This window comes from Dermacentor silvarum, chromosome 5, assembly GCF_013339745.2.
Source record: "Dermacentor silvarum isolate Dsil-2018 chromosome 5, BIME_Dsil_1.4, whole genome shotgun sequence".
Lineage (NCBI taxonomy): Eukaryota > Metazoa > Arthropoda > Arachnida > Ixodida > Ixodidae > Dermacentor > Dermacentor silvarum.
In genome coordinates, this window is record NC_051158.1 from 160,568,729 (window position 1) to 160,640,817 (window position 72,089).

At 47.0% G+C, this 72,089-nt stretch overlaps 1 protein-coding gene across 4 annotated transcripts; it reads left to right on the plus strand.

The window, feature by feature from the left end:
• Positions 1 to 7,450: 7,450 nt before the first annotated feature.
• LOC119453829 (uncharacterized) lies at positions 7,451 to 58,724 on the plus strand. Of its 4 annotated transcripts, none has more exons than XM_037715873.2 (7): positions 7,451 to 8,111; positions 11,620 to 11,680; positions 15,156 to 15,404; positions 20,447 to 20,716; positions 26,703 to 26,943; positions 37,499 to 37,625; positions 58,285 to 58,724. In XM_037715873.2, exons 1-7 carry the CDS (start codon positions 7,776 to 7,778, stop codon positions 58,705 to 58,707), a joined length of 1,707 nt encoding a protein of 568 aa, XP_037571801.1. In that variant the 5' UTR covers positions 7,451 to 7,775; the 3' UTR covers positions 58,708 to 58,724. The 4 variants fall into 4 exon arrangements, with proteins under 4 accessions (XP_037571801.1, XP_037571802.1, XP_049524520.1 ...); XM_037715874.2 differs by having other exon boundaries at positions 7,905 to 8,111; positions 11,620 to 11,684; XM_049668563.1 differs by lacking the exon at positions 7,451 to 8,111 and adding an exon at positions 8,239 to 8,440.
• Positions 58,725 to 72,089: the final 13,365 nt, after the last annotated feature.

Genomic DNA, 72,089 nt, shown 5'->3' on the forward strand with positions numbered 1-72,089 from the left:
CAGAAAATTAAAAGAGACAAAATATATAAATATGTGAAAGAATTTCCGTCAAAGTCGCGCAGGCGCACCCAGTCGGTGGCCTGCTTAATTGTTGGGCTCAGCCGTTGAGAGCGCCGAAGGATCTGGTGTCCACCGCAAAGCTTCTGTATCAGAAGAGTGCGCCCAGCGCTGTAGTTTCAAAGCCGCGAGCGCTGGTGGATTGCAAAATGATGGTGCACAACGTCCGCAAACCACTAGCGAAAGTCGCCATCTGTACTGCAATACGCCCTCGGGGGGTCTTCAAGATAAATAAATGAAATTAAATCTCGATCTCTATTCCAGTCGCGTAGATGAATGTGCTATCTGTACCAGTGGAATCATTAGCTTATGCCTATTGAGAAGGTGAAATGACTAACTTAAAATAATTTACTTGCCACCTTTATTTAAGGAAAATGGTAGTGTTCTGAGTGCTGTGATGATGACAGAAGACAAAACAGGTCGCACAACTTGTGATGGGGTACGTGTAATCCTTGATCAAGAAAGTACTTAATTATCAGTTCCAGCTTGTTTATGATCGACGCAGTTTAATTAAAGCCTGCTTCAAAGGAGCAGTACTATAGAAGCATGGTTCTCGCTGAAGAATGTGTGTTAGATCTTATGAAAACACGTACAATGTACGGGGAACATTGTACGTGTTTTCTGCATGTACAAAATAGTTCTCATATGCTAATCAAGCAACCATCCTTCTCAGCTCACCCTCGCAAGCTTTCGCTCGCACCTATAGACATAATACGGCGTGCGGCTCCAATATTATATCGCACTTGGATTTTATATACGGAACATCACGGCGACGGTGGAAATTCGCCTGGCGTGTCCACACAATTCCTTTTGCAGAAAAGCGAAAGTGCAGGAAAGTATAGCGAAAACGAACAATCAATAGGAGTATAATTCCATATAGGAAAATTCTGGCAAGTGAAGCAAAAGTTTATATTTTGCCCTGAAAGAGCAGCTCTGGTTGCACGACGTAAGTCGCATCACGGCATGCGATACAATGGTGAGTTTGTAAGACGTATGATGATGAACATGCGAAGCACATATACGAGCATCATCGAAGAGAAGTCATATAGGGTCATATATAGAAGTCATAGGGTGTTTTTATAGACAATCGAGATTTTACACAAAGAGGCTATATAAGAGCAGCGAACATGGCGTTGTCTTGCAGATGGGTTCCGAGGCGAGGCGGAAATACATTAATTGCCGCTAATAACGTGAGGTTCAGAAGACAAATTAACAAAAATTAATAATTACCTTTTTTATACAGTTATTGAACTGGAGAATATGAAGGCACTCACATTTTAACGCACCTTATTTTTTTTACCTTGAAAGCCGCACTTAATTCGAGATATTTATCATTGAACTTCAAAGGTCAATTCAGGCAATCCGCTGAAGCGCAGAAAAGGCGACCGCGCGCTGTCGTATCAGACCGAAACACCGTGACGACAAGCGCGAGAAAGTAGCTTTGCCTGGCAAGCATGTGCGGCTTGTGTCGGGTTAGGATTTGCCACGGTATGCCATCATTCGAACTTCGCCGCACACATCTAGAATATCTCGAATTAGGTGCGATTCTCCAGGTCGTAAAAAGATGCGTGTGGATGAAAATGTAACTGCCTCGATCCTACTTTGCCATTTTATTCGTGCCCCAAGGCACGAATAAAAAATGTAATCATTAAATTTTTGCTAATTAGGCTTCCGAGGCTCATGTCCGCCTCGCTTATGAACTCGTCTGCAAAAACATCAGGTCAGCTTCATTGATTACGTTTAAAAATTAAAATATGTATTGTCTAAAAAAAACATCCTGTATATATAGTCAGTTTCACTGGTCCATATAAATTAAGCATTCTTATTCTCTATTAGTAATAAGTCGCCGAATATGTATACTTTAAAAATCCTACATGACAATGAGCTGGACTGCCTTAGAAAACGAATGTAGGGCTTTCTTTGCCTGAATTGAACCACCGGAGGTTCGACACTCGAAACAGAGCTAGCTAGTACGTAAGTTCAAGCGCAGGCAGCAAGCAGTAAATAAGCCTTATTATAGCCAAAAGAAACCCTAAATTAGAAATTACCTTCCCACATGGGAAATTTACTGCTCCTACGGCTTTATAAATACAAAAAGCGCAGCAGCCCTATGTGAAAACACGGCGGTCTATGAAGAGCGGGTGGCGCCGCGGCACACACCCGCACTGCAGCGCTCCTAGCGGCAGCCGCTGACATTCATTGCAAACGGTGCCACTCGAAAGGCCGCGGTCGGCACACTAGCCAATATATTCTAGGCCACGGTGTAAGAAGAAAGGTGCTCCGACGGCGCGCCCGCGCTGGGGCGAGAGAGCGGCGACTTCGTGTGACCGGAAGTGAGCGCCGCCGCTAGGGGCAGCACACGTTCAGGAGGCCTTGCAGCAGCGGCACAAGAGTGGATAATTTACGACCTCCGTCAGCAGTTAAACACCTATACTTAAACATGTGCAACTTTTCGTTATTCAGACACCAAATCCTGAGCAGGTAGAAGGGTTCATGCCACTTACTGTCAAAATACCGTCATTTCCAACACGAGAGAGACGCGTCGTCTGCTCGAGCAGACGGCGCGCTGCGCTTGCCGCTGTTCGCCGCATCGGTACGGTGGCTAGATGGGTAGGTGTGCCGACCGGCGCGTCTGGAGCGTAGTTCACCACTTCTCCGCGTCATGACGCAAAATTGGCGCTGCGGTCAGTAGAACGGTAGGGCGGCGCTGGCATCGAGGCACCCTATAGAACGGTTCCGCAGTGCGCGTCGTCTGCTACAGGGGGCTGGCGGCGAGCAAAAAAAATAAAGCCCGTATTTTAATAGTTGTATGTCGTCTGTTCGTGTCAGTTTCAAAGGTGAAGAGCTCCGCGTCTCTCGTACTGTTTGCAAGTTCCTAAGCGATGTGGAATGTTCCAGGTCGGAAAAAGGACCAGCGAGATTAGCGGCGGCATTGCTCCACCAAAGAAGACCACCAAGGAGACTTGCTGCTTCGCTCCGAACTGCAAGTCGGGCTATAAATTTGTGAGAAAGACAGCGAAAATGTTCCGCTGTCTGACAGCGGAAATGTTCGCCCCGGGCTGCTGAGTAGCTTGCTCAGTATCGGCGACGTTAATGAGCAAGCCGTACACCGAAAAGCGTCCGTCTATGAACTCCTCGACATTGGGAATTTGCAAGCCGCACATGAAGTGCTCAGCGCCTGCGACATCGAGCACCGCTGCGCTGCTACAGGGAAAAGAAAAGTGACTCTAGGCTTATATTCTATATAGCAGGCTATGTAGCAAGGAAGTTCCTGCAAAGAACCAAGTGCTCCGATTGCTCAGGGACATTACTGAATTCAACAGAATGAGTAGGTCAGGGCTGTTGCTCCCTTTTGAAGCACTAAAAAAAAATCTGGTAGCATCGCTCGAAGACGCCTTCAAGCTGTGCTTCAGTTTAAATGAGTTACGAAGGAACAGTATCGCCAACTTTACATCCTTTCTGCAGCTGAATCTTCCGAATTTGATCGGCTGTGAGCGGCACAAGAAAGAGCTCACAAACGATGTTGTGAAGTTTTATTCAATTACACGCCTTTACTTTCTTGTCAAGGGCAAGAACATGGCGCGTGAAAGCAGCAGGGAGAAGAGGAATCACCTGAAGCGGAGGCGTGTGCTGTGAATAATGTTATGATGTGGTGGACCAACGTTGCGACCTTGCTGGCGCTAGGCTATTTATGTTGGTGCGTCAAGTTATGAGAGCGTTTCTTGTATTTTAAATATATTCATGAATCTAGCCCAAGACATATTGCTTTATTTTATTGCAACCAAACAGTGAACCATATGCACTTACCAACACAATTCGTCTAGTAACAATTTAAATGCCGCAACTGAGGCAGCAATAAACACAATAGCTGGATTTCTCGAAATTGAAACTTTAGAACTCACTAAATATCACGTAAACACGTTTCCATATACCGTATAAAACCACTGCAGTTTTGTTTTATGCATGGAAAAAAATGCATCTACGTATTTAATGCAATGGGCTGGAGCGCCGCATTTGTACCAATAAATATATGTGACCAATCGCCAAGCTAGAAAATTTACTTCAGCATATCGTGTCTTCTGAGTAGACGACAGTAACAAATTCCCCATTCTGGCTTTGCTTACTCTGCTCGAAACGCCATTATATAACGCGTACTTCAAAGCAAGAGCAGAGGCAGCGATACTATCAAACACGCTGCTCGTCTACACAGCGCAGCCGACGTTGCGCGCAGCTCAGCCGTTCTACTGTCCGCAGCGCCACTTCTGCGTCATGATGCGGAGAAGTGGTGAACTACGCTCGGTCGGCACACCTACCCATCTAGCCACCGTAGCATCGGAGTCAATCGGAATGTCGGCAGAAATATAAAGGGACGTTCCTCCAACCAAATAGAGTCGTTTTAAGCAGGCTAACGACATATATGCATCGAAATTAGAGTGTACTAGATTGGGGAGTGGGTCCAACGAGGGCTCTGCGCTGAGGCATTTTTTATGGAAAATCCAGGTGGCGCCACCGTCACTTTCTTCCGAATGAGCGGCCCCGCTCACCGGGCGGACGCTTGTCGCGTCGGAGACCCTACCGCAGCTGCATGAAGCTTTGACAGGCGGATACTCGGTGGCGGTAACACTGAGATTATTCCCCACCGATCTATTGCAAATAAAATGGAAAAAGAGCGACGGAAAGAACGCAAACGACGCAACAACGACGGTGTGTCGAGCAGACGACAGCGACTCAACCCGCGAGCTCGCCTCAGCCAATGAGCGCTGCCGAAACAGCCGGAGCCAACGTTTATTGGCCGGGGATTCAGAAGAAGGCGATGGCAGCGCCGCCACATTTTCCGTGTTTTTTGCTTCACCCTCGCCGCTTGCTAAGGCGTCCGCTGGACCCACTCCCCCATTCTAGTACACTCTAATCGAAATAAAGCACCTCTGCCGCGCGTGCCCATAAAAGCGCCAGCAAAGTGAGCGAAAAAGTGGCCCCCAGAACAGGTGCTGCCCCTTGCGGCAGCGGTGTGCGTAGAGTCACACTAAGTGGCCGCCCCTCGCACCGCCGTCGGATCACCTATCTTCTTCCACCGTGTTCTAGGCACTATAGCGGAGCCTACGCGACGTCGCTACGGTGGCTAGATGGGTAGGTGTGCCGACCGAGCGTAGTTCACCACTTCTCCGCATCATGACGCAAAATTGGCGCTGCGGACAGTAGAACGGTTCAGCGGCGCGCAACGGCGGCTGCGCTGTGTAGACGAGCTGCGTGTCTGATAGTATCGCTTGCCTCTGATTGTATCTTTGAAGTGCGCGTTATAATACCGTTCTGAGCAGTGTAGGCCAAGCCAGAATGAGGAACTTGTTGTTGTCGTCTAGTCAGAAAAAACGAAATGCTGAAGTAAATTAAATTTTCTAGCTTGGCAATCGGTCACATTTATTGATATAAACGCGGTGCTCCAGCCCATTGCATTAAAGACGTAAATGCATTTTTCCATGCATAAAACAATACTACAATGGTTTTATACGGTATGTGGAACCATGTTTACATGATATTTAGCGAGTTCTAATGTTTCAATTTCGAGAAATCCAGCTATTGTGTTTATTGCTGCATCAGTTACTGTATTTAAATTGTTACGAGACGAATTGTGTTGGTAAGTGCATATGGTTCACTGTTTCATTGTAATAAAATAGAGTAATACGTCTTGGCCTAAATTCGTGAATATATTTAAAATACAAGAAACGCTCTCGTAACTTGAGTCAGCAAACGCACCAACATAAATAGCCTAGCGCCAGCAAGGCCGCAACGTTGGTCCACCACATCATAACATTATTCACAGCACACGCCTCCACTTCAGGTGATTCTTCTTCTCCCTGTTGCTTTCGCGCGCCATGTTATTGCCCTTGACAAGAAAGTAAACGCGTATAATTAAATAGAACTTCATAACATCGTTTGTGAGCTCTTTCTTGTGCCGCTTACAGCCGATCAAATTCGGAGGATTCAGCTGCAGAAAGGATGCGAAGTCGGCGATACTGTTCCTTCGTAACTCATTTAAACTGAAGCACAGCTTGAAGGCGTCTTCGAGCGATGCTACCAGTTTTTTTAGTGCTTCAGAAGGGAGCAACAGCCCTGACCTACTCATTCTGTTGAATTTAGTAATGTCCCTGAACAATCGGAGCACTTGCATGGTTCTTTGCAGGAACTTCCTTGCTACATAGCCTGATATATAGAATATCAGCCTAGAATCACTTTTCTTTTCCCTGTAGCAGCGCAGCGGTGCTCGATGTCGCAGGCGCTGAGCACCTCAAGTGCGGCTTGAAAATTTCCAACGTCGAGGAGCTCATGGACGTACGCTTTTCGGTGTACCGCTTGATCATTAACGTCGCCGATACAATCTAGCCACCGTACCGATACTGAGCAAGCTACTGAGCAGCTCGGGGTGAACATTTCCGCTGTCAGACAGTGGAACAATTCCGCTGTCTTTGTCACAAATTTAGAGCCCGACTTGCAGTTCGGAGCGAAGCAGTAGGTCTCCTTGGTGGTCTTGATTGGTGGAGCAACGCCGCCGCTAATCTCGCCGGTGATTTTTCCGACCTGGAACATTCCACATCGCTCAGGAACTTACAAACAGTACGAGAGATGCGGAGCTCTTCACCTTTGAAACTGACACGAACAGACGACGTACAACTATTCCAATACGGGCTTTATTTATTTTTTTTATTTTTTTTTTTTTTTTTTTTTTTTTTGCTCGCCGCCAGTCCGCCAGCCCCCTGTAGCAGACGACGCGCGCTGCGGAACCGTTCTACTGACCGCAGCGCCAATTTTGCGTCATGACGCGGAGAAGCGGTGAACTACGCTCCAGAGGCGCCGGTCGGCACACCTACCCATCTAGGCGTGCGTCTAGACGCACGCCCCATCTAGCCACCGTAACGTCGCTACGGTGGCTAGATCCCGTAACGTCGCTATAGGGGCTAAAATATATCGACGGTGCCTACGACTGTTTACAAACATGGTGTAGGTCTATACACAAATAAAATTGCAAACAAAAATGGCTATATTTGGCTACGAAATATTTTGCACTTTTTTTCTGTTTGGCTACACTTGGGCTACAACTTCTCTAGCTTTTGGCTAGGCCGCCTCGTCGGACCTGGCAACACTGCATCGTACAAGCACGAAGTTACGACAGCATGCATAGCAATACAAGTGTAAGAGTAACGAGATTATTTCAAATGACCGCCTATGTCCAGCTATCGACTATCACTTGTTCTAGAAATCAACAGCGGCGGCGATGATTTGCGATGAACGTGCAAGCGCAACCGGCCCTGTGCGCCGGATCCGGCATCCGTCAAACCGAAAGCGTCGAGCAGACGACGCGTCCCATGAGCCTTTGCGAGTTAAAAAAAAAAACGGTAAAATATACGTACTGCTGTGTTGCCGTCCACTGCATCGTGGCTGTTCTTTGACAGCGCGTTTTCGTTTCACTCACATGTTGTCTACGCGCGTTGTATTCGCGTTATCAAATTATCATTACAGTGCTGTCGAGCGGTAACCATAAAACGGTTGTGCTCTACCACTTGGTTGGTTCTTCATTTTATGACTGAAAGCTCGCGTAGCGCGGAAGCGTCGCCACGGTCGCGTGTTTTGACAGCGCCTCGTACAAAGGCGTCTGCTGTTAGTTTGCTGCTGCTGCAGTTGCAAAATTTTCGGGAACGGCTCTTGGTCGAAAAAAAGGCCCAGCCATGGAGCGGTGCTGCTGCGTGCCTCTCTGCCGCTCGCGTCCTGCTCCGGGTTTCATCGCGTTCCACCCGCTGCCTGCGGAACCGTGCGTGCGCCAGGCGTGGATCGAGTTCGTGCGTTCCTGTCCCAGAGGCGGCGTGCGCGAATGGGCGCCTCCGCCATCCGGCGAGGCGTTCGTGTGCCACCGACACTTCGCGCTCGGCTCCTTCGATTTCCGACAGGAGGACGGTCGCCCGAGCGTGCTCAGGGCGTACCTGAAGGCCGATGCCGTGCCCACCGTCTACCTCGACGAGGAAGGCCGGTTCGTCGCCGCCGCCGCGGACAAGGCAGGTACCCAGGTACGTTTTTTTTTTTTTTTTTTCATTCTCGTGTTCTTATCTGTCATTCAGAGATAACTAGTTGTGCTGGCGCTTTCGATTTTTGCAAACACTAACTGCGCGAACAACGAAGCTCACATTGGTAAAACTGCAGCGCTCGCAAAGGACGCAGAGGAAGTTTACAAACAAGCGCGCGCTGTTTGTAAACTTACATTCTGCGCGCTGCAGTTGTTTTTGCCGTAAATGATCACCAACTCATCCAGTAAGTTTCAGTTCTTTACCAACGAAACTGGGAGAAAGGAATTGGTCGGCAGGTCGGAGGGCACGTGGCGTGCATGAATGCAACTCCAGTGAGTCCAATGCATATGCTGTGCAGTCTGCCTTGATAACATTATCTGCTGCGTAAGATGAAGCATAATCTTCATCCATGTTCTACGTCATGACCTATCAGCGTGAAATCGGACGGAACACAGCAGGAGAGACGCAGACGAGACGCGCGTTTTATGCTTATTGATAATGACCACGTGTGTCGCTTGAGTGAAGCTCTAGCCTGGCTTTTTTGTTCAGCGAGTCCTTGTGTCGGTACCGATTCTTTAGTCGTGTCCTAAAGCAACCTGTGTCTTGTTTGGGCAGTGATGCAATTTATTGCTTCCTGTTCTTTAATTGTTCCCGTTGTGTCTAGCTGTGTGCCAACTAGTCTGGCCTGACACATTAATCACTGCTTTAGTTGCCTGTCGTATCATTTCTAGTCATTATTCTCAATTCCATGATTGCAAGAGCTATTTGACTTGTGATATTTTTGGTGCACTTAAAACTCGTATCTGAGAATACGAGACCTTTCTTAAATGTAATGATTGATCATTAAAGATCGGGAGCAACTGAAAACTGATCAGTTGAAATTGTAGAACTGGAGTGGAACAACTGACACATTTATCTGACACAGGTCATGTTTCTTCTTTCTCTGAAAATAAACTAAGCAAGTATGCAGAGTGTTGTGTAATGTTGCGACAGTGTTTTGACGAACAGGGGAGAAGGTATGAGTGAGTCGGTGCATTGACTGTGATGAGAAAGCAAAAGAGTTTATCTACTGAGCTAGGTTAGAGGAGTTTGTGCACAAAGTTAGGCACGGCAGGATAAGGTGTCTGTGATGCCTTGTGTTCATTCCTTAGGTGCGAGGACTGTGCTTGCATGGTGCCACAGGTTCTATTAGAATCCTGGTAACTTCAATGAACAACAGTCTAGCATTGCAACAATGACATAAGTTCGCACAGGGGTGCCTTTCTCTTATAGACCTTGTGAACTTTGCGGCACTGCTACCGCTGTAAGACAAACCGTGCCACTGACAACTTAATTCAGCGTATTCTGGTTGGGATCCAGGCACATAGAATGACAATATTGTGAAATGGAAACAATGTCTGCGGCCTTAGGGATTCAATTTGTACTCTGCAAAACTTATTTTGCTGCTCAAACCTGCAACGAAGCTAGGGTCTTCAGATCCCCGGTTCATTGAGGCAGGGCTGGTGGAACTTCACATTACTCAAACAGAGAAGCAAGATACCATTCAGACAGACACGCCATGTGAAGGTACAGTCTGTTTCACACTTAGGGGAAATCTCGGAGCGCATTGCATCGCGATGCGGCGAGCGCTGGAGTCGGGTGCCGGAAGCAGCTCGCGCAGGCGCAGACGGTCGAGGCGCGTTATCTTGAACTGCGTCGACTGCTATGGCGGCGCGCGCTCGCCGCATCGTCGGTAAGCGTGCGACTGTCAAGGGCAGCTCATCGTTGCTGCGGGCACTAAGCCAATAATGTTAACTAAACGTTGTGCGACGCCAACCTCTGAGCCTTCATTGGCAAATATGGGTTTCTACACACTTCTTTTGACAGCACACTTCGTTTGTTCTTTCGAAAGGCCGAGGTACTGAGTGTGTGCACGCATATTTCTTCACCGCGTGTGCTACCGTAATACGCAGTGACAAGAAGGAGACACCAAAATGTGTGCACAACGATTAGTTAACATTATCGGCTGAGTGCCCGCACTAACGATGAACTGCCCTTGACAGCAGCACGCTTCCCGACGATGCGGCAAGCGCGCACCGCCGTAGCAGTCGACGCGGTTCAAGATAACGTGCATCGACCGTCTGCGCCTGCGCGAGCTGCTTCTGGCACCCGACTCCAGCGCTCGCCGCATCGCGATGCAATGCGCTCTGAGATTTCCCCTAAGTGTGAAACAGACTGTACATGAACGTTAGGCTGTTAAAACAGTGATTAAACAGCTCACACACTTTGCCTTCCACTGCACAGGATGCAAATAAAAACCAACATTTGAAAAGACAAAAGTTGTTGGTTGTGTCTAAGAGAGAAAGGAGTGGTAAACATAAATTTACATCCTCAAAGAACATAAAGATTTCGGAAAACAGGATTTTGGCTTTCAGCAAATATTTGCTGCCTGTTGCCTTTGAATGGACCAAAAGTGCTTGTGTTAGAGACAATGTTGTTGTGGGGGCTAGTATATGAAACATCATGGCTAGATTCGCTGCTTTGTGGCTTAACAAAAAACAGTTTAGCGCTGCTGCCAATGCTTTTCAACCATGTCACTAACAATACCAAACAGTTCTTACATTTTGCTGCAATCTCACTAAAATTGTCACTAATATTCTCAACTGAATTTTAAATAACGTAGGTTGGTTTGGAAGACTATAATATCAGCTAACAATTTATTTACCAGCAGGATTTTAGAACTTCTTGCTGGGTGAGTTGGTGCATGGCTATGCTGGGAAAAGTTGCGGGAACAAAATAATGAACACAGGAAAAACGACGTAGGCGGAAAGAGCGCAAACTATCAACTGGTTTTATTTGCTTCAAAGAAACAAATAAAGGCAGTTGATAGTTTGCGCAATCAAGAAAGCTGTTTGTAAAGCAATTTTTTAACCTTGAAGTCGCTAAAATGTTGCAAAATTGTTCTGTCATGTCTTTAAAGAATGCCTGTGGTCACTAAACAGACAAAAAAAGGGGGCCGTTAATCTAGCAAAAGAATTGCTAAAATGGCAACACTGCAGATTAGCAACAAGGTAACACAGATAAAGCAATGCAAGAACTCACAATTGTTTTGTTCTCCTTTAGAATGTGTCACTCACATGCAGAATTCAAAAGTGGTTTGAGAGACAGCAAAACCTGACAAAAAGGATAAAGTGGCACAGATGAAAACTTTTAACAGCTCACTTCCTTCTTCAACATGTGTGCTAAAGAGATCTATCTTTATAAACATGGTCAGGTTGAAAAATTCAATTTCTTTTTAGTTAGTGTTATGGATGGCGTGTTTATGCATGTATCAGTATGGGGCATTCCGAATACCTCATTAATCTGTCTTTTAACCTGATCGAAAGGGTGTGATAACTTTAGCCTCGCTAAAGCGGGTTTCACATGCAGCACAGTGAGCAGCTAGATTTTCAGGTTGTGCTGCTGAGAGTCGAATTTTTTTTCTCTCGGTGCCACTTGCGTTAGTAGTAACTGCATTTTGGTTGTTCTGCAGGGAAGCAGTGTTCGAGCGCAGGCTGTCCAAGGTTCACAAGAAAACAGCTGTCCAAGCACAAGTTAGTATGTGCTCTTGAGTGCTTTGAACTATTGGGGTCGTACTCTCTGTGTTCTGTGTGGAGTTCAGTGCAAGTATTCGCTGCGACTTTTCCACCACAAACAGCAAACATACTTCATTGCGGCAATATGTAACGAAGACCTTGATTACTGCGAGCCAGTACCTTCTGTAGGGCCACATTGCAGGTTTGCTAGTGGTCGTTGGAACCTGCAATTATCAAAATGCTGCAGTGAATTTTACAAAGTGTGGAGAAGTCCTAAAATTCTGCTTTCAGCAACACTTATTGGATCATGTTTGTACGTTTGACCACAATCATGTCAAATGGCCAAGCCAGTCAATCCAGATAGCAGTGTTGTGGTAAGAATTGCCCCTTTTTGAGGTGATTGGTGGTGAAGAATGCAAGTTTTTCACTTTTACCACAGATTTATGGAGCTGCATTCTATGAATGCCCATTGAGATCATTATGTGTGTTTGACAGGGGTATGCTTCAGTGTCATTCATTCGGATGCCGAGCGGGCTGAGGCAATATTTTCAGCTGTTCATATTTTTGTGTAAGTGAAGAAACTGCAGAAAGAAAAATGCTGGCATTCCTTGGGCTTCCCTAAATAACTTGATTTAAATAGGTCTTCTGCAGCCAGTTTCAGTATCGCTTCTGGCGTGTCATGACATCATGACGCAGAAAGCAGCCACGTGGGACCAGGACATTGCGAGGTTCTGACACTCACTCTGGCTTGCTCGGTCACCTCCTATGCCGGTGCGCATTGGGAGGCCCAATTTGGCAGCGCAGCAGAGAACCGGGCGAAAAATGACAGGGCAAATGGAGTGCAACAAAACATATCTCCGACAGCATACTTGGACTGTACAAAAACCATGGCCATACCATAGTTTCTTGGTGTTCTTGTTGTTTTAAGAGCTTAGCACTTGCTGGTGCCACTGTTTTATGTGGCAGCCATGTGACCGTGTAGGCTATACAGGTACACTCGGCCACAAAATATTGCGGTGCACGCGAGCGCATGGCTAAACGGTCCTCCTCGCCTACTGGTGGCTACGCTCGGCTACACGGGGCACCTGGCGGCTACACCAGTGCACAATTAGGAAGCGCAGAAACAAGCACGCTTGCAGTCATGGAGGGACGTGCATGCGCGCAAGCATCGGTCTCACTTTTCTAATTATCGGGCAATCAAAGAAAGCAAATTTGAACAAGAAAAACAAATCATTTTGTGAAATTCCAGAATCGGTGACGAAAGATGCGGTTTCGCAGTGTCAATGATATCTTCCCATGGCAGTACGAATTAAGCGAAGCCAGCCATGCTTTCGCATCCGTTCCGCTCCAGCGGCTGATAGTGTTGCCCTCAGTGGGAAAACGCTGTCGTGAAAAGCACCAGCAGTGGGAAGTGAATGCTTCGTCTGCCTCTTGCTTGAACGCGTCTCTGAAATTCAAAATTGTGCACCCTCCAGTACCCAAAGCACACAGCGTGCAGGGCGCAATAGTATCTTATCGCACTTGGACTTTATATGGAACGTCGTGCTGCTTCACTTCGGGGTTCGTGCAGCACGTGATTTGAGAGGTTTGTTTGCAAGCAGTCGCTTGTAGTTAAACCATTCGACCATCTGCATCTGTGGAAGTTGCCATTTATTGTCTCAGTATTCCTTCGTGGTGTCAGTGAAATTTCATTATATATTGAAGTTGTGTATAAATACACTTCGTTATATAAAGGTTCTAAATACGTGGTGTTCTAAGGACAAAAAGTTATTGTGCCGTGAATTTCATGCTATTAAAGTTTGTTATATCAAGGTGTAACTGTGTATATATTTAGGGTAACTGACGATAGTCTGAAGCAGTCTGAATCAGTTGCATTACGCTCCTCGAACATGCACCTGCGTGTCGAGTGAGCTCTTGAAGAACATTTTGCAATGTGGGGAACGTGGCTTAGATCATGGATCTGGGTCATCAAAGTGGTGTGATGTAATACTAATGCATTTACTGCTAAATCGACACTGAATATTTACCACATGGTAGTGACAGGTTCGAGTGGCTGACATAGGGAACTTCAAAACCAAAATCAGTCTGTTTGGCAATCCTGTGCCCCAAAAAAATGGTCCAACAAGGCATTTGTATTGGCAACCCTGAGAACTCTTGTTAAAGTAATAAATGCAGACAGCGCGTGTATCTTGTGAAGAAAAGAAAGCACGTGGATTCATACTGTTGTGTACAGACCCTGGCCGCTGAGTTCAGTGGATAACTTATCTATGCCGGTCAACCCTGATTATGGAGAGCGCCGTCTTCCGGGGTTCAGACATGCAGAAGCGAGCAAAGAGCATTGCAAGCAAAGGACACGTGGCCATATATTTGGTAGGAGCAATAAAGGGACACTTAAATAATGCAAGTCTGATAAAGCATTCATTAAAAAACTTTATTTGTATCAGTGTTGCGGTGATAGGTTGATTATTGGAAGAGGAAGCAGAAGTTCTATTCTTCAATTTCATGTCGTAACCTAAGCTCCAGGAACGATTGTGACCTCACAAATTTCGATGGGGTTTCTTTGTATCTGGGCTGTGTAGATCCATAAATGTTCTTGAGAAACTTTCGCAGTTCAGTCTTTGGCTTCTTTATAATACAGTACATTCAATCTTTGCCAACAAATAGTTAGCTATGCTTGAGCAGGTGCCGTTAAAATCTACGATGTCACAATGAGCTGGTATGAGGACTTCAAGGCAGTATTGCTATCAGTCTTTTATTTTTGAATCTTTTCCGCTTTACCAAGCCCATCCTTGGGACAACAGTGGCTCTTTTGATATTGTTGAAGGGTAGTGTAAATAATTTCTCTCCTTAGTGTCCCTTTATATATATATATATATATGGGTGATCAATAGGTAGCTTATGGCATGAGTTTCCTGCAAAAGTTACGTTGAAGCAGAGGGTAGTGCACGGATTTCATGCCTTTAGCTTCAGATGCTCTCAGTGCCTCTGCAATGGTTCGTGCTTCGTTATCACTGATGCCAACAATGAATCGGTGCTGTGGAGCTTGAGAAAGAATGGAGAGGTATGTGACCCACTGGTGGATCATGAGGCAGGAATCGGAACCTTGTATAGCGAACCTGCTGCCTCTCCCAAATTTCCAGTAATGCTTACAAATCTTGGACTAAGCTCCACGAAAAATACATTCTGTTCGGCAAAATGTTTCACTCGTCGGTCTCCGATCTTTCCGTTGGAAGTCTGTAGTAAGTAAATCATGGTTATTAAATTGCTCATGTATCCGTCAGAAGGCAGCTGCTCGGAGCAAGCTTAAACAAAAATGTGTGGTATCCTCCTCCCCCCTGTCCCCCATCAGTGCTGTGTATGCAAGCTTTTTAAAATTTTAAAGTACACGGGTTGGCAGGAGTGTTGTAAAGTTGCTGCTACATCAAACATGTTGAGCGCTCAGCAAGCATGGGTCAATTTGTAACCCTATTATGTTGCTCATTTGTCTTTCTAGGCTCGCAAGGCACAATTTGTCCCAGCAAGAAGCATCAAGTGCCGTCCTTGACGAAGCAGCTTATTGCAGCCAAAGTAGCCCGGATGGAAGCAGGCACGCAGTCTGAAGTCAAGGCGGCTGGAGAGTCCATATCAAGTACCGTCAGTGCTGCTGTTTCATCCATGGAAGACAGTGGGGCTGATTTGTCGAGAACTATGAGTGCACCTGAGGTTACCTTGCATCCAAACCCAGAGCCATCTAGGGAGGAAGGTGATTGCATTCTTGTTTTTAAAGGGGGCAAGTATATGAAAAATTTGGGATTTCTATTATTTACAGTTGTTTATTGGTGCAACAAAGACCAGCACTAATTCAGTCTAGTCTGGTGAATTATTTTATAGAGATTCAAGCTCCCATTTAATTGGGCTCAAAGCATATTAGTGGAAATAAAGAAGGTCTAAGATTTTTTTTCCCAAAATGTTCACGTCCGAATCATAGTGCAGGTATGTTGGTGTGTCATTACACATTTCAAAGCATTTTAGCATGTTTGGTTCATCGTGCAGTGTAATCCTCATTTAGCTCTAATCTTTTAATTGCAATAGAATCTTGATAATTTCTTGATGAATGATAAAAAATTATGGGGTTTTACGTGCCAAACCCCCCCCCCCCCCCCCCCCGCGGGAGTCAAAGAAAGCAGTCAGCATCACTTTGACGTTGCTGCAGACTTGGCGGGCCTTCTTTGGTCTTGGTGACATGGAATGCTTCCACTGTAACGACTGGGATTTGGTCTCCGAGTTGTACCCGTACACCCACGACTCGTCACCAGTGATTATGGTGTTCATGAAATCGGGGTGGGGTCACTGTTTGTGGAATCCAGCATGTCCTGTGAGACTTCAACATGAAGTTGCTTTTGCTCCACCGTGAGCAGCTTCGGCACGAATTTCGCCGCAACTCTCTTCATGGCCAAATCTTCAGTCATAATGGAATGTGCAAAAAAAGTGCTGATGCCCACCTCTTCCGCAATTTCTCGGATAGTCACACGACGGTCCCGCATCACCACAGCGTTCGCTTCAGCAATGACCTGGTCATTTCGGCATGTTGATGGCCGACCGGAGCGTGACTCGCTCTCCACCGATGTGCGGCCGTCTTTAAACAGGTTGTACCACTCCTTAATCTGTGTGCTGCTCATAGCATCGTCACTGAAAGCCGTCTGAATCTTCCGAATGGTTTCCACTTGGCAGTCGCCCAGTTTCTGGCAAAATTTCATGTAATAGCGCTGCTCCAGTTGCTCCGTCATTTTCCTTGCAAAAAAAACCCGATGGGAGCACTGCGCACTACCTCACTGAAACGCTGCCTCCCAGCGACTGATGATATCGGTATGCGGGAAAAAATTCGGGCATGCCCACGAAGGTTCAAGGTCGGCTGATGCAAGCATGCTTGTTTCATATCCATCAGCTGTTCGCAAAAAAAAATAAGGTCGGATACTTTTCTAACAGACCTCGTATGAAGGTCTGCAATATATTTCTTTTTAGCAGTACAACTTCTTCAGAATCAAGTGCTTTTTTTTCCTCTGAAGCTAATGAATTAGTGACGTTTGTTCATACTGAATACCAATGAAGTTCTCAGTTTAACAGCAGACCTGTGTATTGCGGCAATATTTTATTTAATTATTGCATAAAACATTTGCTTTCAAATTTTTCTCCAAAATACAGAAGGGCTGTCCCAACTTTACAGCAGATGGGTTATCGTAAGGCCAATCAACGCGACAAACGAAATGACCGTGCATCATGTGACTCGATCACTGCCAACGGTAAGGAGCAGGCGCACTCCACGCAGTTTCATTGCCAGGTGATTTACCGCCTGTCAAACATTCTGAAATCTAGATTGTCACGGCAAGCTGGCACCCAAACGGGTGGCTCATCAGCTGCGTTTGGTTCGGAGATCATGCGTGCAGGTTAGAGTGACTGCTGTTGACGTGGCATGAAGTTTGTCGCCACGTATTCAACATGATTGGCGGCTGATTGGCCCGATCTTCTCACGTGCTTTCAGACTTTGCGAAATACACATTGCTGTTGTTGCCGTTACCTCTGTCCCCATCACGTTATCATTTCAATCGGTCCGGTCGACCCGGACAAACCTTGACTGATCTGGCCCCAGCCAACACGGCTCTATTGTGTGCGATCTCTCATCTGGCCGACATCGGAGAGCGCTCACAGTGAGGAAGTCCACTACCACGTCAGCTGGGGCGGCCCGACCGCGGGGCGCTCGGTGCTCCATTTGCACCACTATCGAAGTGAAACGCTCGCTTGGCCGGCATCGAGCACAATGGGCTCCACGGTGCACACGACATGTGGTACTGCGCAGGTCTTCATATCGAAAATTCTAAAGCCCGAATAGTAGATGTTCGAGTCGCTAATTGAATTTTTTGTACGTTCACTAGTCAATTGAATTCGGTGATATTCGAGTATTCGCATACCCCTACTTTTCATTGCTTTGTTGAATCCTGAAAAAACAGGCTTAAGTTGTTTCAGACATAGAACAAGACACAGTTTTCTACAAAAATTACTAGAGGGAACTGAGGCACTATTTTCGACAGAAGCCAATAGCATGGTATTTCAGCCAGCATAAAGCATGATCGGTATGTATTTGCCCAAAACTTCGTTCTTCTGGCTTCACATAGCTTTGCAACTTTGCAAATTGATAATTCTCAACAAGGTATCGCACTTCTAATCCAATACCTTGTTGCAATTGTTGCAACTCGTAATTATTTTGTTTATTCCCTTTGTGCATTTAGAAAATATGATTTCCTAGAAAGTTGGAAAGATTAAGAGCAATAAATAATCGCCAAGAATGTCTGTAATCTGAAGCACCAAGAGGACATCTTCTCGATGCTTCAGGTTAGAGAAGAAACAAGAAAAGACACCAAAGCATGACATGCATGCTAGACCAGCAGTTGCATGACAGAGCGATAACTGGTGACATTTTTTACAACACTCATTCCCATGATAGCTTAGCAATCGCAGCTCTAGTAATTTATATAGAAAACAATGGTGCCATACGACTAGCCTAAACTCTCCGACGAATTTTGAAAGATTTGAAATCGAGTGACTCGTAGTAATCGGATTTCTAATTTTAAGCCTCAAGTGCTTTTTAACAGTAGTTGAAAATTGCAGATACAAAAAAAAATGCTCGTGTATCAAGTTTAGAACTCTAGCTCAACAGTAAACAAACAAAATATGCCACAACTCTGTAAACTGCATCTAATAATAAATCTAAAGTGGCTAAAATTGATGTATTATATGCCCTTGTAACGTAATCCACTAATTTGTGAGTAGGACTTCCACAAAATACTCGTAGCCGTTGTAACATTTTCAAATAACCGATAAATCCTTGTACAGTTAAACCTGGATATAACGAAATTGCCAAATTCCCAAAAAACTTCGTTATAAAGAGGATTTCGTTATATGCAGGTGTGGCACGAAAATTCGAAAAAGAAACGCTTACCGTATTTACTCGATTCTAATGCGCCCTCAATTGTAACGCGCACCCGTTTTCCGTTTTGGTCGAAGCACTCATCCTTGGAATGTCACACCAGGTACCGGATGTGTGGACGCGTGTCGTTTCGCACAAGCGCGAGGCATCGGAAACGAAGAGCGAGCGTCACAATGACGTCATAGCGTCGTATAGTGTTACAGTAGAACCCCGCTGTTACGTTCCCGGGGGCTGCGTTTTCCCGGCTGTTACGTCGTTTTCGGCCGGTCCCGGCACAGCTCCCATAGAACCCAATGCATTGGTAACCCCGCTGTTGCGTCGCAACTGTGGGACCGTTCCCGCATCACACGTTTCGAACTGCCACCCCGCGCCGGCCCGAGCGGCCATTTTGACTTTTCATGTCGCTTGGCTTGGTGGCTTGACGATGGCAATGGCCGCCCAACGTGCCGGGGGCGACAACTATGACGTATTTTCGGTTTCCGCCAGCAAAAGTATGGCCCTTGAGATCCGTATGTGCAATATAAAGACGGTGTCTATGACGCGTTGTGGCCCTAAAATTGGTTTTGGCTCATAGATATTCCGTATAAAGTCCAAGGGCAATAATGCAGTCGCCGCGCGCCGTATGCTGTGTGTGCGAGTGAAAACGTGCAAGGGGAGCCGACGACCGCGTCTAAATCTCGTGTGTGCAAGAAAAGCAAGGAGGAAGCGCGCCTTCTTCCGTTGCGCTCGAGGCAGCGGCGAGGGAGCGAGGGGGGAGGGATAGCGGGGCGGTGTTCTACTGTACTCTGGCATCAACTGCGTACTGCGCGGCGGCGTGCGACCGTATCTTGAAAGCGATCTGCGTTGGGGCAGAGTCTAGCAGTGTAGGTGCATCGGCGGCTCGTAGCTTTGTGCATGCTGTGTGTTCTCGGCGCTCAGTTTGCGTTGAAGCGATAGACAACAGCACGAAGGTCACTTCGTTCGCTTCTGCGGCGCTTCCACACGCCACCAGCGTTTGACAGCGCGTGTCCGCGCTCATAGAGTGTGATGTGTCACAGCGTGTACCAGCGCGTCGGCAACATCAAATGGAAAAGGAGAGAGTGCCGGCTTGGGCGGGCTAGGCCAGCTGCAGCCAGCGGCAGGATCAGGTTTTAATGAAGGGAGAGGGAAAGGTCACACCCGCGGCGACAAGATCGCCAGGTCGAGGGATGCAGGCCCTCCTCGCACACGTGCGCTCACTTCGCATTCTGTCGAGGCGGAGAAGGTGCTTCCGGTAACTGCTCGCGCAAAAATGACAAAATTTGGGGCGAAATCTCTAGGTTGTCGGAGGGGAAAATTCGCTATATCGAGGGGGTCTCCCGCTGCCACTTCGTTACGTAGAGGTCTCAAATACATGTGCTTCTATGGAGTAACGGCGGGGAATAGAAAAACTTCGTTATATCCAGGAATTCGTTATATTGAGGTTCGTTATTAGCAGGTTTAACTGTATCAAATTTGTCTGCTCTATAAATTCAGTTCACAGAACTCCAATAGTGTCTGTTTTTTGATACAGAGTTACAGATTTGTAAACGTCATGCTAGAATTTTCTTGAAAATTATCAGTTTTCAGGAATTTTGTATGAAATTCCAGACCCGAAATCAAGATTGTGCTTCCTAGAGTCACTGTAATTTAGAATTCTTTCTGAAATGCAGCAAATTTCATTCAGATCAGTTCAGTGGTTCTCTCATAAAAGGATTTCTGTGTTTTTCATGTATTTGCATGGGGAAATTGGAGTTAGCCTGGAAGCTTCCTTTTCAGTGCTCTGCCTATGTAGCGTTATCCTTCGTGACATTGTTTCGGCCCAGGCTCGTGTGGCAGAACACGTACCAGGAACAAACGGCAAGCATGCTCTGTCACGAGGCAGCACGTCATGGCCAAAGTTGCTCGACTGCACGCAAGCGTGCAGGACAAAGTTGAGGAGGCCGCCAAGTCCGCATCGTGCTCCGTTGGAGCAGGTCCCACATCCATGGAAGGCAGCGTGGGAAACGCCTCCAAAAGCGCGCAGGCTGCAGGAACTTTGGATGCATCCGACGTTGCCTTGAATGCAGAAACAGAGGATCCAGCTGAAGAGAAAGGTGATCTGTCTTGCTTTTTTTTTCTTTGTATTGCATATTCCTTAGTCCATTACTTAAAATGGCCGACACTGTTTAGATCCTTGGCCAGATGCTAGTGGAAGGCTCAATGAATATGCGAGTACAGGCAATACAGCATTAAAAATGCAAACAAAGAATAGGAAATTATGCTTTCAGTGTACACTTTTAGCACACTACCGTCCACACCCATTAAAACAGGTCTCTATAGGACCCACTTTTGGATATACAGTCGAACCCACTTATAACAATATGCTAGTGGCAGAAAAATCCCATTGTTATAATCGATAATTGTTATAACCGGGTTGCATGAAAAAAAAAAAAGCAGAGGGGGACAAACATTTCAATTAGACAGAAAGAAGTACAGTCGAACCCCCTTATAGCATTACTGGTTTGAACAAAACTCAGATGTAACAATGAGCAGCTGCTGCACCATCAACATTTGTGGGGGTGTTCTATGCTAAAATAAACCGCTTACTTCAGTGTTCCTATGCCACATTATTGGCTATAACAATTAAATTGGGCACCACTAATTAAGTGATTCTGCATTGTGGGCACTGATAATTCGTAAAACTGTGCGAAGTGCCTACGTTGTGTGGCGGTGCGCGTTCATTCTATGTGTTTCCACATGCAACAAAAAAGCAGAGTCAAAGCATCATCATCACTTGCTTTTTCGTTTGTCGCATGGTTTCAGGTTTTTCAAGTTTAAGTGCCAGCTGTGTCACATATATCATCACGTTTTCTCCAGTGCTGGTGTGTTGTGTGCCTACAATTCTTGACTGCATGAAAAATCGCAGCTGCACGCTCGTTTCTGCTAGTGTACGAAGACGGTGACAGGATTGATGGGCTAAGCTGACTTAAGTTTTACCGTCCACTTGAACATAGTAGACATGCAGACATTTTGCGCTAACTTGGAAAATAGTCACCAACAGGGCACCAGTAGGCAATAGCTGGAATAATAATGAGCCCATTCGTGCGGCCGCTTTAGCGACTGTTATCGAGTCCCTGAGCGTTGTTTGCAGCTTTGTTGAGTATAGTGGTGGTGACTGAGATGCTGCAGATGATTAGCACGCTAGAGATCATGGGCGGTATTCCCAGGTGATCACTTACAGATATAGTTCCACTTTCGCACGAGTCAGAGGCAGATACGCCTGCGTATATGGCAGACAGCGTTTCTGGCGCTGTGCCAAGGTTGGTACCTTTACACACTGCCAAGAATGCTATCGTCCATATACTTCGCCGCGTCTAGCACCGATTCTCGCTCAAGTGAAACTACAGTTAAACAAACCTAGGTATAACGAAGTTGGCAAAATTGGCAATTTGCTTCGTTAGGTAGAAATTGTGTTGTATTGAAATACGACCTTTTCTGCAATTAAGAACAGTCGCCGATCAACTATCCGAATCATCGGGCAATCGAAAAAAGCAAATTTGAATGAGAAAACAATTAATTTTGGTGAATTTTAGAGTCGGCGACGAATGGAGAAAGATGCCGAAAAAGATGGTGGCTTGATGTGCGCCATCTTCCTGCGTGAGCGGGGGAGAGGGAAGGGGGGGGGGGTGAGCACATGTTAATGTTATCAAGCACTCAGTTGGGGAGGGGGGCACAGCCGCAAGCCGTCCGTGGTTGTGCATGGATTTCAGTGCGTCTAGCGCATACGGTGCCCGTGCACACTGTTTTTAGCAGTTATGTGCAGCAGGTGCAAAGGTTGGGTGACCGTGGCTTCACGTGCACTGTCTTCCCACGCGTTCAGTACTGCAGGTCTAATACGTAATCTCTAGTTTCTGAGATGCTTTCAAGTGAAAGGCACAGTTTTCTATCCTCTCTGCCTGCGCTCTCTGTAGCGTCGTCTGTGCAACACTATCAGCTGCAGTGGCAGAGTGAACACGAAAGCTTTGCAGGCTATGCTTCGAACCCCCGATGTGAAGATATCCTCGACATGGCATGAAACTGTATCGTATCCTTGATCGCCGACTCCGAAATTCAACAATATGATATTTTTGGTAACTGAAATTTGTTTTTCCATTGGCCCCATAATTTGCAAAATATTGTGGCCCCTTCTGTAGCAGAAAAATCTGCTGGCAACTCGACGATTTCGCATAAATGGTCGAACTTCTATATAGTATACAGTCTAACCTCGTTAATGCGTATTCGGCTGGGAACTACGTTTAGGTACACACTAAACAACGTACAACTTAACTGCCAATGCAAGTTTAGCGGCTACTTACCGGCTGGAATATAACTACGTCGCGATGCTCTCAAACACACACTCAGACAGGCTTTATTTGCGGGTAGGCAGCAAAAAATCGGCGATCTTCACTCGCCGCCGTGGTGGCCTTGCTGACACGACGGAATCCTTCAACTCGGTAAGGCGTGAGCCAGTTTGCCCATGAGGCCCCGTTTCTCTGCGAAAGTTCGCATGACGCTCAAGGCACGAGCCGCGCCAAATAATGGAGTGCCGTTGTCTTCTTCTGCATCGTCGTCATCATCACTTTCGCTTGAAGCTGGGCGAGGTGCGACGGTGGCAACATTGTCGCTATTCGAGAACTCCGGGGATGTAACGTCGCCTTTGACATCTCGGAAACTGTCAAAATTCACTTGCTCTGCAGCATTGCCTTGGCGCTCTAGTTGGATTGAATTCGACAGCAACAGCTAATTCGCACCAATAGCGGCAGCTTCTTTACGGTACCGGAAGCCAAGCTCGAAGGCCATGCTCTTGTGCGCTGCAGTCGGCAACAGCTGTATGAGCAGGAATTACGTCATGGTGGCCATGTCTTAACATCACTTTCACTGGTGACTGTCGTCCGGGCATTTCAACTCAAGAATTGAACATCTGTACTCATGAGATTTTGCCGATTTTGTGCCTGTGCGTGTAGAACAGGAAAGAAAAATTATATGCACTAACCGTTTAGTGGGCAATGAGCGACTACGGCTTAAGCGGTCAGCCAATACATAAGGTTCCCATGGGGGCTAGGTAGGGAAATCTTCGCGACTACGTTTAAACCGCAATTACAAATTAAGTTGGTACGTGTTAACAAGTTTTGATGCACGAAGTGTCAATTTTACCGACTTCATTATATTGAAGCTGTATTGTAGTGGTTGGTGGTCACAGATAAAATAAAACCTCAGATTTACAGCCTCAAATCTAGCCTTAAAACCTCAAAGGCTAGTACCTTTGAATTTTTATTGCTATAGCAATTGTATGGACACTCCAGCCGTGCTTGTACCATTGCTGTCGCAATGTGTTGGAGGTCATATGATCTGCAGAGTTTCAGAGGCTTGGCACAGTTCATTCCTCTCCCTTTGCCATTCGCAAAGGGAGTGGCAACACAGAACATTTACTGTAGGAAAAGCGTGCGCACTCCCTGCTTCTGTCACAGCTCATCACGCAAGCGCTGTCACTGCAAGTGCTGACAGTCACTGAGTGGACTTTGTCCATGCATACCTTTGGTCGCGTAACACCAGGCATGTTTAGTTAGTACTAAGTGAATGTGTACTGCAATTTAAACTGCCATTAAAACTACGAGCCCTACGTTGTGTAGTGGTTTTGCAACCAAAGCCATGTGGACTGTCCCGTAGTCCCGCATCACCGGCGAGCCATATGGTCTTGCGTCGCACGCTCTCCGCCTACTTCAGCGAGTAAAGTTGCTGTTGCAGATAGCGGTTCTGCAATTTCTGGTTTCTCAAGTTGTCTGCGAGGTGCCTTTGCACCTTGCAGACAACTTGTGGCCAGCAAGAATGTGTACAGTGGAACCTCATTGATACGATTCTGCGTAATACGTTTTTCGGGAAAATTGCACTTTTTTTTTTCATGCGGTTCATACGATCGCGTTTTCACCTGAAATTGGACTGCAAACTGGTATTTCTGAAACTCGTAGCTTTATATTCAACTGTACTAGATAAAATTACATTTCAACGACCCACTAACAACGTGTTAAGGGCCGGCGGTGGCACATTGCACGCCACAAAAGCTACGGCGAAGCAGGTTTTTGGTGCCGTGGAAGGGATCGGTCCCGGACCGATTTAAATGGCCACGCGCCCTGGCGGCAAATGAGCCGCGAGCGAAGCAGACCAATGAGAGCTGCCCCCTTCGCTGATCATGCACGGGCACGGCCCGTCTGGAGACGCGCGCTCGCTCTTTAGAGAAGGTCCCCTAGTGTGCCTCCAAACCGGCTGTGGCGTGGATCTGTAGTCATGCGGACCCGCCCGACCGCTATTTTCGCACTCGTATTATCGTATGCTTGCGTCAGCTTCCGCTCGCGCTTGTTTTAGTTGGCTTTTCAGGCGAGATCTTCATGCGGTCACTCGGTTGAATGAAGCGCCTGCCCTCGTCCGCCAGTCATATCGCTCGTTGTGTCACGGTCTCTACAATGTTCCTTTGTTTTGGAAATCGTAGCCTCGTGGTGCCGTGACCTCCATAGCTATGTCAAGGAACTTGTTATCTTTCAAAATAACTTGTTTATGGACTTTAAAAAAAATAAAGTTCAGCAAGAACTGACGTGCTGTTTAAAGTTGCTCAATAAAAGTGTGTTGGCTGCAGTTCGTGTGATGTGATGCTTCTCCAAATAACACGTGTGTTATGCGGAGCAGTATTACTTGGCGCCACCAGAAGCGTTGCTAGCGAGTTTGTCACCAAGTAAGCCTGTTTTTCTTACGTTTTAGGGCTTGCTTTGGATGATGCGATTTTTGGATGATACGTTTTATTTTCTGGTTCCCACGAAGATCGTATCAACGAGGTTCCACTGTATATTCTTTCAGTGCGTTGTGTGCTCCTGGTTGACCTTGGCATATTCAAGGCCACTGTCGCCAGGCCATTTTATTCAGTTTTCCGCATTAACGGCCGTACTGGTCAAGCTAGTATGTTTTGCAGTCGGATATTTGTTGTTGCTGTTGATGCTTCAACCCCATTCAAGCTATGACATTTTCGTTTGTCTTGAATGTATGCTAACAATGCTAACCAGGTGTTGTGCGTTAAAAGATTACGGGGCTTTACTGTGCGTGTATTATGTGTTCTTTGTATAGACCTTTTCATTGGGTGAGGAGGAAAACGCATGCTGCTAGCTTTCGTGAGAAACGCGAGAAAAAAAAAGCGAGATTGCCCCCTTTTTTTTCACTGAAATGAAAAAAAAAAGACACTGGCTAATGACTTAATAAGACCTCACATGGTCATGCCAAATGCTTGTACCATGCGCTACATAGAACAAACGGATCTGTAATCCAGCATCTTTAATCCAGGCTGGTCGCTTGACCACTAGACAAGTGTGATTCACACTGTACAGTATGTTCTTATTATTAACCCAATCTCTTTTTGTTGTGGGCAGAAATTTCGTCGGGCAAGAAAAGTACAGTTCTGCAATGTATCTACAGATAACAATTTGAACTGTTGTCAAAGTAAACAGCTCAACTTATTCCAAGCCATCGGGATAGTCATGTTTCATAACTACTCATTGTTGCTAAATCGCAGCTGAGAATTTCGGTGAGAATGCCACAATAAGGTCACTTTCGTGAAACAAATTTTCAGTAATACACAACTGATTGCCGAGGCTGATTGTAAGCTCAAAAGCACACACACACATCATGCTGGGTGCTCCGTCCGTCTCAACGCCAGTGGAAACTCCGGCCATGCCGACTTAAATCCATTCAGTTTGTCTCACGTAACCAGTTTCCCCTTGGAAGACGCCTGGTCATAGTAAATAGACCGCGTGAGGGCAAAAACAACTGCCAGAAACTGCTGCTGAGCCTCTACCTGGCATACAACACTGAGCGCTCGCCCAAGCTAGCATGCCGACTGCCCATAGATGGCGGTTCTGCCTGTGCAATATGGCAGCACCCATGAAAAAAAGCTGTGACCGTGACTAGGCAAACGCAAATCCAACTCAATTGAGGCGAGATGAGACCAGTGTGTGGCACTTGCAAGAGTTCGCACAGATCACAGTTTGCCGCCGCTAACATACAGAATGGTGGCCCCTACAGCTTTGGACTGGTGCCCAGCAGGACCGTCTTCGTGCAACCGTGTCAGTTGGCCCAATGCTGTGACGAGCAGTCTGATACGCATTTGGGAAGATTACTACCCAAAACTGAACTCCAACACGGAGAACACGTCCCTTTACGAGGAAATGGCGGCAAAGCTCAATGCTGGTCTTTCACCTGGGGAAGCGCTCTATACGGCTAACCAAGTGCTAGTCAAGATAAACAGACTGAAGAAACGTTATTGGTAAGTGTGGCATGCATCTGTGTGTTCTTGTTTTGCAAGATGTTAAAGGGACACTAAAGGGAAATATTAAGCTTGGTTAGATCAAGACTATTCGTCTACAAACCTATCGCCATCTTGTGTGTGCCAATGTATCACTGTGATGTGTAGGAAATTGCTCCGTAGGTCCTGCTGCTGCTTCTCAACTTTAATCGCTAGCGCTAAGACGGAAGAGTTGACGTAATCCTCACATGGCCTCCCTTTCTAGTACTCTTTGTGAATCAGCCAGTGCGAACGTCGCCCAAGAGGTACCATATTCCAAATTAGGTGGTGCCACTCCAATCTTCATCATTTTCTCACTTACAAAGTGTCTGGTCTGGCTGCGAAAGACAAATTTGTTATTACAGAAGCCTCACCATCCAATCTTTTTTTACCTTATATTCCTATAGTGACCTTTCAAAAGAGTACTGATGCATATCTGAAGTTGTAAGAACCCTACCACATTTTTTTTTTTTTTTTGCCCACTGAATCTTGACACTTGGGAAGTATGAACATTGGGGAAAATTCGAAATTTTACTTTGATACTGACGTTTTGTTTCGGAATGCTGGACCTGCTGTCACGAACAGTATCGCGACATCATCAAACAACGAATTTTGCTGAGGTTGCATAGCAGTGAAGCTAGGTGCGATGTTGCCCGCACAAAAATTACCTAGAGTGCTGCTGGCATTTCTTCTGGTTCTGCTTGCCTGTTGCGGCTGCATTGTTTGCGGAACGCAATGAATCGGTGTATTCCGCCGTCATGATGCATTCACCTTCTTGGTACTCAAACCAAGCTTAGTCGTACAAGAACAGGTGTTATAGTTCAAAGTACAGGCTGCTGCAAAACTAGCCGGTGTATTTTCTTAGATTTATAGGACTTTGACCTTCACTTAAAGGGGCACTGACACAAGAATTTCTAGTTTCTTCTCTCTTTAATTGAAAGTTCCATACCTCCGAACACCAGGGGAAATACTGTCAAGACTCAGAATGCAGTAAATAATTTAATATGGTAGGTTTTCTACTGCCTGTTCCGGTTTTGTTCCTATTGTGGTCACATGGGAGCAGAACATTGCAATGTTTTGGCACTCGCTCCAGCTCGCTCATTCGTCTGCTATGCTGCTACAGCAGCCCTCGCAACGAGTTGCAGCATACGAGGCGACCAAGTGAGCCGGAGCAAGTGTCTCAACGTAGCAACGTCCTGCTCTCACGTGACCACATGCTGTGTCATGGTGTCGCAGCACAGCATCCTCCTGGGAAGTGTAACCGAAATTTGTTGTAGGTAAGCTAATATATTAAATTTATTTATGGCACTGTGAGGCCGAGACACGCTCTGCAGGACCTCAATAATGTTTTTCATACCATAACATACTCTGAGGCTCGTCACTACTTTTTCTTAGAGCTACACTTTGATCTTAGCCAAAAGGCCGAGAAGCGCCATTAAACCCTACATAACTAACTAACTAACTTTTTCTTAGAGGTCTAGGACATACTTTTAACGTAAAAGAATGAATAGTTTAAAATTTCATGTCTATCTTTTTCAAGAGACACGCGAGGCAAGGTTGCATTTGGTTGAACGGGGGGTGTTTAATGAAATGAGTCACCACTTTGACAGAGCCCATTTGCTCTATTATTGTTCCAGCTTACAAAGTTTCAAAAGAAGTGGCAATTGAAATTCATCTGCCAATGAGCTGCGAGCTGGTTGTTTCCTGTTGGTAGTGCAACTCCTTTGTCTAATCAACCCAGGTTAACCCAGTTTTGACCACTTGAACTGGATGTCAACTGCTCTGTTGAATAGTTTTTTTCTTCAAAAGAAACTGTATGGGATTCATTTGTAATATGTTGTAGTCTGCTGGCAGATCAACTTCTGTGGTTTCCATCTTGGCATTAGCATGGTGTGTCTTATCGGTAGAGAAAATTGTCGTGGAAGGTCTCAATTTCTGTTGTGCCTAATCGCACCCACCAAATGGGTACAGAGAATACAAGGTGCTCAATCTTTTTTCTAGTTACAACCATGCGAAGAAAACGGACGATAAGGCCCGAGAAAGTATAGGAGACATCGATTGTTATGTTGAAATGGAGAAAATTTACAGGGGCACGGCTGCCATAGCTTCTTAAAAAGCATCACACGCGTAATGTGGGAAATGTGAGTTTCGCTTCCATCTGCGCAAAGTTGACTTTTCGTGCGCTTGCTTTTCCGTGACATTTTCTACATTTCAATTAACCCTAGCAACTAATACCACCTATGCTTCATTCGGCTTCATTGTTCATTTTCTTCATGTTGCTGTGATCAAATGGGCATGGTCATTTAATTCCCCAGATTTCATTGAATTGTCGTGGTAGCCGTTCATTTCCAGTGACAGGTAAACATTTACGTTAATATCCATGATAATTGTTAATTTTATAGTGTACTGCTATTCAGTCCCCTTTTCCTGTTTTCTTTCTTTCTTTCTTTTCCCCATCTTTTGTAATTCATGTTTAGCTCTACTATGCCAGATGTTGCCACAAGATGTTGTCTCATTGCAACTGCTTTGGTGATCCGAAAGCTGTCGCCACGCACAGTTTACCTCTTGTACCGTTTTCTTGCCAATGCATCCAGTAATAAGGATCCCAACCACTTGTTGCCCATGGCTGCTCAAGTTGAGGCATCACAGCAGCTGTGCACATTGTTGCACAAACACGGAAACCCTGCGTTGTGCATGTTCTGGCATGCCTATCCTTTCATTCTGGTTTGATTCAGGCAGCCGCACTGTAACCGGTATATCGTGTCCTGCAACTGCACTACATAAGCGATACGCGTATACATAGTGCTATGGGAAAATTAACGGGAGTCTGAAAAGACCGTCTTATATCCGGTCCTGCACTATAAGCGGTTACGTTATAAGTGGTCTATACTGTATTATCCAACCACATTGTATTATCGGGAAAATAAAAAAAAACGTAATATCATGAAAAATGTATTACGCAGAATTGTATCAACGAGGTTCGACTGTAGTATTTACTAAGCAAAGTCTGTACTCTATATACAGTAACCTCCACAGTATATTTTACTACAGAGGTTATTCTACAGTTGACTTACGTTAATTGAACCTCAGTTAATTCAAACTCGCTGAAAAGTCTTGTCGAGAAACCATACAGAAGAAAACTCATTTTGCTCGAACTCAATATCGTGCCACTTCGGGTTATTCGATCCCTACTGACCTGCACCGGTGCCGCCTTAGCTGCTCAGAGGCTACTATAACATTGAAAACACAAGGAATTTAGCAGTAGATGCTACTGGCTTCCCTAGTTGTGAAGCTGTTTTGCATAAATTTATTTTATCTTTTGAGTGGCCGACTCTCGTTCCACCCAGTAAGCAATTCGTTGCTGCTTGTTTGGTGTCGTGTCAAGCTGAGCCAGCGTTTAAACATGTCGGCGCTGTTCCCCTCATGTTAGTCGAGTCGCGCTTCAAGAGCAAAAAACAAAGACAATACAGGGTACTCCAAGCAATAAAAATATATTTGAATTCTTTTATTTTGCTGCCGTTTATTAATTGAACCTTTAGGATAATTAAAGAATCTTGAACCAAGAACCTCACGAAACAAGAAGTTGAAGCTGTCGTGGAGGAGAAGATTGTACACGTCATCGAAACGAAACTCGAGGCTCTAATTGAATCGAAGCTCACAGTGATAGTTGAGTCCAAGCTCGAAGCAATCTTACAAGCGAAATTGCAGCCAATTCATACTCAAATCGGCAACAAGTTCACGACACTCAGCCACACCATGGACACACATACAGCCCAAATCAATGAGATGAAATCCCAGCTCACTAATTTCATAGCCCATGTCAAGAACAACTACATGAGCCACGCGGAACTTGAGGAAGGGCACGGAAGGAAGAAACGACGGCCACACAGCAAGACGCCTTCCCGTTCGAACTCTCTTGAACGGGAGCACGTTAACGCACCTGGGGCTCCTGTGGATGGCAAACTCTAACTGCAAAACTCCCATTTCGCAATCGACTTTCCGCATCTGGCACTGGAACTGTAGATCCTACAGAACCCGCTTAGCAAATCTACAAGAATATCTAAAGACAAATCAACCAGACATCATCGCCCTCCAAGAGACCAACACCAAAAAAGTTAGGCTTCCAGGATACAACACCCTCACCATAACCACAAGAACCGCCATACTTCTCAAGAAGACAATTACGGCCCAAGAACACAGGATAGAAGACACCACGATTGAGAACACTATAGCGGAAATCATACCCGACCGCAAGTCGCATCAAAGCCTCTACGTGGCTAACGTATACAGCCCACCGCGAGACCAGCTCGCGGACTACGATCACTTCATCCGCGAACTCCAAAAACGCACAAGAGGACACCGGCTCGTAGTCGTAGGGGACTTTAACGCCCCGCACACGGCCTGGGGCTATGCCACCACTACGAAGAAAGGCGCGAGAGTCCACGACGCCGCTCAGCAACACGGCCTCACGTTGTGGAACGATTCGCTCCAGGCTACGAGAGTCGGAAACAGCGTCTCAAGAGACACCAACCCCGACCTTACCTTTACGCGGGATGTGAAGAACGCGATCTGGACCTGTCTCCCAGACACTCTTGGTAGTGACCACCACATCGTCCAACTCGACATCGAGCACGCACGTCGACCGGCCAGGACTGGCACGGCAAGAATAACGGAATGGAATGGCTTCAGAACCGAGCTCGACGATCAAACTACCATATCGGACATCGACGCCTGGCTCAAACAGATCCTGGATACCGCCGAACGGTTCACAAAAATCATCCAACTTGATGACGATCACCCCGCCATAGACACTCACCTACTCCACCTCTGGGAGGCCAGAAGGGCCCTACTCAAGAGATGGAAGAGGCAGAAACTCAACACGCAACTCAAGAAAAGAATCGCCCTATTGACAGAACAGTCGCAGGAGTATGCTGAACAGCTAGCGAGACACAACTGGCGCGCCTTCTGCGATAAGCTTCAGGGCACGCTCAGTACCAAGAAAACGTGGCACCTGCTGCGCGCTCTCCTCGACAAAGGTCCCACCAAGACGCAGCAACGGCAACACATCCGTCGATTAGCACACAACTACGACGGCTCGGAGGAAGACCTACTTCACGAACTATGCAACAAGCTCCGCGGTCCCTCCCAACCAGCGACAACCCCGCCACTCAAAGAATATGAAGGCAGACCCAACGCTGACTTGGACCGGCCCTTCACACCAGCAGAGCTCCAAGCAGCCATCTCCAAGCTCACGAGAAACACGAGCCCAGGCAAGGACAGAATAGTGAACAAGCACCTACGACAGCTGCCCCAACAGGCCTTGACGGCTCTCCTCCGGTATTACAACGAGTGCTGGGACAAAGGAGAGCTGCCGGCCGCGTGGAAGCACTCGGAAGTGCTCATGATACCAAAGCCCAACAAGCCCACAGCTCTCGAGAACCTGAGACCAATCTCTCTCACTTCGTGCGTTGGTAAGCTGTTTGAGCATATGGTCCATGACCGGCTCACATCGCACCTCGAAGACAATGGGCACTATCCAGACACTATGTTCGGCTTCCGCCAGCTTCTTTCTACGCAAGACGTCTTTCTTCTCCTAAAGGATGACCTCATTGACCACCTCAGCAAGAATAACAAGTCGTGCGTCCTTGCCATCGACGTGAAGGGCGCATTTGACAATGTCAGCCACAAAGCGATACTACAAAACCTCGAGGAGACCGCCTGCGGTTCAAAGACCTACGGCTATGTCCGTAACTTCCTCACCGGCCGGACGGCCACGGTGGGGATATCCAACTTACGCAGTAAGGAATTCAAGCTGCCGAACAGGGGAACGCCGCAAGGCTCCGTCGTGTCGCCCCTCCTATTCAACGTGGCACTCCTCAAGCTCCCCCGGCTTCTCGAAAACATCCCAGGCCTGCGTCACGCCTTCTACGCGGACGACATCACGCTCTGGACGCGAGGAACGAGCACCGGAGAGCAAGAACGTTGCCTTCAAGAAGCGGTTGATGTTATCGAGCACTACCTTGATAGCTGCGGCCTCCACTGCGCACCTGAGAAATCGGAGCTACTCGTACTCAAGGCACGCACGAGGGGTAGACCTCCCACCTACGAAGCTCCAGACCCATGCGTCACGCTCAACGGGATCCAAATACCGAAGGTCGCCTCGCTTCGAGTACTCGGCTTGCACCTCCACCGAGATGGATCAGGAGTCGCCACGCTCCCACGGCTCCAACGCACAATATCCCAACTCACACACCTCGTAAGGAGAGTAGCTAATCGACGCAGTGGTCTCAAGGAGCAAGACACCCTGAGAGTCGTTCAAGCTCTACTGACAAGCAGAATAACGTACGCAACCCCGTACCTGGCTCTCAAGAATTGCGAAGTCGACAAGCTCAATGTCATCATCCGCAAAGCTACGAAGCTCGCCATGGGTCTACCACCTGTGGCATCTACCACCCGACTTCTTAAAATGGGTGCTCATAACACCTGGCAAGAGCTGGTGGAAGCCCAGAAAACCAACCAACTCGAGAGGCTGAAGCTCACGCCGACGGGCAGATCGGTCCTTGCGCGCCTCGGCTACGCAGAACGCTACATCTCCGACGCGGACCGCAAGGTCAAGATACCGCCATGCTTAAGAGAATCCCTGAGCATCGGCAAACTACCGCGCAACATGCATCCCGAGCATCATCGGGGACGCCGGCTCGCTCGAGTCGACGCCATCCGAAGACGCCACAAGCACGATCCAGATGCTCGCTACGTAGATGCGTCCAAATACCCGGGAAAAACCGCTTACGCCCTGAGTGTGGTTGACTCGAGAGGCCAAGAACTGGCATCCGCCACAGTCAGGGTGCGGAACTCGGAGACAGCGGAAGAAGCGGCGATCGCCCTCGCCACCACCACGAGCACGAACGCGGTCGCAGTCTTCACGGACTCCCAATCCGCAGTGCGCAATTACACGAGAGGCCGAATATCAGTGGAAGCAGTCAAAATTCTGCAGAAAAGAAGCACTCCGCTCCCTTACACCTGCGTCACGTGGGTACCAGGGCACGAGGGGCTCGAGGGAAACGAAGCGGCACACGCCGCGGCCCGCGACCACGTCAACCGGGCCTCTTTCGACGCCTCGCGAGACCCCCGACCGCCTGGTGACGCAACGGAAACGGAGACAATACCCCCCACGTATAAAGCCATCCTCCAACACTACCGATTGGGACGCAGGGTGTACCCGCCACCTCATCCAAAACTGACGAAAGAGGAAAGCACCGCATTCGGAAGACTGCAGAGCAATACGTACACACATGGGATCCTTATGCATCGCATCCACCCGACACTACACACATACAACTGCCCGATCTGCGCCGTGCCAGACACTCTGGCGCATTTGCTACTAGAGTGCCCGTGGCGCCCCGAAGACGCCGTTACTAAACATACAACGTCTGAAGACGTGAACCTCCTCGCCGAGACGTGGGAGGCCAAGATCTCCACCCCGGCCCTGGACGAACAACGACGTCTTGTCGCCAGAGCCCGGGATGCTATCGCGGCCAGAGGATTCCTGGAATGAGGGACCCTCCCACCTAGAGTGATCCACAGCTCAAACGCTCGGGAACACCGTCTCGAAAATTAAAGTTTATATCATCATCATCATTGTAGTCCCACAAGGGTTGAATGAACAAAAATCAACTGTATAATAAATTATGCAGATGCACCACACCGTCGCACATTGGATCTATATAAAGAAGTTAATAACATGCTATGGACACTAAATGTGATGCATACAATTGTCTTTATCGTCATTCTATGCAACGTGTAATCTCATGCAATGTTTACTTATGCACTACATTAACCACAAGCTTGCACACTATAGGTTCGTTCGATTTGCCTGCACCACTGTGAACCAGTTCACGGTGGTTCACGAGAAGTTCAGAAATTGTGCAGCTCGATTTCTGTGGTGCAGGCACAGCGCGACACTCGAAACAAATGCCAAGGTGCACAGGCGGTGCAGGCGTTATGTTATGTCCGACTAATGTGCATGGAGTGCGTAAGTTTGAGAGGTCCTGAACTGCAGATATGATCGAATTGTGGGGTGTAAATACACACCACACTTGCGTAGATACATCAGACGTGCATAAGCGGGGTTTTAACGGCGCTCGCGCCCATGTGCTGTGCCATCTGCAGTGCTGCTGCCGTGCACCTGTACGCCTGCACCAAGGCAGCACCGACAGTGGAGTGGGTGCAGCAAAATCATGAACCAGCCCTGCACCTTTTGAAACAAACGGCGTGGTTCAGCGGGCGCCATTGCTGCACCGCTGAAACGAATGGCAGGGTGCAGTACCTCGTGAACTGGTTCAGGCGGTGCAGGCGAATCGAACGTACCTTATGAGACATCAATGCAGTGATGTCATGAGGGCAAATGCAATGTTTGATGTTTGTCGAGGGAAGAACGGTGAGAAGTGCAAGCAGAAAGAAGTGTGACAGGAAAGGCAGTGGTAATTTCGACTGTTATTCGCCCGTTTCACTTCTCCGTCCTTAACGTAATGGAAACTGGTGTGCAGGCACGCTGCATGATGTGACGCATGCGCCAGTCATATAAAAGGGTTTAGTTAACGCTGGCATTTTTTATGATGTCTTCCCACAGTGCACTGTCCTCACTTCCTTTGAGTGCATTGAAGGTGCTGCACTTTCAGAATACTCGCATTCTGCAGCCGGAATTTCATCTCGTGCTGCCACCATCCACTTTACTATTAAAGCAAAGCAGGCATGTTAAAGGCATGTCGAAGTAGACTAGTATCTGAACTTGTTTTGAGCGACGCCTCGAACGTTTGCAGTCTCCCTTGCCGTCACCTGCATGATCTTCATTGTTGCAGACATTTAAACTTTTCTTTGCGTCGCTGATAAATGTGGAAACATGTTTTTCCATCACGTAGTGTTGACATTTCTGGAGTTCACAATGTGTAAAGTATAAACCGCATTCACGCGATCTTGCGCGCGACAAGCGACGCGATGGAGATGGCTGTCGTGTTCGCTCGTCGCTTATAAGTCATACCGCATGCATGCGACGAGACTGTCATACCGCATGCATGTTCCGGCTTCGCGCTATTGGCTAGTCGCTCATAGCACTTCCGAGCGACACTATCTGTTCGTGCGATGGCGCACAAAATCGCTCTCGTACTGTTTGGGCTTAATTAATGGTTGGGGCCAAACCTTACCGTTTACTTTTATTATCTTTCAAACAAAAGTGGGGGCCTACATTCTGGTGACTATGGTATTTCTGACAAAGCAGCTAGTAGTAGTCACCGAATTGTGCTACAACACTATACAATGCAAAAAGCTACCTTGTGTGAAATTTGAGCTCAATCAAACCTGAATTTTAGCCATAGCAGCTATGTATACTCCACATGCTTAATTTAAGCAACATTCAATAGAGGTACTAGTGCACTCCCAAAGGCAGAGCCGACACACTGGTGAGAGGAGGCAGTGGTAGTGAACATCACGTAGCAAAATCCAGTTAAATTGCCCGAATTGCACTTTAATTTGTGACTTGTACTTGCATTATCAGTGGCTGACTACTGCTTACAAATGATACTTTACATTATGCTTCATTGACGGCCGGTATCGTATTTTCTTAGAGGGGGGCACCAATCACTGTCCTATCTTTAAGTTTAATTAAATTGCATTAAATTTTTATTGCGCTACGTGTACATAATTGTTTTTCCTTACAATGTAATAGGTCAAGGTCATGGTTTGGCCATCTTGGAGCAAGAATTAATTCTTCTAGCTCGACCAAGAATTTTCATTCAGAGTCCCTGGAAAATCGGAGTAATTTACCTTTTTATGCCAGATTTTATAAGAGATAGGAAAGAAGGATCATTGAACTTGTGGAAGGGTAGCTTGCCCTGTCACGCCACTGCCTTGCAATATTTCTTTGCTACTATCTCGGCTACTACTAAACAACTTACAAAATCCTTGCAGTGTAACTCTACCTCATGCTGCTTTACAACTTTACGTGACTCTTCCAAAATTTCACTGGCATTTATGAAAAATTGTGAGAAATCCTGACATTCTTGCCGTTGCATCCAGTAATATAAATGTCATCCACTTGCTGTGCATGGCTAATCATGTCAAGTCATCGAGAGTTGATATAAAAAGAATGAATAATATTTAGATGGGCAGTGCTTCTGTAGTTGTTGCATTGAATTGTCAGGGTCCCTTAAGAATGCTGGGAGGCATTTTGGTGCCACTTGCACAAAGCGAGAAATTTGTAATGTACTAGGCATGCAAACAAACTGCTGGCTAGCTTATAAGTCACGACTGTGCAAAATATTAATACAAGTAGTATACGGACCAAGTTTATAGAATTGTTTGGTGCAATGTTAGGTGGAAGCCATAAAAATGCTATTTACAGTTTATCACTTCCATGTTCCTTCAGTGTCATGGTTATATCTCTACTGGTGTAGCTTAAAGCAGTTAAATAAAATGTTTGTTTTGGAGCAACATTAAGATTTTTGCTCTCGCTGAGACTGCATAGAATACTGTCCATTTCCAGGAAGGAGAAGCGTACGGGCTGTGCCAGGGGGGGGTCCAGTGGCCGAGAGTGGTCCATCCGGCTTCACAGTTTTCTGGGATCACTTCCAGCCAGCGATGACGATCAGCTCGTGGATCAGAACGTGGAGGTGAGTTTTGACTCTTCCCGTTTCAGGTGCAACCTGGTCCATCATCGGCATTTTGTTGAAAAGTGTCGAGAGTTGAAACAAGGCAGTGCAAGTGTGAAGCATTAATCGCCATATTTACAGCTGTACCCCCTTGTGGTAGTGTAGGGGCGCGCCATAAGCGCGCTCCCGATTGCAGCGCCAACACAGCGTTGCGCAAGACGCGCGAAATAAACACAGATTGCATCTCTGCGTTCGTTGTGTGCTGACGTGTGTCCCGCCGCTCGTATACAGGCGGCGTTCTATAGGCGTCGTATATCGCGACCACTATAGCTTGGTGACCCGGACGTACGTACGTGATGGCTACAAACACAAGTCCCACGTCGGCGGGCGACGGTACTCAACAGCAACCGCAGTCAACGATGAGCAACGAGAACTATTCCCTCGCCATCGACATGGAAGCAGTCTCAAACGTCCAGTTGCGTCTCCCGCCATTTTGGCCGAAGAATCCGGCAGTATGGTTTACTCAAGTGGAAGCGCTCTTCGATTTGCGCCGCATCACTGCACAGCGCGCGAAGTACCGTCATGTCGTCTCTACACTACCATCTGAAGTTGGGGACGAATTCGACGACGTGCTGAGCCTTCCACACGCAACGCTACCATACGACCATTTCAAGACCATTGTTCTGACGCGCAAAACGGTTTCGGAATGCAGCCGCTTGCAGCAACTTCTCAACACGAAGAAGCTGGGAGACCGACGACCATCTCAGCTGTTGCACCGAATGCGCCAGCTACTCGGCGACAGCATGCAAGATTCCGAGAGTCCTCTACTTCGTGAGTTGTTTCTGCAGCGTCTGCCACAAAACCTTGTTCCTGTCCTAGCTGCTGCAGGCGACATGCCGTTGTAGAAGCTAGCCGAGCTCGCAGATCGCGTTGCAGAATACTCCCGCGCTGGCCCCACGGTTGCGGCAGCGACTGCCGTGGCACCAGATACCCAAACGCGGCACTCTCGCATCGAACGACTCGAAAAAAAAAATAGAGCAGCTCGCTCCCTCCATCGCCGCGATGCGGACTTCGACCCGTGGTCGCTTTCACGGCAGCTCACGTTCTCGTTCCCGCACTAGAAGCAATGGTGACGGCTACTGCTGGTATCATGTCCGTTTCGGCACCAACGCTAGGAAGTGTCGAGAGCCTTGTGGCTGGCAGGAAAACACGAACGCGAGTCGCTAATGGCGGCGAGTGACTCGCTTGACCCCACAGCGAAACGCAGCCGCCTGCTATACGTATCAGACAAAATAACGGGACATCGTTTTCTGGTCGACACTGGCGCTCAGGTGAGCGTTATCCCTGCCTCACGTCAAGATCGACAACGCTCTGAAAAAACTGTGTCGTTACAAGCTGTAAATAGTTCCACAATCGCCACATTTGGACAGCGTTCGCTCACCATCGACTTAGGACTGCGCCGCACATTTAGAGGGATATTCATCGTCGCTGATGTGCGCTTCGCTATACTTGGAGTGGACTTTCTTAACAACTTCGGCCTGAACGTGGACATCCGCTCACGTCGCCTTGTGGACTGTACGACCAGTTTGTCTGTGCAGGCAATCCTTGCACCTGAGTCGAGCCCTGTGCAAAGGGCTCCGAACTTACAAGCACGCTCGTTTGGCTCAATTCTGTTTGATTTTCCTGAACTTACAAAGCCCAACAACTTAGAACTACCGGTGCGACACATAGTCACGCACCACATCATCACAACCGGACCTCCCGTGTTCAGCAAACCACGACGCCTCGCGGGTGACCGCCTTTCCACAGCACGCAGGGAATTTGAACATATGCTGCAACTTGGCATCATTCACCCATCGTCAAGCAGCTGGTCATCCGCCCTGCACATGGTTCCGAAGCCTGACCCAGGTGACTGGCGCCCCTGTGGTGACTATCGTGCCCTGAACGCGCGCACTCTCCCTGATCGGTATCCACTTCCCCATATTCACGACTTCGCCGCCACACTAGCTGGTACGACCATATTCAGCAAGATCGACTTGGTCAAAGCTTACCACCACATTCCTGTTGAGCCATCTGACATACCAAAAACTGCCATTGCGACACCTTTTGGCCTCTTTGAGTACATCCGCATGCCTTTCGGGTTGAGGAACGCAGCCCAAACGTTCCAAAGATTCATCAGTGAGGTGACCCACGGCCTACGCTTCGTCGTCGCCTACCTCGATGACTTACTTGTGGCTAGCTCTTCACCTGAACAGCATGCCGATCATCTGCGATTGCTTTTTACACGACTCCAGGAACACGGCTTGACCATTAACACAGCAAAGTGTGTTTTTGGTGTCAACAGCATCGAATTTCTTGGCCACCTCGTCACACCTGAAGGAGTCCAGCCCCTGGACGGCAAAGTTCAAGCGCTGCGCGATTTTCCTCGTCCAACTTCTCTTCAAAAGCTGCGCGAGTTCCTAGGACTGCTGAACTTTCACCGTCGCTTTATACCTAATGTGGCTCGTATTGTCCTACCGCTGACCGATATGCTCAAGTCAACTAAAGCACTGTCAGCCCCTTTTGAGTGGACAAGTCCAGCTGACGCAACATTTGAGGAAGCTGAGAATGCTCTGGCCAACGCAACAATGCTCGTGCATCCCTTACCCAATGCACCAATGCGGCTGATCACCGATGCTTCCTCCAACGCCATTGGTGCTGTCCTTCAGCAGTTCCAGCAAAACTCGTGGTGCCCGCTAGCCTTCTTCTCCCAGAAACTAAAGCCTGCCGAAACTCGCTACAGCACATTCGACCGTGAACTTCTCGCCGTCTACCTCAGAATTCGCCATTTTCGCCACCAACTGGAAGGTAGCGTATTCCACGTGCTGACCGACCATAAGCCACTAACATTCGTTTTCCGTGAAAACCACAGTGCTTATACATCCCGGCAAATTCGGCATCTAAGTTTCATTTCGGAGTTCACCGCAGACCTAAGGTACATCGAAGGCCCCGTCAACGCTGCTGCCAACGCCCTTTCCCGCGTAAGTGTCCTAACATCTGATGCTGTGGACTTCGAGGCAATTGCAGAGGCACAGCGTAGTGACAGTGAACTTCGCGACTTGTGCGCAAGCTCTAGTTCTTTGTCGCTGTCTGATATGCAGCTGCCCTTCTCCTGTGGTACAATTGTGTGTGATGTGTCTTCTGGCTGCGCGCACCCTTTTGTGCCATCCGCATATCGTCGTCAAATCTTCACTAAGCTGCACGAAGCAAGCCACCCTGGCATCCGCGCTACTCAGCGCCTCATCACGTCTCGTTTTGTGTGGCCCGGCGTCAACAAAGATGTCCGCCGCTGGGCTCGTGAGTGCTTGCAGTGCCAACGTGCGAAGACAACACGACACACTAAATCTCCCCTTCAAACCTTCCGCTCGCCAGACTGTCGCTTTGACCATGTGCACATTGACATCGTCGGTCCACTCCCGTCATCGCGCGGAAAGCGCTACATACTCACTTGTGTGGATCGCTATACACGCTGGCCCGAGGCGTTCTCGCTTCACGACATCACGGCATCCACCGTAGTCTCATATTTTGTTGCCGGATGGATGGATCTCTCGCTTCGGCTGCCCCAGCATTGTTACTACGGACCGTGGCCGTCAGTTTGAGTCCGAAATATTCAGAACACTCACACGTATCCTCGGCGTACGGCACGTCCACACAACGGCATACCACCCCTCCCCAAATGGAATGGTCGAACGACTGCACCGACAGTTGAAGGCTGCACTCATCGCTCGCAACGCCCAAACTTCATGGGTTGACGAGCTTCCCCTCGTGATGCTCGGCATACGCTCGGCGATTAAAGAAGACCTCGGGTGCACTGCAGCTGAAATGGTGTATGGCACCTCCCTTCGCCTCCCCGGTGAATTCTTCGCCCCGGCTCCTGCCCCCGACCTGTCACCACCAGACTACATCGAGCGGCTTCGGCACCTGTGTCAACGTCTGCGACCAACGCCCGCAAGACAACCGTCCAACTGCAATGTCATCGTAAGCAGAGACCTTGCTTCATCAAGTCACGTCTTTGTGCGACGCGAAGACATCCGGCCATCTCTTACGGCACCGTACGAAGGCCCTTTCAAGGTGCTTGGGCGTACCGGCAAGACCTTCACTGTGACAGTAAACAGCCGCACGGACGTTGTAGCAATCGACCGCGTAAAACCTGCGTACATGCCGAACTCATCTGTTTCGGTTTCGCTTCCCGAGAGTTAAACGGTTGAATTGGCGCAAAACGCACCTAATGAAACATCCTTGTCTTCCATGGGGGGAGCCTTGTAGGGGCGCGCCATAAGCGCGCTCCCGATTGCAGCGCCAACACAGCGTTGCGCAAGACGCGCGAAATAAACACAGACTGCATCTCTGCGTTCGTTGTGTGCTGACGTGCGTCCCGCCACTCGTATATAGGCGGTGTTCTATAGGCGTCGTATATCGCGACCACTATAGGTAGTATTGGCAGAAACTTTGCATTCATGGTTCTTGCAAGGAGGGCAGTGTCACTGCTGTACACATAGATCTTCCACTCTAATTCTCACATGATAAAAAAAATTAATGAACATTTCGTTCACTGTAACATCCAACTAAATATCTACACAGCCCCTATGACTGCTTCATCTGGGCTATATAGCAGAAATGGTAGTTTTAGGTGTGAACAAGTCTACAAGTGTACATAAACCTGCATGCTTTCAGTACAGATGAAGAGTTAATCATAGAAAACATCGGTGTGCAAATGAACACATTGTAATGCTACGGGATGAATAGGAAGTTAAGTAGAAAAATACCAATTGTACGTAGCTCATACAGATGGGTCCACTGTTAGAGAGAACACGTGAGTGCGTGGCTCATGCTCCGTGCAGTGCCATGTACGAGAAGGCAGCAAAAACCAAGCACATGCGAAGGACGATGCAGGGTCGATGCATGTCATGCATCTTCTGCTATCAAAGCACCTCATCGCTTTGCTTGCGCACGGCCACCCTGCTGTGCAATCACACATCACGAGAACAACATTTAATTTCGTGCCCTACCACACGTGAGACGTATAAAAGTACATTTGCTTCTACTGCAGTGTCGTAGAATGCGAATAAACAGCAGGAGAAATATTTAGTTCCGGAGATGGTATTTTGCCATGCTGCGTCTCACGCGAGCATTCCATGCGAGGAAACACATTCACAACACCATCGGCAACGTGACAGACTGAGCGTAAAGTAGCCAGGCCTCACTGAAACATATTGGAGTGCGAATCGTGCTCATTTCGTTTAGTTATACACCGTGCTTCATTCACGAAATGAATGTGTTTTGGTCTGATGTGCGATAACGTCCAAACGCAAAGCTTCCACCAGAAAAACTGAGCTTGATGTCGCTAAAAATGTTCTGAAAACTCTATCATTGCTATGCTCTTAGCATCCAGATGGCTGCTAGTCAAACACATTTCACCATTTAATCACGTTCATTACTTCCGCGGTTCAAGACATGCGGCCCAGCCAAGCGACTGCATGCCGCGACAAGGCGAAACGAAGGTGTGGTTCGGCAGCAAACGACACGCAGCGTGCACCACGCCTGCACCATTTCACGCCCCGTACGTGGCACTGGGCCTCCAGAGCATGAGCCACTCACTTGCATGTCCGGGAGAACTGTGTTTCATCAAACAAAGACGACACAGCTGCACGATGTGAGCCCACACCACCGACTGCATCACAGATCATGGATGCCTTTGAGACGGTCAGGTACTGCATCGGTGCCCACGATGACAATGACGCATTGGCTCTGCTGGCAGGATGCAAGCGTCCCGTTGTGCGCCATTGCTTGCCAGGGAGCGCAAACAGGTCGAACTTAGCGATTTTTGGCATATCCCGACAACTAATTTCTGCACCAATAAAATTTTTCATGCACCTCGTCAATTTGGTTGCAGCGGTATTCAATTGTATAAGAAGCATCTCAAGTGCAATATGCTAGCAGGACAACAAAGTGCGTGAAATATAAAATTTATGAACAGAAAAAGATGTGTGGTGGTACATTGGAACCCAACTATATCAAACTTGTTTACATCGAATTACCCCATATATCGAACATTTTTGGACACCCTAATGTTACAATGTGAATATATAGCAAAAAATACGGTTACATAGAATAAAAATAGCAGCCACTATCGATATGTCGAACTTCAAGCAGCGCAAAACTACTCCAGAAGTTTACTTTCCCACACGGCGAGCGCCGTATATGCGACCGGCGACCGGGAAAGCTACCCCCGCAGGGGCGTCTGCGCAAGCAGGCGTTTGGTGAGTTGCGCCACCACGTACCTGAGCACACGGGGGTTGGACCCTCCCACGCGTAGCCGTGCGTGGCTTAGCCGTGTCTGGGGAAAGGGGGATCCTGGAGGTTGAGCTAATGTCGGGTGTTTGGACCTTTAAGGCCCCCCGGCGGAGGCAACACACCTCTTTGGCCTCTGCTTCACATAGACGGCACCCCCGGACTGACCCACCCGGGGGAAATCGGCGGTCGCCTTTTCCTGTCCCCCTCTCCGATCTTTTTCTTCTCTATATTTCTGTCCTCACTGTCCTGTCACCTCTTCTCTTCTGTTACTTCCACACTTTTCATAGGCGGCTTGGGTTAACCTTGTGTAGGTGCCCTCTCTTGGGTTTTTATATAAGGTTATAGCGGCAATGTACGGCTGGCGCCCGCAGCCTTACACGTTAAGTGCTGCAGCGTCCCCTTGTTGGACTCCGTGGTGGGTGGCTGCCATTGCTGCCGAACAACACTAAACTGTTATGGGAACGCCCGCTTTTCCTCGACTTCTTGATCGTCTCCCTCACAAGAGGGGACGCACCGATGAGATATTGAACATGTTCACGCGACCTAAAGACATTTTCCCGCGATTTCAAGTAGTGCATAGTGAAAGAACAGCAAAACTAGCAAGAACAATATCCCCATTTGTAGTTGCAAAGAGCTTGACCAACACGCTAGGCCCTGGCTACAAGGTTACCAAAATGCCAAGCGGGGACCTTCTTCTTGAACTACGTGACAAAGAACAATACAATAGACTCAGCAAACTTGTTACTTTTGGTGATGTCCCAGTTACCGTTTCACCGCATCGGTCCATGAACACAGTACGGGGAGTAGTATCAGAAGCAGACCTCATTGACTTATCTGAAACTGAACTGTTGGAAGGATGGAAGGAGCAAAACGTCACGAATGTGCAGCGCATTGTTATGAGACGGGACAACAAAGAAATCCCCACGAAACATCTGATACTTACATTTGAATTGAGCGAATTGCCACAAACCATTGAAACAGGCTACACAAAGATAGCCATCAGACCATACATACCAAATCCTAGACGATGCTACCAATGCCAAAGATTCGGCCATGGCTCGCAAAGCTGCCGTGGCAGATTGACATGTGCGAAATGTGGAACCCAAGGTCATGCCTCAGACAACTGTGAAGCGACACCTCACTGTGTAAACTGTGATGGTGAGCATCCAGCTTACTCCCGGTCTTGTCCGAACTGGAAAAAAGAAAAAGAAATTATCACTCTCAAAGTCCGTGAAAACATATCGTTTAAGGAAGCACGCAAAAGGTGCTCACCATTCCACACGACCACTTACGCTGATGCGGCGCGTCAAGGGGCAGCGTCGCAGCGGCTATTGCCACCTGCCCAGCCCGCGCGCAGCGAGCTGTCGCTTGTGGCTCCTGCCCCTAGGGTGGAAGTAGCGAAGTCTACTCCACCCAACCAGCAAACAGGCCCGGTTACCCTAGGGTTGCCGGCACCACAACGTCCCTCGGTAGCAGCCTGCGCTACGCGTAACGAACCTGCAGGCCCGCCAGCATCTCCCACGGTGGGTGCAGTCAAGGCTGCCTCACCCTCACGGGCCCCTGCTGGCGCTGGCAACAGCCGGCGCAGCTCAGGCCCAAAGGCAACCCCATCGACCTCCGGGCTGGTGGGCGCAAATGTCTCGTCCTTCGCGGCGAGACTCTCTCGCGAAACTTCTCGCTCGCAAGAGCGCGTGTCCGGCGCCTCTCAAGAGGCAATGGACACTACACCAATCCCGACGGCGCACCAAGCGCCTAAGGAGCGGCGAGGCTCCCTCGACTGCTTCAGAAAGGACAAATCCCGCGTTACAGGGCCTGGAAAGGGCTCTGTAATCTAAGCCAATACTTCCGTTTTTAGTACACACAGCACCAATTTAATTTCATTATGGATACACAAATTATACAATGGAACGTCAGAGGCCTTCTTAGGAACCTCGACGATATCCAAGAACTTCTTTACCAACACAATCCAAAAGTGCTGTGTGTACAGGAAACGCACTTAAAATCAACACATACAAACTTTCTCCGACACTATGTTACGTTTCGTAAAGACCGTGACGATGCTATCGCATCATCAGGCGGTGTTGCCATTATAATTCACAAAAGCATAGCATGTCAACATTTGCAGCTACAAACACCCCTCGAAGCAGTGGCAGTTCGACTTGTTCTTCTGAACAAACTCATCACCATTTGCTCGCTTTACATTCCCCCACATTACCACATACACAAACATGAATTTCAGTCCCTTATAGACGAATTGCCAGAACCTTATCTTGTTCTTGGCGATTTCAATGCGCACAGCAGTCTGTGGGGCGACTCTCGTATCGATGCGCGAGGTCGTCTTGTTGAAGAATTTCTTTTCTCGTCTGGTGCGTGCCTCCTGAATAAAAAGGAACCTACATTTTACTGTATTGCAAACAGAACATTTTCTTCTATTGATCTGAGCATAGCTTCCGCGTCTCTATTTTCTGAACTTAAATGGGAAGTCATCAAAAATCCTTACGGGAGCGATCATTTCCCAATACTACTTAGAACAACCAAAGAAAATGAGTCTTCACCACAAGCCCCTCGATGGAATGTTGGTACAGCCGATTGGGAGAAATTTCGAACTCTTACTAGTAGCATCTCCTGGGCTGACATCTCTTCGTTAGGAATTGAGGCTGCTGTTGAGTATTTCACTACCTTCATAATTGATGCCGCCTCTAAATGCATATCCGAAATAAGTGGTGTGGCATGCAAACGCCGTGTCCCATGGTGGAACGACGAATGTAGGAACGCACGTAAGAAACAGAACAAAGCGTGGGGGTTGTTACGTGATTCTCCTACTGCGGAGAATCTTATAAATTTTAAGAAGGTAAAGTCCGAAGGCAGGAGAACGCGCCGACACGCCAGAAGAGAGAGCTGGCAGAAGTTTTTATCAGGTATAAACTCGTATACAGATGAATCCAAAGTCTGGAACAGGGTAAATAAGGTAAGAGGACGACAAACATATTCACTCCCTTTGGTAAGCACACAGGGCAACAGCTTGGAAGACCAAGCGAACCTCCTGGGCGCACATTTTCAGCTAGTGTCCAGCTCATCGCACTATTCCGAAACGTTTAAACGATACAAGGCCAGAATAGAAGGACAGAAGCTGGAACGAAAATGCAAAAAACACGAGCCATATAACGAGCCATTCAGATTAGCTGAGCTACAGGCATCACTAAACTGCTGCAATAATTCTGCTCCAGGAGCTGACCGTGTAATATATGAAATGCTGAAGCACCTTCCCCATGAAACACAGAAAACCCTCCTTTCCCTCTACAACACTGTATGGTCTTCCGGTGAGATCCCGTCTGCCTGGAAAGAGGCCATAGTGATCCCTATCCTGAAACAGGGCAAGGATCCATCGTCTGTTTCGAGTTACCGGCCTATAGCACTAACTAGCTGTCTCTGCAAAGTCTTCGAAAAAATGATAAACCGTCGCCTACTACATTTCCTAGAATCAAACAAACTACTTGACCCATACCAGTGCGGTTTTCGCGAGGGTCGATCCACCACTGACCATTTGATACGTATTGAGGCGCAGATACGCGAAGCTTTTGTTCACAAACAGTTCTTTCTGTCTGTATTCCTAGACATGGAAAAGGCCTACGACACCACATGGCGGTTTGGGATACTGAGAGACCTCTCCCACTTTGGTATACGTGGTAATATGCTAAATGTGATTGAAAGTTATCTGCTGAATCGCACATTCCGTGTTCGAGTTGGCAATGCTTTATCGCGACCTTTTGTGCAGGAAACCGGAGTGCCGCAGGGTGGGGTGCTCAGTTGCACTCTCTTTATTATAAAAATGAATTCCTTGCGTCTATGCATCCCACGCAACATGTTTTATTCAACGTACGTCGATAATGTACAGATTGGATTTAAATCGTGCAACCTTGCCATCTGTGAGCGGCAGGTTCAGCTTGGTCTGAACAAGGTGGCTAAATGGGCAGACGAGAATGGGTTCTGCCTAAATCCACAAAAGAGCACCTGCGTCCTTTTTTCTCGAAAGAGAGGACTGTACCCCGACCCCGACATTCACCTGCAAGGACAGAGTCTACCTGTAAAAACGGAACATAAATTCTTAGGCATAATTCTTGACACAAAGCTGACATTCATACCACACCTAAAATATCTAAAAAACAAGTGCATGAAAACAATGAATATTTTAAAAGTGTTGTCACACACTACATGGGGTAGCGACAAAAAATGTCTCTTAAACTTGTATAAAAGCCTCATACGAACACGCCTAGACTACGGGGCCATAATTTATCAGTCAGCCACCCCAACCGCGTTGAAGATGCTGGACCCCATCCACCATCTAGGTATTCGCTTGTCTACAGGTGCCTTTAGGACAAGCCCTGTAGAAAGCCTTTACGTGGAATCCAATGAGTGGTCCCTCCACTTGCAGAGGACCTACACAGCTTTCATATATTTCCTTAGAGTGAACGCAAACAGTGAACATCCCTCATATTCCACCGTAAATGATTTGTCCAGCTCCCACCTCTTTCATAACCGCCCTGCAGTAAGAGAGCCCTTCCCGTTGCGTGTGAGAAGTCTGGCTGAGGAAATGGATGTCCCACTTTTTGAACATCGTCTAATGACACCCACTATACAGGTCGCACCGTGGCAGTGGCAGATTGTAGAGTGTGATTTGTCCTTTTTACATGTTACGAAGCACGCCCCCGTTGCACACATTCGAATGCACTTCCTTGAACTGCAGCATAAATACTCCTGTCCGGAATTTTACACCGATGCATCAAAGTCTCATGCTGGCGTCTCTTATGCAGCGGTTGGCCCATCATTTTCAGATGCCGACGCCCTGCACCCACAAACGAGCATTTTTACAGCAGAGGCTTATGCAATACTGTCGGCTCTTAAACATATCAAGGACTCGAAAATACCCAAAGCAATCATCTACACAGACTCGCTGAGCGTAGTAAAAGCTTTAAAATCTCTTAAAAGGCACAAAAATCCCGTAATAGTATCGCTTTATTCATTCATATGTAGTATTTATGCGTCTGGGCAGCATGTTGTGGTGTGCTGGGTGCCAGGACACCGAGACATCGAGGGAAATGTACTGGCAGACCAGCTTGCCACATCCATCGACGCAAAAGCTGGAAACACATCCATGCCCGTCCCTGTTCCCGATATGAAGCCATATCTACGTAAGAGACTTCGAGCCCACTGGCAACGTTTGTGGGACGCCCAGAGTCTAAACAAACTTCATTTAATTAAGCCTCGCTTAGGGAACTGGCCATCCACCACGAAATCTAGAAGAAATGATGTCCTATTCTGTAGGCTCAGAATAGGACACACTTACGGCACGCACAATTACTTGTTGTCTGGAGGCGAACCCCCGACCTGTACTAGATGTGGGGAGGTACTTACTGTACTTCACATCCTAGTGCAGTGTCCTCTAATAGAACCTGAAAGAAAGAAACACTTTGTTCAAGCCTATAGAGAGAACATACCCCTTCACCCAGCGATGTTTTTAGCTAATGACCCGGTATTTCAGCACGACTCAGTTTTAGCCTTTTTAAACGACATCGACATTTTGCAAGTTCTTCGCCCGAGAGATTCGTAGCAGGGTCCTCTTTCAGAGGACGCTGCTGCGACAGCATATTGAAATGCACTCTCCTCCAGGCTCTTGCTTCTAAGGGTCTCTGTGAGGCAGTAGTGCCTTGTATCGCTCACAGCTTTTTTATACCATATTCATTGCGCCCTATCACATCATTGTCATGATCTTAATTAATTTTGTATTTTACGCACCTTTAGTGCGCAGAATTTTAGGCCCCTTTACAGCCACCCTACACCTACCCACTGTCATTGATCATACCATTGCTCACTCAGTACACCACGTCTTGGCGCTCTTTGGCCATAGCTGGCCCTTGCGCCAGAAAACAACATATATCATCATCGGGAAAGCTACCTTTACCCCTCCCCACCCCCCCTCCCCCTAGACAAGGTAGTTTAGCCCAACTGCACGCGTGCGGCGCTGCTCTCACTCCTTCGGACAGCCACCCCCTAGAAAAAGTGGTTCTACTACTCTTTCTCTCTCTCTCACTCACAGCCACGTGCGCCTGCATGTGATCAGCTCGATTGCTTCAGTGTTCTGTCATTCGTGAAGTTGCAAGATTGTGTGCATAGTCACCTCCTCGGAACGCAGCGCTCGTCCGCTCCGTAAGAGATGGCTGAAGAGATCAGAAGAGTTGAACATGGAGGAAAGAAGTCGGATGTCACCACAGCATACAGCATCCCAAGAAGTACGCTGAGTACGATACTGAAAAATAAGGCCGACGTTAGGGCTAAGGCGGACAAGAGGCCAGGTGCTACCGGCGCCCAACGAGTACGCACGGCTGCATATGAAGACGTGGAGGCAGCAGTGTACAAGTGGTTCATGGATGTTAGGTCGTGAAACATCCCTATTTCTTGCCCCATAATTGAACAGAAAGCGAAGGATTTCGCTTTCCTTCTAAACAGACCCGACTTCAAAGGTGGCTCAGGTTAGCTGCAGCGTTTTAAAGAGCGTTGCAGCATTGTCGGCCGGGCTGTCACCGGTGAAAGCTGCGCCAGTGGCGCACCGACGGGGGGGGGGGGGGATTCGGGGGTTGTAACCCCCCCCCCTGAGGCCGACTTAACCCCCCCTTTTGTTTAACCCCTTTTTCTTTCCTTACGCATTTGAGTGCTGCAACTAAGATGTAAGACGCGAAATCGTCTGCACACTCGCAGAAAGCGCATTTTTTTGACAATTTCCCTTGAATAAATCGAAATTAGTGTTGTTTAGATGGTATTGGCAAACTGTCAACCCCCCCCTGGCAGAGATCCTGGGTGCGCTACTGAGCCGCACGGTGGACGTCAGCAGCGTGCAGAAGTGGATTGAAGAGAATTGGAATGACATCACGACAAGGTACCATCCCCTGATATATTTAATGCCGATGAGACTGCTTTGTTCTGGCAAATGCTGCCGAATAAAATGCTGGCGTGTCGCTTCTGACAAGTCCCACGGCGGGAAAGTTAACAAAGCCCGAATATCGGTGTTGCTCGCCACCAACGTCGATGGATCGACCAAGCTTCGACCACTCGTGATCGGAAAGAGCAAATCACCGTGGTGCCTAAAGAACGCACTTTCTGTTCCGGTGATCTACAGGCCCAAAGGGAAGGCTTGGATGACAAGCGAACTTTTTGGCAACTGGCTTAAGTCCTGGGACTATGACCTGGTAAGCAAAGGCAGAAAAATCTGCTTACTCGTTGATAATTGCTCTTCGCATCATTGTAAGGTAAGCGTCAGCAATATCGAGCTTCGTTTCCTGCCGCCGAACACAACCTCGGTGCTGCAGCCCTTAGACCAAGGCATCATTCGTGCACTGAAGGCAGGCTATAGAAAGCGCCTTGTGCAACGGACTTTGCTAAACCTTCGCACTGGCCGGGAGCTGAAAATTGACCTCCTGGGCGCTGAATGCATCATGGAATGATGTCAAAAAAGAAACAATTCAGAATTGCTTCCGTCATTGTGGACTCGGTGTTTCCGGCAAGGCTGGCACATGCTCATCCAAAAACTGCGATGAACCAATTGAGGAACTTGATGATTTGTTATGGGACTGCAGCTACAGACTTCGTCACCGTCGACGACAATGTTGCGACCACTGGAGAGCTCGCTGATGAAGACATCGTTGCCGATCTGGCTAGGGATCTTGCCAGCGACAGTAAATGCGAGGACCCAACCAGTTCACCCGCCCATGTGTTCCGATGAACTTCATGCACTGAGCATTGTTCGCCGCCACCGCGCGTCCATAGAAGGCTGTGGGCTCAGCTTTTCTGAGTCACTCGACAATGTTCAAAAGCAGGGGTTCTCAGGTACGTTCATCCCAGGGAACCCTGCTAAGCTCCATAAAGAGCCAAGGAACCCCCCCGATTTAACTGAATTATCGAGGGTATCCAGAAAACAAACAAATGCTGCACTACGTCAACACGCTTTTATTTACTCAATGAATCATCAAGTCTTGTTTCTATTTAGCACAAGACCAGTGCGGAAGCTGAAATTCTCATCTCATGACTGATTAGCGCTAGCAGCGGCGAAGGCCTCGCGACATCCTTCGCGGCACGCGTTTTCATCTGAGACGCGCTTTGCACCAACGGGCGCACATCCCGATTATTTTTTCGCCACTCAGCTGCTCGCCAACAAACTGTCTGTACATCGCGATGTAGCCGGTGCTTTTTATCTTCGACAGCTTTGCACTGAGTAAAAGCGAAACTATTGCTTGCCGCAACCGCTGTCGACGAAACCGCGGCCGCTATCGACGCGATCATGGACGGCGACCTTGCGGTTCAGAAGGCAGGCGGCTGACGCACGCACCAAGTCAAAACGAAACTACCGTTCGCTGCAAGAAGTGTGGACGAAACCGCGGCCGCTATCGACGCGATCATGGACGCCACTTTACGGTTCAGAAGGCAGGCGGCTGACAGACGCACCAAGTCAAAACGAAACTACCTTTCGCTGCAAGAAGTGTGGACGAAACTGCGGTCGCTATCGACGCTGCCATGGGAGGCAACTACGCAGTTGTGAAGGCACGCAGCCGACGCGCGCATCGAGTGAAAACGAAACTACTATTTGCCGCAACCGCTGCGGACGAAACTGCGGTGGTTATCGACGCGATCAGAGATAGCGACTACGCACTTACGGAGGCACGCGGCTAGCCGCCAACGCGGTGTTACGCGCGGCGATAAACGCAAGAATAAAGGCTTTAAAGGCACAATTAGGCACTAAGCGCTTCGGCGTTGCTGTCAGTCACGTGCCGCGTACGATTGCCGCTGAGGACCACGGTGCAAGCAGAGGACCACGGCGATGCGGACTGCGCCGCTTCGTTTCGGTTGGACGCTACGCCGTTCTTGCTCTTCTGCGGCGCGCATTTGCGATGCTCCGCGTTTTTTTTTTTTTTTCCTTCAACGTACAGTAAAACCTCGATAATTCGAAGGTCGCCGGACCGCGAAAATTCTTCGAATTATGCGGATTTTCGAATTAACCGAAATGAATAAAAAAAAGAAAACAAGCAAGAACTTGCCGCAAAAAGAAATCACCTTTATTTTCCATGTCCGAGAAAAATTTGTCAAAGTAATCACCGATGCGGGATTACTTGGCGCGCTGGTTCGCCGCCCCTAGTGCCATGCTCTCCAGCTGACTCAAAAAACGTAGCATACAAATATCACCCGCACTGCACTCAACAAAGTTGCGGACGATGTTCACGGAATCGATAACTGCCGCGAAAGCGGGCGTGGTGGTGCTTGACTCCAAAAATTTGGACTTGCTGAATATTCCGGACTTCAAAAATGCACCATCAGGGTTCCCATTGAGTTCATGCATTTTCGCACCCAATTTTTCGGACGAATTGAGACCCCAAAGTTCGATTTTGCGGACTAAATCGCTCTTTCCTAGCCGCGCTACCCAATCTTGGAAGCCGCCATGTTGGATTTTGCACTGGCTTGAATTCCAGTGACTCGCTGTATAGCCTTCAAGATTAGAACGCGCGCTATCAAGAGAGAGCTCGCGCAATCCTCCAGTCTCGGAGGCCATGCCATCGTTGTAACCATTTATTGTGGGATTTTTTTTTTTTTTTTTTTTTTTATTGCGACAGCAATTATATGGACACTTCAAGCGGATTTTCGCCGTCGGCGTCGCCGCCCTGAGGATCTATACAAAGTCCAAGGGCGATAAAATCATCGCCGCGCGCCCGCCGTATGTGCGAGTGACAGCGCGCGGGGGACGCGCGCTTTCATGGAGAGCGAACGCACGGCGGAGGCGACTTCCACCCTCGTGTGAAAGGCCGTGGGGGTGGGGGGCGACTTCTACTCTTCTAACAACTGCGTACTTAGCGCCGGAGCGGTTTCTCGCGCGCAGCGTATCTTGAAAGCGATCTCCAGACGGCTCTGACCTTTCGTATGGGCTGTGCTCTTGCCGCTCGCAGCCATAGACCGCACGAACCTTCGCTCGCTGTGGGCTGCGGCGGCCGCGCTCGCTCGTGCGCGCTGACACCACGCGTGTTATTTCGGTGAGTTTTTTTTGTTTTTTTTTCTCTCAAGTTTCGGTTGCTATTTTGAACGTGGCGTGTACACCGAGCAGGTGTTTTGGAGACCAATGTCTCAGTGATCGGCGCTACCTCCTGTACCTTCGCGAGAGCTAAGCGGTGCGAAGCTCGTTTCTTTTATCTCCATGGCGAACTCCGTTGGCGGAGATCGCCAACGCGGTGGCGTTCGTGTCGACTGTACACGGAGACGACGTCATTGCTGCGCAAATCCAAGCAAGTCGATCCTCTCCAAGCGTAGTATGAGGCAGGGCATTATTAAAGATTTTTTTTAAAGCCGCACTAATGACTTTTTTTTCGGCCGAACGAGTTTTCCGGACTATTTTTCAGTCCCCACGAGCTCGGAAAATCGGTTGGCGACTGTACGGAGCGCCCTAACCTAACCGCCGCACGTTGCTACTAGCCGGAAACTTCGAATTATCCGAATAGAGCCGCGCGGGCCATTCAAATTATCCGGTAGAATTTGCATTGAGAATGACGGGACCGCTCAGATTCTTCGAATTAACCGAAATTTCGAATTAACCGAGTTCGAATTATCGAGGTTTTACTGTATAGGTCAGTGCGCACGCTATCGGCACGTACCCTATCTACAAATAGGAGAAAGGTGCATGGTGGTAAGTTACGGCCTCCGAGATTCAAGTGCGAAAGCTTAGGCGCACTGCCCGTTCTCAGAGGTTGGGTGGCTACAAGCTGCTTGCGTATTTATTGCGCAGTACGCGCGTTGCTGTTACGCACTGTGATGTGCCTTTTGACACTCGGGCATGGGTAATGGAGGTTCTTTGGATCAAGCGCACCTCGTGTTCGCCGTTGTAGACACTTGTCGAGAGCGGGACCAGGGAAAATTTATCAGTGGCTCGCGGAACCCCGAGCAGGGGCCTGCGGAACCCGTAGGTTCCGCGGAACCCACTTTGAGAACCCATGTTCAAAAGTGTAACAGGTGTATTCAGAAAGAAACCTAACTCTTGAAATAGCGCGCCAACCGGCAAAGGGAGTGCACTGCGGCTACTGAGCACATGTAGCGGCAGGTTTAGACAACAAACTGCCATTTGCCACGTTTCACTCTGACCGTTAGTTGGCGAGCTACAGCCGCTGAAATGAGCACACGAACAAGCTGTTCTTCGGATTGGTGCCGAAGTGACAATGTAGGAATTGGAAGAACAGTGTGTGTGTATGTGAAGTTCTGCTACAAACTTGGGAAAACTTTCACAGAGACATTTCTGTTGCTTAGTAGCACACGGGGAGGACTGTATGAGTCGCATGCAGTGCTATGATTGGTTCAAGCGTTTCGAAGATGGAAGAATGTCGGTCGGGTGACGATCCCAAGCATGGACGACCTTCCACATCCACAGATGACCGCGTCGAGAGAGTTCGAACTGTGATTCGTGGAAATCGTCGTTTGACTGTTCGAGAAGTCGCTGACGAAGTGGGTATCAGCGTAGGAATATGTCATGAAATTTTGAGTGACAAACTTGGGATGCGTCGTGTCAGTGCAAAATTCGTGCTACGTTTGTTGACCGACGAACAGAAGCAGACCCAGGTTCAAATCAGCCAGGAACTGCTCGCCGCTGCCAATGACGATGAAAATTTTCTTAAGAACATCATAACAGGTGATAAAACATGGGTTTATGGCTATGATGTGGAAACAAAAGTGCAGTCATCGCAGTGGGTGGCCAAAGGTTCTCATTAAAAAAAAGCACGCACAAGTCGGTCAAAAATGAAGGTGATGTTGGTTATGTTTTTTGACTGCAAAGGCATTGTTTATAAGGAATTTGTGCCACATGGTCAGGTGGTAAACAAAGAAGTTTACCAGGGAATCCTAGCACGTTTGAGAGATTCTGTGCGCAGTAAGAGGCCTGAATTGTGTGACAATCGGGCTTGGATGTTGCATCACGACAATGCCCCAGCTCACGCGTCACTCCTTGTCCCCAGCTACTTAGCGATACACCACACTCCTGTTGTGCCCACCCACCATATTCTCTGGACCTAGCCCCAGCAGACTTTTTTCTATTCCCCAAGCTGAAAACCACCTTGAAAGGACGTCGTTTCCAAACCGTAGAGGAGATCCAGGACAATGCGAGAAGAGACTTGCGCACCATTCCGGAAAGTGCATTCCAGGAGGCTTTCCAAAAATGGAAGAAAAGATGCGAAGCATGCATTGCCAGTAGAGGGGACTACTTTGAAGGGGACAGCACTTAAAATGTTGTACCATAAGCAGTAAAGGTTCTATAACAAAAGTTCGGTTTCTTTTTGAACACACCTTGTATGCTCAACAATGCTTTAAAAATGAAAAAGCAGAAGATCGGCGACTATTTCTCGTGCTAATATGCCCGCCGCACATGTAATTAGGAAGTAAAGAACACTTTTTTAATGAGGTGCATTTTGTACATTGTCAAATTCTTTAAATGTTCTATATCGAATCACTCGATATATCGAACTAATTCCAGTTTTTTGGTGAGTTCGATATATGCGGGTTTGACTGCAATTTGTAATCTGGAAGCGGTTTTAGCCACAAGTAGTACTGCTCCAATTCATTTTACTTGGCTGCTGCTATGACTATCTTCTTACATTTTCACTGCCATTGTTGTCATCGTATTTTCAGCAGTGCATGCTCGTCTGTTTTTTTTTTTTTTTAATTACTGTATTTGTATTGAAACCAGTATTCATTCTCACAGGATGCACTTTGGCTTTCAATTTTTTTTTTTTGTATTCCACTTGTCTTCGTTAATGAAGCAGTGCCACTTTATACTTTTGTTACTTAAATTCCGGCTGATTATTTTTCAGTTTTTTTTTATTCCAACTGAAGCTGCAGGCTGGGTCAGAAGTGTATTTATTGAAATCTTTAAATTGGCCCCCACTGGATAAATTGAACTTGACTGGTCGGCACGAATGTACCTGACCCAAATGGTAATTCCAGTCATGGCCCCAATGGCTGCAGTGTCTGTCTTGGTGGTAGGGAATAGCGAGTGCATCGAAGTCGCACTACTCTTCATAAAAATTTATATTTTTCGCTGGCCCCTAGAAATATTTTTCAAGCAAAAACAACAGCTCTCAATAAAGAATGACTGCATTTTCTCGCGAAAAGACGATTACCATATTTGCCTGTTTCCAATATGTTCATCTTTTTACAGACAAACTCTGCTTGAAAATTTTCTACACAGAGTAGTTGGCCAGGTTAACTTAAAACCCACACCACCTTGCTGTCAGAGCCTGCATCGTAGCCATTGTCATCGCAAGACAGTGACAAAACAGGTCCCCCACGCACAGGCTGTGCACCACTTTCAACCTGCAATTACAAAAGCTTGTTCAAAAATTACTCATTTTACTTGCTAAGCTAGTAGCAGCCAAGTTGCATCAAGTGCATTCGATATCTTTTCTGGTGTTTAGGCGAGATATACACAAGCGCTCTGCCATCTCATCTGATCTCCATTGTTTTTTTAAGTTCCTGTGCTAAACACTAGAAAAGATCCCGTGCCAACAAGGCCAAAACTCTACGCTCAACAGGGATTGGTGAGTGCCTGGCTTCGGCTGCACTGGCAGTTCGTGCGGTTAAGTGCATACGCAGCCTGCGTGTCTTATCTTGGAGGTAATCTGTGGCGAGTGCAAAGTTTGGGCAAGCCACGGTGGCTGATGGCTTCATGTGTGCTGTTTTCCACGTGCCTAGTGTTGACAGTCACGTAATTTTGATTTTCGCGAAGTATGAAGTGAAAGGCGGCACAGAGCGTTCGCTAGCCGCTGCTGCCGCTCTTCATCACGCCGGCATTGAGTGTTATCTGTTCGTGTGTGTCTGTGTACATGTGACACCACGCTTGTTAATTTAATTCGTAAGTGAATGTGTAATGCATTTTATGCAGCCAATCAAGCTACAAGCCTTACTTTGCTTAGTAGTCAAGTATACTTTTCTGTTACTATAAATGCTTCGCCTTTCGGGTGAAACTGAGACTTTTTTGTGGTATTTGTTATTGTTACGCTGCGACATATTGATACTATTGTTTGGCTTCTAGTCATAGTCTTTCTAAATAAACATGCTACTTTCCATATCCTAAGCTGCATTTCTAAGTGCTTGAATTACTGAGGGGAGATTGGGCCTTCATAAGGTGTTACAAGGAACCTTTAACCCAACCTTCCTTGGTTTGGATTGTATTCTGTCAACCAAAACAAAATTATTATTATTGCATTTCTTGCTTAGCTAAGAGGATCATTTCCACAGTGTGACTCGCATGCTTTATTTCTGCATTTGTGTTACGCAGGTTGAAGTGGTGGCCGAAGAACCCGAGGAAGTTGAGACACCTCCATTGCTTCACCAAGGCGCAGACAAAACGGAGTGTTTGGGTAGCAGGGAGAGCGAGTCGGACATGGCCGACTTTTTGAGCTCGACTAGTGACTCGGAGGAGTCGTCAGATGTGACGAGCAGCGAAAGCAACGGCAGCAACAAGTTATGTGTCGGCAATGCTGCCGCGAAGCGACGCATCCGCAGAGGAGTCTCCAACTCTTTCCTGTGGCAACTTGTGGCGATTCAGAAGGAGTCTGCAAGGCGGGCAGCTGAAGACGACCGAAAGCACCTGGAGATGAGAAACAAGGTGCTCAAACTCCAGGAGGAGTCCACTCGCATGAACACAAAGATGATGGAAATGGTAACCAATTACTTTACTTCCAGAAGTAATAAAGAATAGCATTTGTGGTCTTGGCAGTGTGTCTTGCTGTTGGTTGGACTTCAGGGCACTGTCGTATGGAGGAGCACGCCCTGAGCATTACACTTCTGCACTACGATCTTGCATGCATGGTATATGGTTGAACGTCATTCTAACAAAATCGCGTCCGACACAAAAATACCTTTTTTTACATAGAATATTCATTATAATATTGGTGTTGAGCATTTTCTGAGCCAAAAAAAAGATTTAAAAATTTTACCAAATTCCTTCTTCAGCAATTCAGTTCCGCCAGAAAGGGTTGTAAAAGCTAAGATGAGGATTTCCACTCAGCCGTGAGCTTACGTGTGCTCCAATGCAAGCAGCCTCGTGAGGCCAGTCGCACGCCAACCCAGCCGCCCAAGCAATGTTTACATTTTTAAAGCAATGGCTTTCTTTGGCTCTTTCCGACACTTTGCGGTTTGTATGTTTCTGGCCATTTCTGACAGATTGCGCCATTAAACACTATACATCTCGTTTATGAGAGAAGCGTCAAACCAGGCCACTACGTATGTGCTGGCCTATTAGTAGACAACTTGGGTTACTGGGGATGTGCCCGCACAGGCAACCTTAGCGCTGCATGACATCAGAATGTGCCCATTCTTGGCCAGTCCCCTTGGAATGGATATGACAAGGTGATGCAAGGGGTATGTAGCCGTAAAGGGGCCATCGAACACGTTTCAAGCCACAGTCTTTCTGTTGCAGTTTGCCTAGGATCGTCCTACATATAAACATACTCGTATGCCAACCATACAGACATACAAACCTTCAAAGCTTGACAAATAAAGCTGATTTGGTATTGTTTTGGGCAGGTTGAGTCATTACAACAAAGAAAGAAACTGTGCAAAGTGATCAACAACATAGAAAGAACCAACACAAACAACAAAGCCTACTATTTATCTCTCCAAGTTCCATGCAGTACAGCCCTGTCAACAAATCATTAAGGGAACCAGCTGCGTGTTCGAGAGAAAGGAGGAGGGCTTGCCCACTGCACGCTACTAAAGGCCCAACCGCATGCACGCGATATTCAAGCGACAGCGACAAGCGACGCGACAGGCACACCCTGTCGCGCTGTCGTGTCGCGGCGTGGAGCAACCGCATGAACGCGACATCGCGAAAAAGAGTAGCGACGGTTTTACATTGTTGTGCGAATAAATGTTATCGTGCGCGCATAAAGAAATCTCAATTGTATCAAAAGGTCAATGTTTTATCTAGACCTAGCTAAAATATGTTATCATCCCCAGTGAAAATCCGTCCCTTGCATCCCCAGTGGAACTCCGTCCCATGCCGCCAGCGTAAGGTGCCGTGGCGCCATCTGTTGGGCAAAACTTCAAACACTTTCTCGGCTCTCGGTGGCGTCTCAGGCCTAACAGCGTCAAAACAAAACAACCGATCTCAATAATAACGACAAGAGAGCGCCGATACTTAGTCTTCAGCTAGCGATGAGGTGAAGCGATGACTGATTGTACTATTTATTTTTTGCTGTCACAGCAGAGAGCAAGTTGCAAGAGCGAATTCAGATCGAAGCGGGCAGATTGATTGCTGCCATGTTGTTGTGCAATCGCTGTCCCCAGCGGAAGTCGTCGCGCTGACTTCCGGGCGACAAGCGATATTTTCTGGCTGGCCAGAAACCGGCGACACGACCAGCGACAGCGACGGATAGCCCTCCGCGACGGCAAAACCTGTCGCTCGTCGCCGTCGCTTGTCGCTGTCGCTCGAAAATCGCGTGCATGCGGTTGGGCCTTAATCCTTCGATCAGCATCACACGGAGGGCGATCAGGCAGAGACAGTGGAAGCGCCTTTCCTCTGATTCTCTTTCTGGTTGGTTCATGTGACGCATAGCATTTGCTGCAAGGAAATGGTAAGATCGAGTGTAAAATAGTCTGCATCCTCATTTGTTTGGTACAGTTCACTTCTTTGCTGATATGACACCTAGCATTACTGCTTTAATGTCACATTGGTTCGTAGGCCTTCATTTCAAATTTAAAGGGGCCCTGAAACACTTTTATAACTAATCACGGAATCAAATTTTATGCTGCAAAAATTTTTCTAATCCCGACTATAAGCGGAGTTATCGCACTGATGTGTCTCTTTTCATCTTTGCTGGTGACACACACAGCTGCAGAAGGGGAGAAATTAAGGGGGCAGAAGCCCTGGCCCCAAGTTAAGTCTCTCGGTGGCGAAAGGGCTTGTTTCAGCATCCCATGGCGGCCGCAGTAGACTATGTTCCACAACACTCTGTAACTATCTCGGAGGCCACTAACAGCAGACGCAGCTACGCGTTACTTTCATACTAAGACTGGCAGTGCAAAGATGAAAACAATTTTTTTTGTCTTCGAGATTGTAGACATATACTATGACAATGACAATGACAATGACTTTATTTCCAACAAACATTGTTGGGGGTCCTCCAGGCGAAAAGCTGTGACATACAGCTTGAATGTGCCTGAAGGCCCTCACATGGCAGCAGTAAGTCCCCTATCGGCATACGTACAACATATCAACACTCATTTGTTTGGATGAACAATTACAATGTAGCAGAAAAAAAGGAACATGTAAAGCAACATTCATCTTTTCAGACAGTTATATAGCTTTTATAATAAAAAAAATGAATTACGCTAAGTGAACAACAAAGCTAAGACGCATTTTGTATTATACATCCGAAATAATGTCTATCAAACTTAAAAAACAAGCACAACAATCAATATGTCTAGGATGCACCACATTAGGATACATTGGATTATGAAACACAGCGCAAAATACAGTAAAGAATGTAAAAAAGAAATCACTTTTTGCTTTGTTTATTGTGTATTCAGTCCAGTTTACAAAAATATGCTCTAATTTGTTTTCTAGTCAAGGTACTTACGATAACATTTTCTTTCCCTAATTTGTTTAACAGTGCAGGTAGGGTGTGTCTTAGTGACTGCAGGAGATAATTTGTGCGCCTGTATGGTACTAACCACCTGTCTTGGCTGCGGGTACGCGCGTCACTTTCTTCGCGTTCAAGTTGTGATGTTTGTTTTAAAAGTGTTCTACAATTTTTGGAGCCGAAGGAAAAAGAATGCAGTAGCCGGTATTCATAGAGATGAATTACTCGTATTATTTTATATTTAATAAAAAGTTGCGCAGTAGAATGGAAATAAGGTAGATTGGCTACATGTCGAAGTGCTCGTTTCTGAAGTTGAAGAAGTGCACGAAGATTATGCTTTGTGGTGGTAGCCCACACAAGCGCACAATAATTCAGATGCGATTCAAACAAGGCATGATATATTTGCAACCTCACTTTCTCTGGAAAAAAATGACGGCAACGGGATAACACACCTGCGGCAGATGACAGTGATTTCATAACTAGTTCAATGTGATATGTCCAGTTCATATCTTCTGAAAGTGTTACGCCCAATACTTTGTATTTGCTCAACGTTTCAATGGGCGCGCCGTCCAAGAATAATTCTTGATTTAAATAAGACTGCCTGCCTCTTGCCCTGAACAAGATGGCCTTTGATTTGGAGCAGTTAATTGTTAGAGCGTTATTACGAGACCAAGCCGACAAATTGCACAGAATACTGCGAGATCTCAGTAACAGATCATCAAGATCATGGCCAGAGACAAACAGGCTTGTATCGTCAGCGTATTGCACAATGGATGCATCACTTACTATTTCAGCGAGATCATTTACATAGATATTAAACAAAATCGGGCCCAGAACGCTACCCTGTGGCACCCCTGATTTAATTTCCCTATACGAAGAGCAGTATTTTTCTATAGCGACGCACTGCGTCCGCCCAGACAGATAAGATTGAAACAACAAATTTGCCACACCACGGATACCATATCCCTCTAGTTTACTTATTAGAATTTGATGATTTAAACGATCAAATGCCTTGCTATAATCAATAAAGATACCCAACGTTAGTTTACCCGCATCAATGTTATTAATTATTAGCTCCTTTTGACATAACAAGGCTGTTTCGGTTGACCTGCCCGGGCGGAATCCGTGTTGACAATCAGAAAGAATGTTATTTTTTGCAAAGAAATCGTTAATACGAGCAGAAATCACCTTTTCTAAACCCTTAGAGAATGCAGATAAAATGGAAATAGGCCTATAGTTCCCCAAGTCATTTCGGTTACCACCTTTGAATATAACTGATACCCTTGCTTTCTTCATAGCTGTTGGAAAATGGCCAGATTCCAGAACAAGGTTAAAAACAAATGCAAGATGGACTGCGATGAGGTCAATTACACATTTTATAGGTATGATTTGAATACCATCTGCATCAACAGCATTGCTGTTTTTTAAGCTCAAAAATGTACGACAAATTTCAGCCTCATCAGTCGGCTCGAGAAAAATGCTATGCACACATCTCTGAACAGCAGTGCCCGTGACCGTGTTGTCTGATGATGCCATCATGTCCACGAAGTGTTTATTGAAACATTCACTTAAAGGGAAGCCGGACATCTTTTCATTGTTAACGGTTATTTCAGGAAAACTGCGGCTCACATTTTTTTGTCTGATTGCATCATTGATAATTTTCCAAGTCTTTTCTGGATTTTTTTTCTGCACAGCTGCAAGAAGGCTCTCGTAATAAAGTGCCTTAGCCTTTCGCAGTTCTTTATTTAGTATATTCCTTAACTTCCTAAACGCGGCAAGATCGCTTTGCTCACGCGTGCGCAGAAATTTATTGAACAGCCGATTTTTTTTGTTAATCATTCTAACATGCTGAGGCTGCACCCAAGGCTTTCTAATGCGTTTTTTTACCTTTCCTGTTTTAAGCGGAAAAGACAAGTTGTATAGGCGACTGAATGTGGAAAGAAATTCGTCGTACGCTTCACTGGCATCTTTCTTATTATACAGAGAAGACCAATCTGTGCGCAGAACTAGTGCGCGAAAGTTTGCCATATTTTCGCCCGACAGACATCTGTAGGTGAACGTGGTATCAGGCCAACTTCTTTCATGAACATAAAATGCGCATATTATGAATATTGGACAGTGATCGCTGATATCGTAGCTGATAGTCCCGGCGGTGAAAATTTCAGTACCAGCGTTAACAATGAAATTGTCGAGAGCAGACTGACAAGTTGGTGTCACGCGAGTAGGCGTTGTAATAACGCTGCTGAAACCGGAAGAATTGATTACGTTAGTTAGTGCACGAGTCGACGCGGCGTAATCAAGCATGTTAATGTTGAAGTCCCCACCAAGAAGCACTTTGGAATTGTGAAAAGTAGCATGCTCTAAAAGTTTTTCAATAAATTCTAAGAAATTAGAAATATTACCAGTAGGTGGTCGGTACATCACAACAAACAGGTTGTTGTCAGATTTAACGCTTAGCACTTCGTAATGGGGCGTGATGCAGGTGAATTCCTCCAGCACATCACACTCTATGCCGCGCTTAACATGTAGTGCGACACCGCCCCCACGTTTGCCAGTGCGATTAATAAAAAAATGTGTGTAGCCGTCTATGATCAGCATTTCACTGTGTTCCTGATACCATGTTTCAGAGAACATAATAATGTCAAACGAAAAAGTAAACTGGGAAAGAAAAGTATTTAGTATGTCTTGCTTATGAGCAAGTGAACGTGAATTCACGTGAAGGGCGGAAATATTTTTTGCGTGTGCGGGCAGAGCAATTTCAGATGGTAAGCTATATTCTCGATACATCATGTTGTCGAAAGTACACAGAATTTAACCTTTTTAGACCCCGTAATTCAGGCGATTTTTTGAAGGTCAGCCTCCGAGGCAATGTGAATGACACCACTGGCCTCTGTCCTGCGTGCAAGTACTTTCCCATTGCTACTATATATGTTTCATTTATTTAACTAAAAATTAGCAGTTACGTACTACTGAGAATGTTCTCGCGATCACGAAATTGCCTAATGGCTGTTGGTGGATCCAGCTGCTTCTTATGCCGCTCCGTGATGACGTTGCTGAAGCGACATATTTCTTGCCGTTTGTGACACAAGATTGTAAATTGTCTGCTGCATTCATTGAAATAATATTTGCCTCGCATGTTATATTACTCTTGTACAGATCAGCCGCATTTTCTTATGTTCAAAAAAGTGCTTCAGGGTCCGTTACAGCCTATTAGCTTTGGAATACTAATCCCCTAATAGTGGCTGTCCTTGAGTAGTACTTGCAGTAGCCAAAAGTCTGCTTAATGGCAACAACTCCTTTGTCGCCTTGAAGTCAGCTGGTGAAGATGCTTTGCTGAATGGTAGACCCAGTCTGAATTTGTTGCCTTGCACTTCGTCATCTTGCTATTGATTTCATTGGGCAAGGTCACACCAGTGGCTTGGGCCTATTCTTCAAACTTGCATGGGTAGTGTACATCCGTACATCTGTAAGAGCCACGAAAGTAGCTACCTTACACAGAACCTTTTTAGTGGATTCAGGTACCTAGAGCATTCATTTTTTAGAACACTATAGTAGTAATCACCAAGTACTAATTGTGACAAAAAATTCAGTGCAAGCATATTTCTTTCAAGTTCATAGCACGATATCACCACTTACTGCAAAGCTAGGATCTGTATTAGATTGTGAGCAGTGTCATCATAGTTATTTAGCAGAGACAACAATGAACATCTTTGAGGAAAATGGGATCCAAAAACCATCCTAATATAACCGCGAACACTCATGTCCATCTTGCGGACAAAGTGATTATACAGTGTAGACCGCTTATAATGTAAGTTGCAAATGTCCGCACCATAAGCGGTACCGCACTATAACTAAAGCAACAATTTTCAAGGCCCGCACATATGCAAAACATGTGCACCGAGCCGCCACGTGTATGCGACAGTCGAGAAATGCGGCTAGAACATTTGCATTCAATTTACAGTCGAATCTCGTTAATTCGAACCAAATCACGCGGCGGCGCCTCCGACCGGCATTGCTCCGGCACCGCCATAGAGTAAAAGTTTAGGAGAGACCCCTCAATGTCACGCGCGAACAAAAGAAAAAAAAGCGACGGAAATTTCACCCTCTCTCAAATGGCAAGGTCACCGATTCTGCGTTGCACTGGAAGATGCGTGTACGCGCCGACGTCTCAGCCACGCTACCGTCGCCACGCGTAGAAAATGGCAGTGAACCCTTCGTTCTCCTTTATGCTTTCTCTACTTTCTAGTCACGTGTTGACGTTGCACGCTGCGGCTACGGCGCAGAGGGAAGCAGTGGCGCTGTCCCAGGCCGGCCAACGAAACTGCCCACACCGGCAAACGCCCGCTTCCCGATAACGGCTGAAAACAAAACTTCGGGGAGCTGGTGCCTCGCCTGCACGGCGGCGGGCGCACACGGTGACAGTCGAAAGTGAGGGAGTTACGAGAGAGGGCGAGGGGAGTCATCAAAGCGGCGGAGTTGCCGAGGTGAAATCCGCTTCCCTGCATTCCACGGTCTCTGCGTTCCACGGTCTCTGCGTGCGCCTTTCGCCGTGCCGTGCCGGCACCGCCCGCTCCCTGAAGTTTCGTTTACTGCCGTTATCGTGGAGCGAGCGTTGGCCAGCGTTGGCAGTTTCGTGGCCCTCGCTCGCTATGCGCGCCGTGATATTTTACGACTCGCACTCAAGATTCTGGTTTCAGCCTCACTGGCTGTTCGTTCACACCGCGTGCCCTTCTCCTCCACTTCATCTCTCTTCCTCGAGCACTCCTTGGGGGGCCGTTTGAGGGAAGCGTTTGCCTTCTCCGCTGACTTCCGTACTCCCAGGCAGCCGCACTGTAACCGGTATTTCATTTCCCGGAACTGCACTAAAAGCGATACGTGTATACATGGAGTGCTATGGGAAAATTAACGGAAGTCTGAAAAGACCGCACTATATCCGGTCCTGCACTATAAGCGGTTACGTTATAAGTGCTCTATACTGAACTGTGCTAACAAACAAGGGCAGAGCAACTGTATCACACGCATTGTTTAAAACAACTTTGCGAGTGTTAAAAAAAACAAAAAAACTTGGGAATGGTCATAGAAGTAGACTCTTTAGGAATAGGACTGTGATACCGAAGACGTGAACGGTGTAGCAATGCTGGTGGCGATGTCTGCATTGTCCATCCACAACACATATGTTTTAATTACATGAGTATACTAATCTAAGGAAAATTAGAGGACGGACTATTAACAAGTGTCATTCCCAACACTTTGTAGCAGCAGCTAAGTAGGATGTGGTTGATGACTGCAATAATAGGTTTGTGTTCACTCTGGTTAGGTTGTGTGCCACATGATGGCACCACTAGCGCAACTGCTTGCATTTACATCTCCGGTAACCCAGTATTCAGACAGATAGGCTAGAATTTTAATGTTGCCATAGCAACATTGTAAACATTTAATTTGAATAATTCACAAATTGAAATACAAGTGTTTGCAGATATTGTAGGGCCCCACAGCCAATGGCTAGTTGTAGGGCCAATCACAAAAATTAAATTGGCAGTTACTACTGCTAATTTAATTTAATAAATTAACACCAAAAGTGTGCGTGTAAGCTCGAATAGCAACAAGGTTAGCGAAACGCTCTGGAATGAAATACGAGAAAATGTATAACTAATCTGGAGCGCGGTTAATACACAAACGAAAGCACACTCTCATTTCTAAATTTGTTGCAAAGAGAAAAAAAAGATACCATGCACAATAAGGCATTATACCAAGAAAAAAAAAACTAAACATTGGAATAGTACATACACATACTAATGGATAAGTATTGTGACAAGTCTTAGTAATATGCCATAAAAACAAGTAACAAAGCAGCTTCTGCTGCTCATTGTGGCACCGAAATTCTCCTCCAGGCCATCAGTTTGTGCTGTTAACACAGAATCTATGTATGAAAATTTAACCGCTTTGTTGACCCACTTGTCGGTAATCAGTTGGAGTCAACAAGTGAAGGAACATGGGTGTCTAGCCATCTATTGGAGGTAGCCACTGCATTGTTTTTATGTTGTTGTTCACCTTGAGTGTGCGATTTTTGTTAGACCATGTACAGCTATTATTTATCGAGGCTTTCATGCATTTATTGCAAAGTGTTGTAATTTTCCTGTTCTCTTTGTTAACTTATCGAATAGATTAATACTAATACCTATACGTACAACAACTTTTTATTTGCAAATCTAAGTACTACTATTACTGATTTATTCTTGGGTTTATTGCGTAGTTGTGTATTTTATTGTATCTTTTGTTAATCAGATTGACTCTCGACTCTTACCAAATTGTATAACAGTTTCTTATATGTATATTTCTAAATGGGCCCCGTACTAGCCATTGGCTATGGGACCATACAGATTCTGCCTATCTTGTACAGTGAAAAGTATGTGTGTAATAACGAAAGAAAGAAAGATGTTGCAATAATTAATTAGTCAAATATTGTGATTAATTTCTGCAGATCTGCAAAAATGTCAAGCCGAAGTGGATGGGCAGGCAGGCACTGTGTCATGCATGCTCCAAGGTTAATCAGGTCAAAGTCGCCATGCAGTGCAACATGCCACTGGCTTATAAGTTCGGTGGATGCTTCTACGGTGTTGTGAGCACGTCAGTACAGCACTCTGTCGGAGTGGTGTCATGGAGCGTGCAGACTAGGAAGACGGTGGGTTTGCACGGTTCTGGCTCAGCAGGTAGTCAATGACTGGCCCAAAAGGCATGTCTGTTAGGGGTGTGCGAATAGTGATTTTTGGGGCCTTTCTCTTAATGTCAACTAGAATATCGGCCATCCCCATTTTGCTCTCTGATCCACACAGCTCTCTTCCTGTCTCTTAAATTTATGTGTAACATTTTTCGTTCTGTTGCCCTTTGCGTGGCCCTTAACTTGTTATCGAGCTTCTTTGTTAACCTCCAAGTTTCTGCAACATGTGTTAGCACCGGTAGAATGCAACGATTGTACACTTTTCTTTTCAAGGACAGTGGTGAGCTCTCGGTCAGGATTTGTTAATGCCTGCCATATGTACTCCGACCCAATTTTATTCTTCTGTTGATTTCCTTCTCGCGATCAAGGTCCCCTGTGACTAATTGACCTAGATAAACGTACTCCTTCACAGACTCTAGAGGCTGACTGGCGATCCTGAATTCTTGTTCCCTTGCCAGGCTATTGAACATTATCTTTGTCTTCTGCATATTAATCTTCAACCCCACTCTTACACTTTCTCGGTTAAGGTCCTCAATCATTTGTTGTAATTCGTCTCCATTGCTGCTGAATAGGACAATGTCATCTGCAAACCGAAGGTTGCTGAGATATTCGCCGTTGATCCTCACTCCTAAGCTTTCCCAGTCTAAGAGCTTGAATACTTCTTCTAATCATGCAGTGAATAGCATTCGAAAGATTGTGTCTCCTTGCCTGACCCCTTTCTTGATAGGTAACTTTCTACTTTTCTTGTGGAAAACCAAGGTTGCTGTGGAATCCTTGTAGATATTTGCTAAGATATTCATGTATGCCTCCTGCACTCCTTGATTATGCTATGCCTCCTTGACTGCTGGTATCTCTACTCAAATGCATTTTCATTATCTATTAAAGCCATATAGAGAGGTTGATTGTACTCTGCAGGTTTCTTAATTACCTGATTGATGACATTTCCTGACTGAAGCCAGCCTGGTTGATTGAAGTCAAGTGTTGTCCTGATTCTATAGGTTAGGAAATTATCTTGAATGTTTCGTACAGTACTGAAAGCAAGCTAATTGGTGGTATACTATGGAAACTCTCTGAGAAGTCAAATGTGGCTGGATCAAGTATAAACCGCATTCACGCGATCTTGCGCGCGACAGCGACAAGCGACGCGATGAAGATGGCTGTGGCGGTCGCTCGTCGCCTACAAGTCGCACCGCATGCGAGCGACGACTTCGAGCGACGTCTCCCCGGTGTTGCCGGTATGAGGGCAGCAAATACTCGCCGAAACTGGCGTGACGCTTGCTTTATTAATTTAAGTTGATGTGTTTTAGTGTAAACGGCAGCATAAATATTTCTAAAGGTCTTGCACTACGTTATTATCCTTGCACGTATCAAAATCTAGTCGTTTGCTCGTTCCGTGCGACAATCGGTAGTGCTTGACTGATGTATATCCAGTTCCGGCTTCGCGCTATTGGCTAGTCGCTCATAGCACTTCCGGGCGACGAGCGACGAATTCTAGATTTCTAGAACCGAGCGATTGAGCGAAAAGACCAAGCGATCTGTTCGCGCGACGGCCCGTTTCGTCACTCGAAGCCGTCGCTCGTCGCCGTCGCGCACAAAATCGCGTGAATGCGGTTTGGGCTTCATACACAGCCTTTGTAAAATGAATCTTATTCAAGTGTTAAAGTCTGTGCTATGGCAGCTATCAGCTATGCTTCCCAGTGTCTCGACATAGCTGTAGGTTACAGCAGGTTTATATTTTGTGGAAAGGGGAGGGGGGACATGGTAACTTGAACGTGCGACAAAATTTTTTCGGTCCTGATCCAGCTAGAAGCTTTGCAAATAATTATTGTTTTTCTGTCCCTATTTTCAGGCTTCATAACACGTTCAGACTGGGCAAGACATTTTGTTTATATTTGGCGAAAATAAAGGGCATGTTATGGACAATATGTAGGTAAACTTTAAAGACAGGGGGAAAATATGACATTTGCAGTAAATTACGCAAGTCAGCGATCTGGAGCTTTATGAATGTGTTTTGCGAACAAAGAATTTATCTCGTAGCTCAGGCAGAACTGTGAACTCAACCGATATCAAATCTAGTGGAAATTGAGTAAGGAGCGTGAGGGGGAGGACACCATGGTAAATGTTGTGGCGAAGTAACGTATATGTGTATTGATAAATTACTGGCTTTTTAAAAATTCCAAACAAGAAGTGCTCCAAAGGATAAGATGCGGGCAAAGTTTCAAATGGTAGTCATATACAGGCAATTCTATAATGTATGCGACATAATTAATAGAAATTGAAAGTTTCACTGCGACATTTCGAAACTTCGCTGGAAATCGGGTTGTTGCACACATCTGCTGTCATTCTTTCTAGTGAATATTTCAAGTAATTAATTTATGTTGATTGTACTTCATTGCATAGCACCTAGACAATACTATTACCTAAAATAGCGATACATTTAGGCTGTAGACTTAAATACCAAGTCCAATTCCTTGTTTAATTACTAATATTGTGTGTAGCAAATGTACATTTTTTATGTGCGCTGTACTGCTGCTACTGGGCAGGATACAGGACCTCTGCGTGACACTAATTGCCTTTTGTTCCTGCATCATTTTGAAATTTTATATAGTTGCAAGAAATAAACTCAAATTCAAATAATTTTGGGGGACGCCATGGTTCACCATGTGTGATTGATAAGTAGGTCTATGTCTCTTAAATATAAAAATAACTGACACGCATTTCCAGGCTCTTTCACCGTATTATAATAGTAAATTACTATATATATATATATATATATATATATATACATCCATGACGTGATGTGTGTGTGTTTGTGTATGTGTGTGTGTGTGTGTGTGTGGAGAGAGAGAGCGCGAACGAGAGGGGGAAGAGTTCAGGTTTGTTGCGATTTGTCCCCCCTCCCGATGGAGCAAGGAAAAAAAACTGAGGAGGGGCCCTGACGTCCCGCTTTGTGAAGCCAAGTGACGCCGGAAGTCGGCGTTACTCTGCCATCATGTCTAAAGCCCCTATATTTATAAAAGTAGCGCCATTCTTAGATCTTGCCGCCACCGCGCTCACCCCGGCGCTTCCTCCTCGCCCTCTCTTAGCCGCCTCCTGTCGCCCCAGCCTCCTCCGCTCCCCCATTGGCCAATCCGTGTCACGTGGAAGTTCGCGTCGCGCTTTTGTATATTTTTTTCTTTCCAGCGCGCTCCGACTGCCATTCTCGGGCCTGTGCGACGAAAGTGCTGTACGCACCAGTAGCGCACCCAGTATCTCTGCCAGGGGGGGGTTGACAGTTCGCCAATACCATCTAAGCAGCACTAATTTCGATTTCTTCACGGGAAATTGTCAAAAAAAAAAAATGCGCTTTTGCGAGTGTGCAGACAATTGCGAGTGTGCAGACGAGTTGCAGTACTCAAATGCGTAAGGAAAGAAAAGGGGTTAAACAAAAGGGGGGGGGGGGGGGGTTAACAGTCTGCCTCAGGGGGGGGGTTACAACCCCCGAATCCCCCCCCGTGGGTGCGCCACTGGTACGCACAAACGGATCAAACGTGTTAGGGACAAGAACTTCGTTGTGATGGCATGCTGCTGCGCTTTAAGTTGCCGCAACCGACAAGGCGAGGGCAAAAGGCTTTTTTTGTTTACCATCCGGCGTGCGCAAACGCTTGCTGCACACTTGATATTTGCGCCGTCTCGCATAGTCTCGTTGCTACTTCCAAAACGGCATTATTAAGACCAGTTACTGACTGACGAAGCAAAATCGCGCCTCACAAACGTCTCCGCAGGGCGCGATCGAAGTTT

Excerpts from the sequence above, each read along its gene's own strand:
- LOC119453829 (XM_037715873.2), top strand. The coding sequence starts at position 7,776 with ATGGAGCGGTGCTGCTGCGTGCCTCTCTGCCGCTCGCGTCCTGCTCCG. Across the intron at positions 15,405-20,446 it reads AGAGCCATCTAGGGAGGAAG|GCTCGTGTGGCAGAACACGT; the intron begins GTGATTGCATTC and ends GTTTCGGCCCAG. Across the intron at positions 37,626-58,284 it reads TCGTGGATCAGAACGTGGAG|GTTGAAGTGGTGGCCGAAGA; the intron begins GTGAGTTTTGAC and ends TGTGTTACGCAG.